At 40.1% G+C, this 72,089-nt stretch overlaps 1 protein-coding gene across 1 annotated transcript; it reads right to left on the bottom strand.

Moving 5' to 3' along the window:
* Positions 1-37,159: 37,159 nt before the first annotated feature.
* On the bottom strand, positions 37,160-37,945 carry LOC133823671 (proline-rich receptor-like protein kinase PERK10). The gene is made up of 2 exons (XM_062256522.1): positions 37,705-37,945; positions 37,160-37,443 (listed from the first exon to the last, which is right to left on the bottom strand). Exons 1-2 carry the CDS (start codon positions 37,943-37,945, stop codon positions 37,160-37,162), a joined length of 525 nt encoding a protein of 174 aa, XP_062112506.1.
* Positions 37,946-72,089: the final 34,144 nt, after the last annotated feature.

Raw genomic sequence — 72,089 nt, 5'->3', positions numbered from 1 at the left:
ATGTCCATCTCCATCGAATTTTGACAGATGGGCATTTTGAAACCCGACGGGTATGTTGTTGCTGTGATGTTTGGGGCGAAGAGTTCGAGCTCATTCCCTGAGTCATATTCATCTTTTTCCTTCTCCGATAGGAGTATTTTCATCATCTCCTCCATCTGAGCTAACCTTTTGAGGGTTTGGTCCTTGGTTCCTTGGTTGTTATGGGGCTATTCAACAGCTCCCATCTGGTCGTATGCGTTCGGCGGGTTATTATCCCTCCAAGTTCGAGCCTAGTTGGGTGGGACATTCCCGTAGTCACGTACTTTGGAAGCCCCCCCCCGCCCCCTCGAATGTCACTGATTCCATCACGGGCTGGATTTCTCCTTTGTGAGTTTAGGTGATCTCGCAGATCAGTCTGTGGATCAACTTGAGGGCTCTGGGCCGAACTTAGTTGATTTCTCAAATTTGCACCGGTCCTACCGCTTCGACGGCCCTCAGTCCAATAACTTCCATTGGAGAAACTTAGAGCTTCTGGTTGAGGATGAGGATCTGGGATATTTTCGCGTGCTCGTGGGGCATAAGCAGGGGCAATAGGAGGAGGATTCCTCCTACTGTCTCCATAGGTAGGAACGTTTCGATCAGAACGAGGTGGAGTTGGATGCTATATGGGCGACGGGGGATGGCTAATCGGTGAGGCAATTCTTGTCCCGTCAGGACGTACCAAGTTAGCCTGCGGTCATTCTGCTCTGCCATTTCTAACTCTCTGTGTCTGGCGATCTGATCGAGACACAGGGGGGTCGGCTAAAACATGTCGTCTTTGCGAGTTTGCACTTGACCTTCTACGTGGGTTTCCATGGGCGCTTCCAGGTGCATTCGACGGTGGTATTGAACTCAGGGTCGAGGTCCTAACCGACTGGTTAACTTGCTGATGGCCCCTGGGAGGGTCATTAAGCGGAATTTCTTGGTGATCTTGTGCAATGGGCGCAGAACTCGGGGTTGAGGTTCTAACCGACCGACTTGGCCTGGGTCGACTATCTCAGTGGGACTTATGAGTCCCACCTTGCATCTTTTTGACGTTAATGTCGGTTGCAAAAGGGGGTAGTTGAGCCAATACCTCCTCGATTTGCTTGTTTGCTTTGGCTAGATGGCTACTCAACTGCATGTTTTCCAAATCTACCGCAGTCAAGTAATTCGGGTTCGGATTTGGTGGTAATGATGGTGAACTCCCAGTGTCACCGTGCCCATCGGTTGTTTTCCTGACCGTTGCTTGATCTTAGGGTTTTGTTCATCGGAAACAGCGGTATGATGAGCCTCTTGCCCACCATGCTGATCCGTTTCATTGTCGTGTCTCGAGCGAGTAACCACCATGATGAACTTTGATCTGAATCTTTTACAATAGCACTAATCTGTAGCTCTCAATGAAAGTACCAAACTGTTGACGCGATTTTTCACCAACATTGTATTATGAAAATAACTGGGATGGATTAGTGCTTAATGGTAAACCATAATAAGAAAATGAAACGTAAAAAAACTAGAAACAAAATATCAAGAACACTCGTCCCTATTTACGTGGGCCAGAGGTTAAAATCCCCCTATTCCATGAGTCTGTATTATTACTGTATATCTCTCTATATTTCGATAGAGTTTTTTGCATTACAGAAACAAAACAAAAAAAAAAACAATTTTTTTCCCCCTATCCAAGGTCTTAGCATTTATAGAGAAAATCCCTTGATAGGCATTGGGGTCATCACGTGAATGCAAATCCCTCGTGTGACCTATCTCACACTAATGATAAATACTATAATTTATATTAAGGTATGGTCTAATCATTAGGTAAAACTGATCATGGGTCATCAGGGATAAACGGACATGTGATGTCTGATCATGCACGATTATATTACGTGTCTGGGAATTCAGGGATAAACGGGCATGTGATGTCTGATCACACACGTTTATATAACGTATCCAAGTTTATAAAGATCCAGGGAAATGGCGGATCTTTAGTGTCCCCTAAGATGAGTGTAGCGTCAGCTCGTGTCTCAGATGCTATGCTTCATAAGTGTTTCCAGCTCGTGCCTATTGCTTTGTATTCATCAGCTCGTGCTATTTACATGGGGAATCGCACTGTCTTTACAGAGGAAATATGAACTTGTGGATCATTTATTATAGTGTCTCCTAAGCTGAGTGTAGTGTCAGCTCATGTCTCAGATGCTATGCTTCATAAGTGTTTCCAGCTCGTGCCTATTGCTTTGTATTCATCAGCTCGTGCTATTTACATGGGGAATCGCACTGTCTTTACAGAGGAAATATGAACTTGTGGATCATCTATTATAGTTCTTGGCTAGCCAGCTGTATCCGAGCTGTCTAAAAGACTCGTGCTTAATTTCAGGACATACATAAGGATACAACACATACATTTTCCACAGGCTCCGGCTTCCTATTTATCTTATCAAGATAAGATGCAGCAATAAAATAATGGGATGCACCAGTGTCCATCAATAAATATGGTAAGTTATTAGCCACAAGAAGTTGACCTAACACCATGTCGGAAGTCCCAGCTCCTTTATCACCCTGGGTGAGTGCATAAACTCGCAGTGCCATTCTTATTGGATTTAGTCGATCATTTTCTTCCTTCTAATCATGAGTCAGGCAGTGCCTGGAGAAATGACCCAACATTCTACAGGTGAAGCAATTGTTGTCGTTGTTGCACTCGCCTGGGTGGCGTCGATTGCATTTGTTGCATTGCGACCAATAGTTTTTTCTCTCCTTGGCTTCTTATTGAAGTTCGAACTTCATCTTGGTTGCTCCATCCTTCGTTTATTATTTCCACCACTTGGAAACTGAGAGCTTCCTGAAGTATTGGCCTTCCCTACACTTCTACTGCCTCTGGATGCAAACCTTCCATATGGGTCACTCTGGTTACTAGAGTACCTTCCCGGTCATTGGAGACATATGCTCGTTCTTCAGCCCTGTATGGATTTTTCTTCTCTTGTACCAGCCATGACACTTGGCGAATTTCTACTCCACGATTTCATCATAAGTATCTAGGATGTTCTTCTCGATATCCACGAACTAAGCTATCTCCCTTTCAATCCTTTCATAAATTTGTGTACTCGGTTGGCATCAATGTTTATCAGATCTGGAGCAAACCTTGAGAGTTGGTCAAACTTGCGCACGTACTCATGTACGCTAGATGACCCTTGGATCAGGTTGGAGAACTCAACCACCTTCCGATCTACCACTGTCTGGTTGTAGTACTTAACATTTGAACAGGATCAGGAATTCTGCCCATTCCATTCGTGCAACATCACGTCCTTTCCTAGCAATATCCCACTAGATGTGAGCGTCATTCCTCAGCATATACACCACATATATTACCTTTTCCCGTTCGGTAGCCACCACAAAGTCAAAGATCCTCTCTAGCACTGTAATGACCAAAAAATGATAATAGGGTTTGGTGCCTTGATTAGCGTGTTGGGAGGGCATAGTTGGTTATGTGTATGTGATTACGTGATTTAAATGTGTGACTATGTGGCATGCATGATATATATGATGATGTGAATATAGTATATGCATGTTTATGAGTATTAGGTATGCATGTGGGCCATTTATTGTTTATAAGGGCATATCTGTAATTTTGGTCCGTTAAGGGCATAAATGTGATTATATGTGTTAAATGGTTGATACCACAATATTATGTGGATATATTTTGCAGTATACGACTCGAGATGATCCTAGTGAGCAGATTAGCGAAATAGTCACAGCAAGGAATAAAACCCGGCTCAGGGTAAGCTTAGAGGTATTTTTGGAGGTTCAGTGTATATTTGGGATTTATTGAGTAACGAGTAAGTATTTGGTTATTAATGGGGCATGATGATATTAATTAGGAATTGGTAAGGTGACTCAAGGAATTAGCAGGAATTGGGATAAATGATCGTTATGCCCTTTTTGGGTGAAAGAGGAGGCTGGGTTTATTAGAGGGGTATTTCTATCTTCTGGGGTTAAGGATATCCTTAGACACTTTAGAATTTACCAGAATTACTAGGAATCACTAAGGAACCTCTCGACCCCCTTTCTTCCTCTCACTCACGCTCTCTCTCTCTCCCTCTTCTTGTGCCTTGAAGCTAAGGGAAGTTTGAAGGAAAAGTCAGGGAAACAAGCTTGGGTTTGAGTTGGAAATCAGGGGAAATTAAGCTAGGAACAACTAAGTGATTGTTGAGGATCTAAGCTGCAAGGTGAGGTAAGATTCTATGTTTTAATTCCTGAATTATGATTGGGTTTAGATAGGTTCAGAAATGCTTGGATTAGTTTTAGGTTTTGGGATTTTAGGTAGTTTAAGTTGGTATGAAAAGTTACATATGTTGTTTGTGATGAGTTACTAAGAGTTTTGGGTTCAATTCTGGCGTTAGTAGATATTTCAGGGGAAATCTGTTGAATTGGTTCAGAGGAATCACTAGAAAACCTAGAGAATTCTGGGTTCACGGGGGCGCACCGCGACCCAATTCATGGGCACCGCGGCCCGCATGCCCTAGATGGCCCTAGGTGGGCTGCTGACTGTAGGGCGCGTTGCAACCCTAAGGGGCAAGTTGTGGCCCGCCTCCCCCAGATGCAAGAGGCCATGCCTCTGACTTGAGGTGCGCCATGACCCTCAGGGTCCGGTCGCGGCCCGCCTAGGCAGTTTGGCCCTAGGGTTGTTTTTAGGCTCGGGGATTGAAACCTAAGCGCTTGGGACAAATTCTACTACCCAGCTTAGTAGAATTCGAGGTCCCCAAGGCTTGTATTTGTTTCCAAAACATTTAATTGGATTAGAGTTTGATCGTTATCCATTCTTGATTGTGACTAAGGTTATGTTAAGGCTCTGGACTGAGGAACGTGCTCGAGATCGCTCTTTATCTATCGCTTAGGATTCGACGTAAGAAAACTGCACCCATGTGGTTGTGTTTGGGACTGAGAATCCCTGTAATTGAACGTATGTATTCTGTAATTGTATGTATGTTATGTTCAATATGAAAGTACGACCTAAGGGTGCCGGGGGTGATGATGAGAGTACTGAACGCAGCTCACCCTAAGCGAGCCGGGATCAGCAAAATAACCAGAGGGCTCGGCCTAAGGGCGCCGAAACCTAATTGCGTGTATTAATGATCGATATATATGTTTGAAAGTATATGTTTATTATTTTCTACCTTTTTATTTGTATTCTATTGATTATTTGAACTGATTGGATTGAAGTTGATTGTATGCTCTTGTTGCTATCTATGCTCGTTGATTTTGGTTTATTCCCTGGGCCTTGGCTCACGAGTGCTATGTGGTGCAGGTAAAGGCAAAGGAACGCTAAACTAACCATGAGTTAGAGAGCTCTGGGGTGGAGTGTGCATTGTCAGCTGCTCGACCGCCACGTCCGAGGGAATTTTACAGGAATTAGAGCTCTAAATTGTATTTTGCCATTAGACTGGCTTTTTTTGTATCAGTCTTTGAGGGTTGTATTTTCCATGTAAACCCTGTTTTTGGGATCCCATCTATCAAACAATTGTTTTTAATGAAAATTAACCGTTTATGATCAAAATCTTTTAACCCTAACCTGTCAGTTGACTTTAGAATCACGTTTATGTTCAAACGACTTGATTGGCAAGTCATGCACTATTTTAAACACATAGTGTAACGGTCTTGGTTATCCAGGGCGTTACAACTTGATATCAGAGCCGTCTTGGTTATCCATCCACTATTTTAAGGTTTGGTAACTATATATGTGTGATTATTTGCTTAAATGTTTAAATGAAATATAAATTCTTTATCTGCATGATTAATAGGGAGCATGAGATATACTGATAGAGTCTGGCCCTTGACTACTATGAGAATATGTTAAGGTGTGCTTATTAACATTGTTACTGTATGTGAATAATTGTTTAAATGTCTGTTTGCATTGTGATTGTGCATTGTGGCCTGGATATTGGCGTCAGACCATGGAATGAATATGAACCTATTATCATTGCCTGACCAACAGAGTCATTGATTGCAAATAAACTTGGATAATTATGCATCCAAGGCGATCAATACGACTAGCCGACACTAGGGTCGAGGCTAGAGATGATGAGCAAGGCCAGAACCCTCCACCAGTCCCTGAGAACTGGCAGCAGTTTCTTTCTGATATGCCAGGCAGACTTTAGAGTCAAGAAGAGCAAATTCACCTTCTGAGGCACAGTCTTCATCAGGGAGTGCTGCACCTAACTTACCACCTGCTGTGGCACCAGCAGTACAACCCCCTGGGATTGGAAATAGGTGCGAGCCACTCTATGAAAGATTTAGGAGACAGCATCCTCAAACCTTTGAGGGAGGACCAGACCCACTAAAGGATGAACAGTGAATGAGTATGATCACCTCCATCGTGGACTTTATGAGGGTGGAAGGTAATGATAGGGTGGCTTGTGCCACCTACATGCTTAAAGAGGATGCTCGTATTTGGTGGGAGGTGGCATCATAGACTCGAGATGTTTCTGCTTGAGCTGGAATGGGTTCAGAGATCTGTTTAACCAGAAATATTATAACGTTGCCGTCAGGGTGGCGAAGGAGAATGAGTTCATTGGGTTGGTACAGGGCCGCATGACAGTTACTGAGTACGCCCTGAAATTTGATAGGCTGGAAAAGTTTGCACCAGACTTAGTGCTACAGATGTATCTAGGTAGAAAGATTTATTTGAGGGCTTAATGCTATGATAGCCTGAGATATGCGGATCACATCAGTACTTGGGGAAACAATTTATGCCTAGGTGCGAGACGGGATGTTTGCAGGGCAGTGCCTCCATATACAAGGTCTGGTAGGGGCGGAGGCCCCAGTGATAAGAGGAGGAAGACCCCTGACACCTCGACCACAGCTGGTCCTGATAGGAAGGGCTGGGGTGTCTAGGGTGGTCGCCAAGGAGGTGGTGAGACATGGAGTAGTTATTCAGAATGCACTAGATGCAGGAAGCGCCATCTGAGCGAATGTCATACCAAAGCTTGTTACTTGTACGAGGTGGTGGGACACCTCAAGAAAGATTTCCCGAAACTGAAGAAGGAGGAACCAGGGAAGGTGGACAGCTTGACTCCAGCTTGAGTGTTTACCTTGACACAGGCAGAGGCTGAGGCTAGTTGTAACGCCCTACTACCTTAGAGCCGTTACTAAGTGAGTTTAAAATGTGCATTTAACTAGCTAACCAAGCATTTAACTTAAAAGTGTAACTAAACTGTATTAAATTCACATAATTTGAAAATATAAACATTCATTGAAAATTATAAGTGTTTTACATTAGGAATCCCAAAAATACCATTTATAAATATTTACAACTCAAAACATGTTTTAGGTCGATTAAACGACAAAATAGAATTCAGTACAAGCATCTCTCAAAAATAACCCTGGCCGTGGCGGCCAGGCAGACCATACATGTACGCATCTCCTCACGCTCTCCGTACTCATGGTTGGCCAATATTCCCCTTGCCTTTACCTACACCACAGAGCACTCGTGAGCCAAAGCCCAGCAAGAAAACTCCACACAAATAGATAACATATGCATGTCAATCACACAGCATAAAGCAAATTTTCCAACAGGCTAGACACACATACGGCCGTGCCGTCCCAGGCGCTTTACTAGGCCCTGGATTCGCGATTGATACCGTAAGGATATCCCAGGTATCCTTTAGGGTCTTACCCTGGCAACTCTCACTCCGCGTGCTAAACGCTACTCCCGTCCCCTTGACGCTCTTGGCCTTCGTCGTTCTCGGCCTTCACCGTTCCCGACTCTTGCCGATCATTCACATATTTTCATACATAGCACAATTATTCAAACACATAAACATGTATTAACATAACCAATGGGCTACGCCCTGCACATAACAATATAGGGTCATGCCCTGCAAAACAACTATGGGGCATCGCCTTGCTCTATGGGTACAACGATTTTCTAACCTGTGTCCCGAGCTTCGTGAGCACCGAAATATCGAGCACGGTCCTCTAACCCAAGACTCGTTGAAAACCTAGTCACAATACATACATAGAACTCTCATTACTAAGCAATTTATAATCATCCCCCGAAACTAATCCCGAGCTCTCGGGACCTCCCGTTTCCCCCCACAAGGTAGCGGAAGCATCCCCTGAGCCCCTGAGCCAAAACCCCAAAATTACTTTTTTCCCCTGCTCATAAATTGGCCTAGCGCCGTAGCAACAACCCATAGGGGCCGCGGTGCCCAGAATGGTTCCCTTCCCCTGATGCATCCTAGTGCCACGACACGGAAGAATAGGGTCGCGGCGCCCATACGCGAACCCATAAATCTGGGTTTTTCCCCAACATTTTCCCGAGCCAAAACACTTCCAAATCAATACCAAGACATACCTAAGTCCCAAATTCAATCCAAAACCCCAAATAGACCGTATGGCAACCCGAAAACATCAATAACAAGCCCAAACACACATTCAAACCCATAATTCACAAATTGGTTTAAAACTTCATAAAACTTAAACCAGGCCTTACAAAACTTAAACCACACCAGCAATCAACTTCAAAGATGCACGAAATTCTTACCTCAAACTGAAATTCGACTCTGGGCTTCCTCCAATTCAAACTCCAAGCTAAACCCCTTTGATTCCCAAGCTGAATTCTCAAAATAAGATCCAGCTTTCAACTTCCGTTCTCAAACTCTCAAAACATGCTTGGAAACTTAGAGAAGACAGGGATGAATTCCTTACCTCAATATGCAGAGTAATCCTCTAGTTTTCCCTTGGCTTGATTCCCCTCTTGATCCCACAAATCTTCAGTGATCTTCCCTCCTTCCTTCCTGGTTTCTAGTTCTCTCTAGAGCTCCCAAAACACAATTCTTGCATAAGTCAATATGTGAGAACGTTCTAAGCTTTTCCCTCAGCCAAAGCTTATCTACTTCCTAAGCCAAATGACCAAATTACCCTCCTTTCTAACTTAGATTCTAGCTAATCCTCAAGGGCATCCTAGACTTTTCCTTAATCTCTTGCAAGAATACCACTTTCCCACTTAAAAAAACTATCCTCAAGAGTTACCTATAGTTACCCAAGTTACCAAAGTGCCACTAACCATTTCTCAATAATTCTCATACTCAAGTTATAATGTTCCCAAAATACCCCTAGACTCCTCCCGAGCCGGGTATTTAACCCCGTTGTGACTTTTAGCGAAACATCTCCCTAGGACCGTCTCGGAACGTGCATCACAAATATAACACCATTATATCACAAATGTCACATTTATGCCCTCAACGGGTTAAAATTACAAATATGCCCATAACATCCAAATGGGGCCCACATGCATATTTAATCACATATTCATTTAGTTCACATATTAATACAATATAACAATTATTGCCCCACAGGCACGCTAATCAAGGCCCCAAGCCTTATTAGAAAATTTGGGTCATTACAACTATCTCCTCCTTACAGAGATTTCATCCCCGAAATTACCTGAACAACTCGGGATACCGCTCCCACATATCTGATTCAAGTTCCCATGTCGCCTCCTCAACTTTGTTGTTCCTCCACAGCACTTTCACCAAGGCGATGGTCTTGCTCCGTAAAACTTTATCCTTCCGGTCATGAATCTGAACGGGCTTCTCCTCATAAGATAAATCCTAGTCCAGCTCCAAATTATCATAACTCAACTCATGTGAAGAATCTGATACATACTTCCGGAGCATGGATACGTGAAATACGTCATGAACCCCTGATAAGGCTGGAGGCATTGCCAATCTGTAAGCTACCTCCCCAACCCGCTCTAGAACCTCGAAGGGACCCACAAACCTAGGGCTCAGCTTGCCCTGAACACCAAACCGTTTCACTCCTCTCAAAGGTGAAACCCTAAGGAACACATGGTCACCGACCTGAAATTCTACGCTCCTGCGTTTAAGGTCTGAGTAGCTCTTCTGGCTACTCTAGGAGGCGATCATTCGAGCTCTAATCTTTTCTATCGCCTCATTGGTCCTCTGGACCATCTCAGGACCCAAATAACTCCTCTCACCCGTCTCATCCCAATGGATAGGTGATCTGCACTTCCTTCCATAAAGCATCTCATACGGAGCCACTCCGATAGTCGCATGATAACTGTTGTTGTACGAAAACTCAATCAAAGGAAGATACTTACTCCAAGATCCCCCAAAATCTAGCGCACAGGCTCGTAGCTTGTCTTCCAGTATCTGAATCGTCCTCTCAGACTGTCCATCTGTCTGAGGATGATAAGCGGTACTAAACCGTAACTGCGTGCCCATAGCCTTCTGTAGACTCTCCCAAAACTTGGAGGTGAAGGTGGGGTCTCTGTCGGATACTATCGACCTCGGAGCCCCATGAAGTCGAACAATTTTCTTCACATATAACTCGGCATACTGCTCAACAGTATAAGTTTTCCTAACTGGTAGAAAGTGGGTAGACTTGGTATACCTATCCACAATCTCCCACACCAAGTCATGCTATCCCACAGTCTTCGGCAAGCCAACCACGAAGTCCATGGTAATATCTTCCCACTTCCACTTTGGAATCCCTAATGGCTGCAGCAACCCAGTTAGCCTCTGATGTTCAGCTTTGACCTGCTGACACGTTAAGCACTTGGCCACAGAATCCACCACATCCATCTTCATGCCCAACCACCAATACAAAGCTCTCAGATCTTGGTACATCTTCGTCGTACCTGGATGTAAGGAATAGGGAGTGGTATGCGATTCGTCTAAGATCTCCCGCCGGATATCAGAATCCATCAGAACACAGATTCGTCCCTTGTACTTCAATAACCCCATCTCTGAGATTGAGAAGTCCTTAGCCACCCCGACTAAGACGTTCTCCCTATGACCTCTCAACTGGGAATCTTTCCCCTGTGTCTCCTTGATCTTCTCAAGGAGTATAGACTGAAGAGTGATGTTGGCTAACCGACCAACCACCAACTCTATACCTGCTCGGGTAATCTCCTCTGCTAGCTTATCAGATATTTGTCTTGAACTGAACAACTATCCTGGGCCTTTTCGATTCAATGCATCAGCCACTACATTAGCCTTCCTAGGATGGTATAGGATATCACAATCATAATCCTTAACCAACTCCAGCCACCGTCTCTGGCGCATATTAAGATCCTTCTGAGTAAAGAAGTACTTCAAACTTTTATGGTCGGTGTATATCTCGCACGTCTCACCATATAAATAATGTCTCCAAATCTTAAGCGCGAATACCACTGCTGCCAACTCTAGATCATGCGTGGGATATATCTATTCATACTCCTTTAATTGTCTCGATGCATAGGCTATCACCTTACCAGCTTGCATCAGCACACACCCTAAACCCTGTTTGGAAGCATCACAGTAAACCACAAATTTCTCATTATCTGTCAACAAACTCAACACCGGCGCAGTGATCAGTCACCGCTTCAATTCTTTAAAATTGTTCTCACATCTGTCTGTCCGAGCATACTTTGTCTTCTTCTTCGTCAATTCTATCAACGGTGTAGCTATCCTGGAGAACCCCTCAACAAACCACTGATAATATCCTGCCAATCCCAGAAAACTTCTAACTTCTGGAAAGTTGCTTGGTCTAGGCCAATCTTTCACTGCCTCAATCTTGCTTGGATAAACTAGAATCCCCTCCTTACTGACGATATGGCCCAGAAATGTAACTCGCGGTAACCAGAATTTGCACTTGCTAAACTTAGCATATAAACTATGCTCCCTCAACTGCTGCAAATGTAGATGTTGCTCATGCTCTGTCTCTGACTGAGAGTGCACCAGAATGTCGTCGATGAACACAATCACGAACTTGTCTAAATAGTCCTTGAAAACCCTATTCATCATGTCCATAAAAGTTGTTGGGGCATTGGTTAATCCAAAGGACATAGCCAAGAATTCATAGTGTCCATACCTCGTGCGAAAAGCGGTCTTTGGTATGTCCTCTTCTTTGATCCTTAACTGATGGTAACCTAACCAAAGATCAATTTTAGAAAACATTATACTTCCCTGTAACTGGTCAAACAAATCTTCGATCCTAGGCAGTGGGTACTTGTTCTTAATAGTCAACTTGTTTAGCTCCCTGTAGTCAATAAACATCCTAAGAGATCCATCCTTCTTCTTAACGAACAACCCTGGAGCACCCAACGGTGAGAAACTCGGTCTGATGAAACCCAAGTCTAGTAGCTCCTGTAACAGAATCTTCAACTCCTTCAATTCTGCCAGAGCCATTCTGTAAGGTGTCCTGGATACTGGCTCTGCCCATGGTGCCAACTCTACAACGAACTCAATCTCCCGCTGCGGCGGCAACCCTGGTAGATCTGCTGGGAATAAATCTGGAATCTCACATAACAATCTGGTCTCTCCCGGTCCAACCGACACAACATTGGAGGTATCCACAACACTTGCTAGGAATCCTATGCAACCTTCTTGCATCAGGTCTCTAGCCTTCAGGGCTGAAATCATAGGTACCCGCGGTCCATTGACTGTTCCCACAAACACAAAGGGTACCTCCCTTTCTGGTTCAAAAGTCACCATCCTACGGTTGCAGCTAATCGTCGCCCCATACTTCGATAACCAATCCATCCCTAGGATCATATCAAAGTCATCCATCGTAAGCTCAATCAGATCAATAGACAATTTCCTACCATCTACCTTTATTGGTAAAGCTCCAATCCATCTCCTAGTGACTACCAATTCCCCAGTTGGCAACAGAGTCTGAAAACCCCTAGCATACAAAGCACTAGGTCTACACAGCTGATCTATCACTCTAGCAGACACAAATGAATGGGTAGCTCTTGAGTCAATCAATGCAGTATACAAAGAACCAGCACTAGAAATCTGACCTGTCACAACTGAGGGGCTAGCCTCCACCTCAATCTGAGTCAAAGTAAACACTCTGGCAGGAGCGAGACTGTCACCTTGCTTCGGCTCCTCCTTCCTGGCTTGTGGGTAGTCCTTCTTCAAATGATTGGCACTCCCACAGACAAATCAGGCCCTGATCCTGCACTCACCTTGATGTCATCATCTGCACCGAGGACACACTGGAAAGCTCCTCTAGTTGTCCCCTCCGCCCTGACGACCGCTAAAAGCACCCCGTGCCCTCCTATCCGAACTGGGAGGAACAAAGGAATCTGGGGCTTTCCTCTTCTGCTCGCTGGGGCCACTGCCCCGACTGGATCCAACAAAAGGAAGCACTGTCCTCCTGGCATCGCACCTAACAGTGCTCTCTCTCCAAATCTGGTCCTCGACCCCCTTAGCTGTAAGGGCCTTATCTACAACTTGAGCATAGGTGGTAGTCTCTGGATCCAAAGTGATCTTCACGTCACGAATGATCATGACGTTCAATCCTCGTACAAATCTGTCTCTTCTTGCCGCATCTGTTGGCACTAAATCTGGCGCAAACTTCGCCAATCGATCAAATTTCAGGGCATATTCTGTCACGGTCAACCAGTTCTGAGTTAGGTTAATAAACTCGTCAACCTTCGCAGCTCGTACTGGAACACTGTAATACTCTTCATTGAAGATGTTCTTGAATTCTTTGCAGGTATTGACTGCCACATTCCTTCTCTGAACCACTACATCCCACCAGATGCGTACATCCCACCAGATGTGTGCATCTTCCCTAAACATGTAACTGGCACAAGAAACTCTCTCGTTCCCCTCAACCCTCATGAAATCCAGGATAGAGGAAACCATATTAATCCACTGCTCTGCCCGCAGTGGGTCTGGTCCACCCTCGAAGGTGGGAGGATGCTGCTTCCTAAACCTTTCATACAAAGGTTCCCACCTATTCTCCATCACAGGCTGAACCAGCACTGGCGCCACAACTTGCTGAACTGGCAACCCAGTGACCTGTGGAGGGGACTGCTTCCTCAACTGTCGAATTTCTTCTTCTATTCGTTGCAATCTTGCTTCCATTTCGGCAAACATTTGTTTCTAATTCTGTGGGGCAGGTGGAGGATCTTGACCCTGGTTGTCATCCTCGACCCTACTGCCACAGAGTCTCGATGATTGTCAAGGCATCTCAACAAATATGCCTGCAATCAACGACGCCGCTCATCAGGCATGATAACAACATCCAAAACCACCTCCCAATTAAATCAGTCAACCACAATCAACAATCCACATAGCATACTAATAGCATATAACACTCAACGGGCCATGCCCTGCCATCATGCGTATGTTAACTCATTCATCATGCTCCATATGAAATAAACAGGAAAACAGGGTATTTAAGCACATATTCAAACATATAAGTCAATTATTTCCAACCAACCCTGAGTCAAGCTTGTCACTGACAGCAAGCATACATGTTTGGTTAATCTCCAGGAACCATAAACCTTGGCTCACTCTGATACCAAGTTGTAACGCCCTACTACCTTAGAGTCGTTACTAAGTGAGTTTAAAATGTGTATTTAACTAGCTAACCAAGCATTTAACTTAAAAGTTTAACTAAATTGTATTAAATTCACATAATTTGAAAATATAAACATTCATTGAAAATTATAAGCGTTTTACATTAGGGATCCCAAAAATACCGATTATAAATATTTACAACTCAAAACATGTTTTAGGTCAATTAAACGACAAAATAGAATTCAGTACAAGCATCTCCAAAAAATAACCCTGGTCGTGGCAGCCAGGCAGACCAGACATGTACGTGTCGCCTCACGCTCTTCGTACTCATGGTTTGCCAATCTTCCCCTTGCCCTTACCTGCACCACAGAGCACCCGTGAGCCGAAGCCCAGCAAGAAAACTCCACATAAATAGATAACATATGCATGCCAATCACACAGCATAAGGAAAATTCGCCAACAGGCTAGACACACATACGGTCGTGCCATCCCAGGCGCTTTACCAGGCCCTGGGTTCGCGGCCCATACTGTAAGGATATCCCAGGTATCCTTTAGGGTCTTACCCTGGCATCTCACACTCTGCGTGCTAAACGCTGCTCCCGGCCCCTTGCCGCTCTTGGTCTTCGCCGTTCTCGGCCCTTGCCATTCTCGGCCTTCACCATTCCCGACTCTTGCCGATCATTCACATATCTTCATACATAGAACAATTATTCAAACACTTAAACATGTATTAACATAACCAATGGGCTACGCCCTGGACATAACCATATAGGGCAGTGCTCTGCAACACAACTATGGGGCATTGCCTTGCTCTATGGGTACAACGGTTTTCTTACCTGTGTCCCGAGCTTATTGAGCACCAAAATCTCGAGCATGGTCCTCTAACCCGAGCCTCGCTGAAAACCTAGTCACAACACATACATATCACTCTCATTACTAACAAATTTATAATCATCCCTCGGAACCAATCCCGAGCTCTCGAGACCTCCCGTTTCCCCCCACAAGGTAGCGGAAGCATCCCCGTGCCCCCTGAGCCAAAACCCCAAAATTACATTTTTCTCCTGCCTAGAAATTGGCCTAGCGCCGTGGCACTAACCCATAGGGGCCGCGACGCCTAGAATGGTGCCCTTCCCCTGATGCATCCTAGCGCCGCAACACGGAAGAATAGGGTCGCGGCGCCCATACGCGAACCCAGAAATCTGGGTTTTTCCCCAAACTTTTCCCGAGCCAAAACACTTCCAAATCAATACCAAGACATACCTAAGTCCCAAATTCAATTCAAAACCCCAAATAGACCATATGGCAACCAGAAAACATCAATAACAAGCCTAAACACACATTCAAACCCATGATTCACAAATTGGTTTAAAACTTCATAAAACTTAAACCAGACCTTACGAAACTTCAAAGGTGCACGAAATTCTTACCTCAAACTGAAATTCGACTCTGAGCTTCCTCCAATTCCAACTCCAAGCTAAACCCCTTTGATTCCCAAGCTGAATTCTCAAAATAACAAACCACAAATCCAGCTTTCAACTTCCATTCTCAAACTCTCAAAACATTCTTGGAAACTTAGAGAAGACAGGGATGAATTCCTTACCTTAATATGCAGAGCAATCATCTAGTTTTCCCTTGGCTTGATTCCCCTCTTGATCCCACAAAACTCCATTGATCTTCCCTCCTTCCTTCCTGGTTTCTAGTTCTCTCTAGAGCTCCCAAAACAAAATTCTTGCATAAGTCAATATGTGAGAACGTTCTAAACTTTTCCCTCAGCCAAAGCTTATCTACTTCCTAAGCCAAATGACCCAATTACCCTCATTTCTAACTTAGATTCTAGCTAATCCTCAAGGGCATCATAGACTTTTCCTTAATCTCTTGCAACAATACCACTTTCCCACTTAAAACAACTATCCTCAAGAGTTACCTATAGTTACCCAAGTTACCAAAGTGCCACTAACCATTTCTCAATAATTCCCATACTCAAGTTATAATGTTCCCAAAATACCCCGAGACTCCTCCCGAGCATGGTATTTAACCCCATTGTGACTTTTAGCGAAACAGCTCCCTAGGACTGTCTCGGAACGTGCATCACAAATATATCACCATTATATCACAAATATCACATTTATGCCCTCAATGGGCTAAAATTACAAATATGCCCCTAACAGCCAAATGGGGCCCACATGCATATTTAATCACATATTCATTTAGTTCACGTATTAATACAATATAACAATTATTGCCCCATAGGCACGCTAATCAATGCCCCAAGCCTTATTAGCAAATTTGGGTCATTACACTAGTCCCTCAATAGTGATAGGCCAGCTTTCTAGCGCTGGCTCTTCATATATTGTATTGATTGACTCTGGTGCTACACATTCTTTTGTATTCAGTAAGGTGATCGATAGATTGTGTAGGTCTAGTGAGTATTATACTGTGGAGTTTTGAACTATATTGCCTATAGGGGAGCTGGTAGTTTCTAGGAGATGGATTAGAACACTGCCAGTGATGGTGGATAGTAGATTTGATTGAGTTGAGTATGGATGCTTTCCAAATAAGATTTTGGGGATGGATCGGCTAGTCAGATACGGGGCCACTATAGACTGCAGGAAGAAGATGGTGACTTTTGAACATGAGGGTAAGGACCTCTTTGTTTTTGTGGGTGCTATGCATGGACTACGCATTCCTATGGTATAAATGTTGAGGGCTAGGGACCTATTACAAGGAGGTTGTATTGGCTTTCTAGCTAGTGTGGTGGATACCACTAGGGTTATGCAGTGGGGCCGGAAGAGACTAGATTGGTATGTGAGGTCTTGGACATGTTTCCTGAGGACTTACTAGGATTGTCGCCGCATAGGGAGATTTAGTTCATCGTCGAGTTAGCGCCAGGTACAGAGCCATTGTGGAGGGCACCATGTAGGACGGCTCCGGCAGAGTTAAAGGAATTGAAGATATAGTTACAGGAGCTTCTAGACTTGGGATTTATTAGACCTAGCTTCTCACCAGGGGTGCTCCAGTTTTATTTGTGAAGAAGAAGGATAGGACTCTGAGAATGTGTATAGACTACAGGGAGTTGAACAAGTTGACTGTCAAGAACAAGTACCCCTTACCGAGTATAGATGACCATTCGATCAGTTGCAGGGTAAGACAATATTCTCGAAGATTGATCTTTGATCTGGTTATCACTAGTTGAGGATCAAGGACGAGGATATTCCAAAGATGGCCTTCCGTATGAGGTATGGGCATTATGAGTTCTTGGTCATGTCATTTGGTTTGACCAATGCCCCAGCAGCGGTTATGGATTTAATGAATAGAGTATTCTAGGATTTCTTGGATCAATTTGTGATTATCGTCATCGATGACATCTTAGTTTACTCCAATTCAGAGGCAGAGCATGAGCAACATCTCCGACGGGTATTACAGAGATTGAGAGAGCATTGGTTGTATGCTAAGTTTAAGAAGTGTGAGTTCTGGCTACCAGAAGTGACATTCCTTGGACACATAGTTAGTAGAGATGGGATTAAGGTAGATTTAGCCAAGGTAGAGGCAGTTAGGGATTGGCCAAGGCTAAGGAACGCCTTGGAGGTTACAAACTTCCTTGGAATAGCAGGAGATTATAGGCGGTTCGTAGAAGGGTTTTCAAAGATTTTTGTACCATTGATTGAATTGACACGGAAGAATCTGAAGTTCATCTAGTCAGAAAAGTGTGAGGGTAGCTTTGAGGAACTAAAGTTGTGACTAATTAATGCTCCTATGTCGAGTCTCCCTTCGGAGGGAGGGAAGTTTATGGTGTATTGTGAAGCATCGACACTGGGATTGGGGTGCGTGTTGATGTAGAATGAGAAAGTTATTGCCTATGCATCACAACAGTTGAAGGATTATGAACAGTGGTATCCTACCCATGATTTTGAGCTGGCAGCAGTGGTATTCACACTGAAAGTTTGGCGACATTACTTGTATGGGGAGAAGTGCGAGATATACACCGATCATAAGAGTTTGAAGTATTTCTTCACCTAGAAGGACTTAAACATGAGACAGAGATGTTGGCTGGAGTTGGTGAAGGACTATGACTGTGATATTCTTTATCACCCAAGAAAAGCCAATGTAGTGGTAGATGCGTTGAGCCGGAGGGGCCCGCGACAGTTGTTTAGTTCAAAGTAGATATCGAAGGAGTTAGCAGGAGAGATGGCTAGAGCAAGGATAGAGATGATTGTGGGCCGATTGGCCAATATTACTTTATAATCTACCCTCCTAGGAAGGATAAGAGAGGGTCAGTTGGATGATGCACATTTGCAGGAGGTTAGAGGGAATGTCTTAGCTGGAATAGCTAAGGATTATTTTATTTCAGAGACGGGTTTACTACAATATAAAGATCACGGATCTGTGTTCCGATGGATATGGGGATTAGACAAGGGATACTTGATGAATCCCATACCACACCATATTCACTCCATCCAGGCACCATGAAGATGTACCAGGATCTACGGACTTTATATTGGTAGCCTGGGATGAAGAGGGACGTGGTTGAATACGTGGCCAAGTGTTTGACCTATCAGCAGGTAAAGGCTGAACATCAGCGACCAGTGGGGTTGCTACAGCCTTTGGGTATTCCCGAGTGGAAGTGGGAATTCGTTACTATGGATTTCTTGGGAGGTTTGCCTCGGACAGTGGGGCAACATGACTCGGTGTGGGTGATAGTAGACAGATACACCAAGTCAGCTCACTTTCTGCCAGTGAGGACGACCTATACTATGGATCAGTAAGTAGAGTTGTATGTGAGGGAAATTGTACGTCTCCTGGGGTTCCTAAATCTATAGTATTAGACCAGGATCCCATATTTACCTCCAAGTTTTGGGGTGGGTTGTAGAAGGCTATGGGAACTCAACTGAAGTTCAGTACAACCTTTCTTCCTTAGACAAACGGACAGTCTGAGAGGACAATTTAGATACTAGAGGACATGCTTAGAGCATGTGTGTTAGACTTCGAGGGGTCTTGGAGTAAGTACCTTTCATTGATTGTGTTTTCGTACAACAACAACTATCAATCAACGATTGGAGTAGCTCCATACGAGATGTTATATGAAAGGAAATGTAGATCGCCCATTCATTAGGATGAGATAGGGGAAAGGAAGTATTTGGGACTCGAGATGGTTTAGAAGACTAATGAAGATATTGAGAAGATCTGAGCTCGAATGCTCGCCTTGCAAAGCAGACAGAAAAGATACGCTGATCCTAAGCGTAGGGACGTGGAGTTCCAGGTTGGGGACCACATGTTTCTGGAAGTTTCACCTTTGCAAGGGGTGAGGAGATTTGAGAAAAAGGGCAAGCTGAGCCCTAGGTTCGTAGGACCTTTTGAGATCCTGGAGGGGATCGGGCAGGTAGCCTATAGATTGGCTCTGCCACCGTCGTTATTAGGAGTTCACGACACATTCCACATCTCTATGCTTTAGAAGTACATCTCAAATATGACTCATATTTTGGGATATGAGGGTCTAGAGCTACAGACCGATTTATCGTACGAAGAGCATCCAATTCAAATCTTAGACAGAAAAGATAAGGTTATGAGGAACAAGACGATTCCTTTAGTCAAATTATTATGGAGGAATAGCAAGGTCTAGGAAGCAACCTGGGAGCTAGAGTCAACTATGCGGGATCAGTATCCCTAGTTATTTAGGTAAGTTTCGACGATGAAATTCTCAGTAGGAGGGGATAGTTGTAACGACCCAAAAATGCTAATAGGGTTTGGCACCTGGATTAACGTGCTGGGAGGGCCTAATTGGATATGTGTATGTGATTACGTGATTTAAATGTGTGACTATGTGGCATGCATGATATATATGATGATGTGAATATAGTATATGCATGTTTATGAGCATTAGATATGCATGTGGGCCCTTTATTGTTTATAAGGGTATATATGTAATTTTGGCCCGTTAAGGGCATAAACGTGATTATATGTGTTAAATGGTTGAGACCACATTATTATGTGGATATATTTTGCAGTATACGGCTTGAGACGATCCTAGTGAGCGAATTAGCAAAATAGTCACAGCAGGGAATAAAACCCGGCTCGGGGTGAGCTTAGGGGTATTTAGGGAAGTTCAGTGTATATTTGGAATTTATTGAGTAACGAGTAAGTATCTGGTGATTAATGGGGCATGACAAGATTAATTAGGAATTGGTAGGGTGACTCGAGGAATTAGCGGGAATTGGGATAAATGATTGTTATGCCCTTTTTGGGTGATAGAGGAGGCTGGGTTTATTAGAGGGGTATTTCTATCTTGGGATTAGGTATATCCTTAGACACTTTATAATTTACCAGAATTACTAGTAATCACTAAGGAACCTCTCAGCCCCCTTTCTTCCTCTCAATCACGCTCACTCTCTCTCCCTCTTCTTGTGCCTTGAAGCTAAGGGAAGTTTGAAGGAAAAGTCAGGGAAACTAAGCTTGGATTTGAGCTGGAAACTAGGTGAAATTAAGCTAGGAATAATTAAGTGATTGTTGAGGATCTAAGCTGCAAGCTAAGGTAAGATTCTAAGTTTTAATTCCTGAATTATGGTTGGGTTTAGATAGGTTCAAAAATGCTTGGATTAGCTTTAGGTTTTGGGATTTTAGGTAGTTTAAGCTGGTATGATAAGTTACATATGTTGTTTGTGATGAGTTACTAGGTGTTTTGGGTTCAATTTTGGTGTTAGTACATATTTGAGGGGAAATCTTCTAAATTGGTTCAGAGGAATCGTTGGAAAACCCAAGGAATTCTGGGTTCACGGGGGCGCGTCGCAACCCAGTTCATCGGCGTCGCAGCCCGCGTGCCCCAGATGGCCCTGAGAGGGCTACTGACTGTAGGGCGGGCCGCGACCCTAAGGGGCAAGTCGTGGCCTGCCTCCCCCAGATTCAAGAGGCCATGCCTCTGACTTGAGGTGCACCACGACCCTTAGGGTCAGGTCGCGGCCCACCTAGGCAATTTTTCCCTAGGGTTGTTTTTAGTCTTCGAGAGGCTCGGGGATTAAAACCTATGCATGGAGGAGTAATCTAGACACAAGGTGCAGGAAGCACCATCTAGGCGAGTGCCGGGCCAAGGCTTGTTACTTGTGCGGGGTGGTTGGACACCTCAAGAAAGATTGCCCAACACTGAAAAAGGAGGAACCAGGGAAGGTGGACAGCTTGACTATAGCTCGAGTGTTCACCTTGACACATGCAGAGGCCGAGGCTAGTCCCTCGGTAGTGATAGGTCAGCTCTCTAGTGTTATCTCTTCATATATTGTATTGATTGATTCTAGTACTACAGATTCGTTTGTTTCTAGTAAGGTAATTGATAGATTGTGTAGACCTAGTGAGTATTATATTGTGGGGTTTGGGACTATACTGCCTACAGGGGAGCTGGTAGTTTCTAGGAGATGGATTAGAGCACTGCTAGTGATGGTGGATAGTGGGGAACTATCAATAGATTTGATTGAATTGAGTATGGATGATTTTGACATGATTTTGGGAATGGACTGGCTAGTCAGATATGGGGCCACTATAGATTGCAGGAAGAAGATGGTGACTTTTGAGCCTAAGGGCGAGGACCCCTTTGCTTTCATGGGTGTTGTGCATGGACCCTGCATTCCTATGATATCAGTACTGAGGGCTAGAGACCTATTACAAAGAGGTTGTATAGGTTTTCTAGCTAGTGTGGTGGATACCACTAGAGTTATGCCAGTGGGGCCGGGAGAGACCAGATTAGTATGCGAGTTCTTGGATGTGTTTCTTGAGGATTTACCAAGACTGCCTCCGCACAGGGAGATTCAGTTCATTATCGAGTTGGCGTCGGGTACAAAACCATTGTCAAGGGCACCATATAGAATGGCTCCAGCAGAGCTAGAGGAGTTGAAGATATAGTTGCAAGAGCTTCTTGAATTAGGGTTTATCAGACCTAGCTTCTCACCATGGGGTGCTCCAGTCTTATTTGTGAAGAAGAAGGATGGGACACTAAGAATGTGTATAGACTACAAGGAGTTGAACAAGTTGACCATCAAGAACAAGTACCCCTTAGCAAGGATCGATGACCTGTTTGATCAACTGCAGGGAAAGACGGTATTCTCAAAAATTGATCTTCGATCTGGTTATCACCAGCTAAGGATCAAGGACGAGGATATTCCGAAGATGACCTTTCGAACGAGGTATGGGCATTATGAGTTCCTGGGCATGTCGTTCAGTTTGACCAATGCCCCAACAACATTTATGGATCTGATGAACACGGTATTCGAGGACTTCTTGGATCAATTTGTGATTGTCGCCATCGACGACATCTTAGTTTACTCCTGTTCAAAGGAAGAGCACAAACAACATCTCTGACAGGTATTATAGAGATTGAGAGAGCATCGGTTGTATGCTAAGTTTAAGAAGTGTCAGTTCTGGCTACCGGAAGTGACATTCCTTGGACATATCATTAGTGGAAATGGGATTAAGGTAGATTCGGCCAATGTTGAGGCAGTTAGGGATTGGCCAAGGCCAAGGAACGCCTTGGAGGTTAGAAGTTTCCTTGGATTAGTAGGTTATTACAGGCGATTCATGGAAGGGTTTTTGAAGATTGATGCACTAATGAAAGAATTAACACGGAAGAATCTAAAGTTCACCTGGTCAGACAAGTGTGAGAATAACTTACATGAACTGAAGCGATAGCTGATTACTGCTCCTGTGTTGAGTCTTCCTTTGGATGGAGGGAAGTTTGTAGTGTATTGTGACGCATCGAGGTTGGGGTTGGGATGCGTGTTGATGCAAAATGAGAAGGTTATCGCCTATGCGTCATGGCAGTTGAAGGATTATGAGAAGCGATATCCTACCCATGATATCGAATGAATTGGTAGAAGAGATGACCAGGGCTAGGACAGAACTGGTTGTGGGCCGGTTAGCCAATATTACTTTATAGTCTACCCTCCTAGAAAGGATAAGAGAGGGTTAGTTGGATGATGCATAATTGTAGGAGGTTAGAGGGAAAGTCCTAGCTGGAGTGGCTAAGGATTATTCTATTTCAGAGACAGGTTTACTACGGTATAAGGGTCAGATCTGTGTTCCGAAGGATATGGGTATTAGACGAGAGATACTTGAAAAATCCCATACTACACCATACTCACTCCATCCACGCACCATACATATGTATCAAGAGCTACAGACTTTATATTCGTGGCCTGGGATGAAAAAGGACATAGTTGAATATGTGACCAAGTGTTTAACCTGTCAGCAGGTGAAGGCTGATCATCAACGACCAACAGGGTTTTTACAGCCTTTAAGTATTCTCGAGTGGAAGTGGGAAGACATTACCATGGATTTTGTGGGAGGTTTACCCAAGAAAGTGGGGCTACATGACTCGGTGTGGGTGATAGTAGACATGTACACCAAGTCAGGTCACTTTTTACCAGTGAGAACGTCCTATACTGTGGATTAGTAAGCGGAATTGTATGTGAGGGAGATTGTACGTCTCCATGGGGTTCCTAAATCTATAGTATCAGACTAGGATCCTATATTTTCCTCCAAGTTTTGGGGTGGGTTGCAGAAGGCTATGGGAACTCAACTGATGTTCAGTACAACCTTTCATCCTTAGATAGTGAACAGTCTGAGAGAACAATTCAGATATTGGAAGACATGCTTAGAGCGTGTGTATTGGACTTTGAGGGGTCTTGGATAAGTACCTTCCGTTGATCAAGTTTTCATACAACAATAATTATCAATCAATGATTGGAGTAGCTCCATACGAGATGTTGTATGGAAGGAGATGTAGATCGCTCATGCATTGGGATGAGATGGGTGAGAATAAGTATTTGGGACCAGAGATGGTTCAAAAGACTAACGAAGCTATTGAGAAGATCCGAGCTCGAATGCTCACCTCGCAGAGCAGACATATTAGCTACGTTAATCCTAAGCGTAGGGACGTGGAGTTCCAGTTAGGGGACCACGTGTTTCTGTGAGTTTCACCATTACAAGGGGTGAGGAGGTTTGGGAAAAAGGGCAAGCTGAGCCCTAGATTTATAGGACCTTTCGAGATCCTAGAGAGGATCAAGCAGGTAGCCTATATATTGGCCCTGTCACCATCGTTATCAGAGGTTCACGGTGTATTCCACATCTCTATGCTTCGGAAATACATCTTAGATACAACTCATGTGTTGAGATATGAGGATTTGGAGTTACAGACAGATTTGTTGTATGAAGAGCAACCAGTTCAGGTCCTAGAGAGGAAAGATAAGGTTTTGAGGAACAAGACGATTCCTTTAGTCAAGATATTATGGAGGAATAGTAAGGTCGAGGAAGCGACCTGGGAGCTTGAGTCATCTATGCGGGATCAGTATCCCAGTTTATTCAGGTGAATTTCGAGGACAAAATTCTCAGTAGGAGTGGATAGTTTTAACGACCCAAAAATGCTAATAGGGTTTGGTGCCCTGATTAGTGTGCCAAGAGGGTATGATTGGATATGTATGAGATATGTGATTTAAATGTGTGACTACGCGATATGCATGACTTATATGATGATGTGATTATATTATATGCATGTTTATGAGCACAAGATATGCATGTGAGCCCTTTATTGTTTATAAGGGCATATCTATAATTTTGGCCTGTTAGGGCATACATGTGATTATATGTGATAAATGGTTGAGATCACATTATTATGTGGATATATATATAGCAGTACACGACTCGAGATAATCCTAGTGAGCGGATTAGTGACATAGTCACAACAGAGTTTAATACCCGGCTTGGAGTGAGCCTAGGGGTATTTTAGGAACTTAGAATATATTTTGGGGTTTATTGAGTAACGGATAAGTATTTGGTAATTAGTTGGGCACAACGAGATTAATTGGCAATTTGTAGGATGACTAAAGGATTAGCGGGAAACGGGAGGGGGCGGAATGACCATTTTACCCCAAGAGACAACTAGAGGGCTGGGGAAAAACTTAGGGGCAATTTGGTGTTTGTTTAAGCAAGGGATATACTCAGAACTCTTAGGGAAAAACCAGAATGTAGTGGAACTCATTTGAAATCTCTCACTCTCCCACATACACATTTCTTTTCCTCTCTCTAGAACAAAGGGGAGCCTCTAAATTTTGAAGGAGAAGCTAAGGGAACAAGCTGGGAATTGACCTAAGTTTGGACTGAGAAGAACCTAAGGAGTTAAGGCTAGATGTGGACAGAGTCTAGCTGGGCGATTCAAGCTATCAATTCAAGTAATAACCTAACCTATGATTATTGAATTCTGTTGAAATGATTATGAGCTTAGAGCCTGCATGAGAATGATTTTTAAGGCTGATCTTTGGTATTAGGGTGAGTAAGAATTGCTTATAAGATTTGATATGATGTTTAGGTTATAAAGATAAGAATTATGGGTTCAGTTATGAGTTTGGCTGAAGGTTTGGTTTGAATTTTAAGGCTTGGACTCGAGGGAAACGCTGGAAAATAGGGTGGCATTTCTGGGTTTGGGGCCTCGGGTCACGTCCCTATTCTTCAGGCATCGCAGCCCGTGTGCTTGAAGTGGCTGGGGTGACTCTGATTCGTTAGGCGCGCCGCAACCCAGGGGGGTACAAGTCACGGCCTCTGTCCTCCAGAAAGGAGGGCTAGGCCTCTGTCTAAGGGGCGAGTCAAGGCCCTTATGGGCAAGTCACGACTCTAAATTGAAAATAAAGGGAGCTTAGGGTTCTAGGCTCAAGGAGGCACGGGGTTTCAAACCTAAGCGCTCGGGATGAATTCTACTACCCGCTTTAGTAGAATTTGAGGTTTCGGAGGCTAGTATTTATTTCCAAAATGTTTATTTGGATTAGAGATTGATAACAATCCATGGTTATTTGTGACTATGATTATCTTTAAGGTTCAAGGCTAAGGATCGTGCTTGGGACTGCTCTTTATTTTTGCTCGGGATTCGAGGTAAGAAAACTGTACTCATGTGGTTGTGTTTGGGACGAAGGTTCCCTGTAATTGAATATATGTATTGTGTGACTGTATGGCTGTTGTATGCAATATGAAATTATGACCTAAGGGTGTTGGGGCTGATGATAAGCGTATTGAACGCAACTCGACCTTAGTGAGCCGGGATCAGCTATATAACCAGAGGGCTCGGCCTAAGGGCGCCGACATCTAATTGTTTGTGTTATTAATCAAAATATATGTTCAAAGTATATGTTTATTGCTGTATAGCTTTATATTTGTATTCTGCTTAATAATTGAATTAGTTGGATTAAAGTTGATTGATTGCTACTATTACTATATGTGTTTGTTGTTCATGGTTTTCTTCTTAGGCCTTGGCTCATGGAAGCTACGTGGTGCAGGTAAAGGCAAAGGGAAACTAGACCAACCATGAGTTGGAGAGCTCTGGGGGCAAAGTGTACATCGTCAGCTGCTCGACTGCCACTGTCGAGGGAAAGTTACAGGAATAGAGCTCTAAATTATATTTTTCCATTAGACTGGATTTTGTTGTATCATCTTTTGAGAGTTTTTTTTACCGCATTAACCATGTTTTTGGGATCCCATGTAGCAAACATTTGTTTTAATGAAAATTAACCGTTTATGATCAAAATCTTGTAACCCTAACCTGTTAATTGACTTTAGAATCACATTTATGTTTAAACGACTTGATTAGCAAGTCTTGCACTATTTTAAAATACACAGTGTAACAGTCTTGGTTATCCAGGGTGTTACATAAGGGGTAGTGTGAGATTCATCCAGAATCTCTCGTCTGATCCCAGTGTCCATCAGAACACAAATCTGATCTTTGTACCTCAATAAACCCATGTCTGACACTGTATAGTACTTAGCTACTCCATCTAGGACGTCCCCTCTAATCTTTCCCAACTGTGGGTCACACAACTGTTTATCTTTGATCCTCTCTAAAATAGTAGACTGCAGGGTGATGTTGGATAACTGGCCCACCACTAGCTCAATACCTGATCTAATCATATCCTTTTCCAACTCCTTAGATATATGTCTCGCACTGTATAATTGTCCCGAACCCTTACAGCTTAAGGCATCTACCACCATGTTGGCTTTCCCTGGGTGATACAAGATCTCACAGTCATAATCCTTCACCAGCTCTTATCAACGCATCAGTGTATAGCTCACACTTCTCACCATATAAGTAATGTCGCCACACCTTCAGTGCAAAAACCACTGATGCAAGTTCTAGATCATGTATGGGGTACCTTTACTCATATTCCTTCAATTGACGTGATGCATAGGCAATCACCTTTCATGTCTGCATAAGGACACAACCTAAACCCTGTCTTGAGGCATCACAATAAACAAAAACTTGTCCTGATCTGTAGGAAGACTCAGAACTGGAGCGGTGATCAGATTCTTCTTCAGTCTCTGGAAGTTGTCCTCACATCTGTCTGACCATATAAACCTTTGATTCTTGTGTGTCAAGTCTATCAGTGGTGACACAATCTTGGAAAACCCCTCCACAAAGCGTCTGTAATAACTTGCTAATCCTAAGAAACTTCTTATCTCTGAAGCATTCTTCGGCCTTGGCCAATCTCTGGCTGCCTCATCTTCACTGGATCAATCATAATTCATTTTTTACTGACTATGTGACCAAAGAAAGTCACATGTGGTAACAAGAACTCACACCTTTTGAACTTCACATATAGCCTATGTTCTCTCAGCCTCTGTAGCACTAATCTGAGATGTTTCCCGTGCTCTATCTCTGACTGAGAGTACACTAGTATATCATCGATAAAAATGATCACAAACCAATCCAGGTAATCTTTGAACACTCTGTTCATTAGATCCATAGATGTTGCAGGGGCATTACTCAATCCAAATGATATCACCAGAAACTCATAATGCCCATACCTGGTGCAAAAAGCTACTTCGATATCTCTTCCTCTCTAATCCTCAGATGGTGATAACTAGATCGAAGATCTATCTTGGAGAATATTGTCTCACTCTGTAATTGATCAAACATATCATAAAGCCTTGGTAGAGGATACTTGTTCTTGATAGTTAACTTGTTCAGTTCTCTATAATCGATACACATCCTCAGAGAACCATCTTTCTTCTTCACAAAGAGAACTGGTGTGCCCCATGGCGAAAAACTAGGCATAATAATACCCAAGTCTAATCATTTTTGTAACTGAACCTTTAGTTCCTTTAGCTTTGCCGGAGCCATTCTGTACGGCGCCCTAGACACTAGTTTCGTCCCTGGTGCCAACTTAACCACAAAATCTATCTCCCTGTGTGGAGGTAATCCTGGCAGATCCTCTCGAAACACATCTAGAAACTCACACACCAATATGGTCTATCCTGATCCCACTGTCACGACCTTAGTGGTATCCACCACACTAGCTAAGAATCCTATGCATCCCCCAGCAATAGGTCTCTAGCTCTATGTACAGATATCATAGGTATATGGGGTCCATGCACAATGCCAACAAAAACAAAGGGATCCTCAACCTCAGGCTCAAAGGTTACTGTTTACCCAAAAACGGCTGCTGATGATGTGGCAAGGATTTCTCACACGTGGTTGACACGTGGCAGAGTCAAAATAAGGCGGTGCTGTTCGATTATCGACTAGCTACACATTGCTTCATCAAGCTTGACTATTAGATATGACAAGGCTGGTCGTATGATTCAGTTTATTTCCTTCTAAAGATTGTAATCTTGTAATAACTACGTTGATTATTTCCTCTTTATTGCCTTGCTACACGGATATTAAGGATAGTTAAGGCCCATTGGCCCATGTAACCCCCCTTGAGCCTATAAATATGCATGAAATAGCTCAAGGAGGGGACTTTTGGCCTTTGAATCTTTTTCCTGAATATTGAGAGAGAGCATATAGTGCGATTATCCATCGTCTTGTTGTAATTCTCCCAAGGTTTGTGAAACTCAAGAACCCTAGTTCTTTGATCATAGCATTGGAATTCAATATTAATAATAACACTAAGTGGACGTAGATCATTACCATTTACTGGGGCCGAACCACTATAAATCATTTGTATTTGTTCTTTATCATTATATTAAACTCTTATTTATCATCTCATTTCCTATCGTATTTTTGATTCCGTGTCGTTAGCCAAATCGAGGGTCAACATTCTGGTGCTTTCATTGAGAGATTGATCAAAAAGCTGTAAGAAAATCTAATGGCAAAGACATCCAAGAGAGCTGGACAGACCGCTGGCGCTGCATCATCCCAACCTCCTCCCCCAAATGTGGCTGAGAATGAACCACATTTAGAGTTTGAAGAGGAGGAGTTAGATTCGGAAACGCTAAAGGCAACACTGGAGGTGTTGCAAGACGAGTTGGCTAATCTGAGGGCCAATCAGGAGAACGTAGCGGAGACAATGGCGCTGTAGCAGAGAGAAATTGAACGTTAGCGCCAGGAGATGAGTGAATGGTAGGCGGACATGGACTATCGGTAGAAGGATGCCATGGCCGCTCTTGAAGTAGCCATCCAATTGGCTCGAAGTCAGGCTGCACCGGCCTCTCAACCAGATCAGCCACCGAGTGTGCCACCTAAGAGGGCTCCTAATCCTAGTCCTTCGCTCCAGCCAGCAAGCCCTCAAAGGCCATAGCAGTCACCTATGGCTCAGGATGATGTCCCAGCTAGGGATCCTGAGCAGCAGCCTCCATCTCAGGCTGATCGAGGCAATCCCTAGCGCCAGAGGCAGAATAGAGCTGGGCAGCCGCTCCGCAGCCCTAGACGCTCAGGGGACGAAGAACCAAATCCACCGAGCAGGGGGCAGCGTCCTTCTGCCAACAGAAGGAATTATGAGTCGGGCTCTGCGGTCAGGGGTCCCCCATGTCATAGTAATGCCCAGGGACCCAACGACCAGTGCAAGCCCCCTGAGGCTCGGGAGATACCAGCTCGAGGAGGAAATAGCGTGAACAGTCGGTCACGCCTTAGTCAGCCACAGTTTAGAGATGGCCATGACTATAATGAAGCTGATTCCGGTAGAGGAAATGCTGGTCGGAGGAATGAGGGAAAAGGTGGAGGCAGAAGCCCCCCACCTAGAGAAAATAGGCCAGCAAGCCATAACGCTGGGGGGCAACCCAGGCAACAAAACATCTTTGATTGACTAGGAGTTAGTGAGCAGAGACGCAGGGATGATGATTTGAGGGACGTACTCAACGACCATCATGAAAGGCATGATGAGTACGCTCCCCCGGCATCGGTTGCCCCAGCGATCCCAGAAGCGGTTCAGGCTCAAATTGACAGCCTGAACCAGGCAGTACAACAGCTAGTCGGGGGAAGAACGTCCCACATAGAGTATGATAGGAGGAGGGGCACTCCATTTGTACAAAGGATTGTTGCAGCTGAAACCCCCAGTAAATTCAAGATGCCGACACTGCCTAACTTTGATGGGTACGGAGACCTAGTATCTCACATTAACAAATTTGAGATACAAATGGATATACAGAAAGTGTCAGAAGATGCTCGCTGCAGGATCTTCCCCGCGACACTATTTAACACCGCCCAGGAGTGGTTCTTTAAGTTCCCTCCTTCTAGTATAGTATCTTGGGAGATGTTCGTGAAGGAATTTTACTGAAAATTCTATGCGGGTTGCGTACACCCCACAGAGGTAAACCAGCTGGTCGAGATACGCCAAAAGGAAGGAGAGCCCTTAAAGGAGTATGTCCAGCGTTTCTTGCGAGCGGCCGCTGGAACCAAGACAGTGGGTGATGAAGGTAAGATGATGGCCGTAATTGTTGGGGTTAGGCATCATTCACCCCTCTGGAGTAGCCTAAGAAAGAATGGGAGTAAGAAGTACCCAACAGTTTTTGGATCGGGCTGATCGATATTTCAAGCTCGAGGACGCGATTTCCAATGAGGGGAAATTGCCAACGAAGGACAAGGGGCCAAAGGAAGAACCCGCCAAGGCCGCCAACGGGTCGGAGAAACTCAATGGCAACAACAAGGGCAACGGGAATGGCAATGGTAGGAATGGTGGAAAATGGGCGAGCAATGAACCCTCAGCTTCTGAGAATAAACGCCCCAAGGGCAATCGATACGAGCCAAGATTCACCAACTACACGGCACTTGTCGAAAGTCGAGCGGAAGTCTACCAAGCGACCAACTCTAACGTGCCTTATAAATGATCCGCACCTATAAGGAAGGATATCTCTAAGAGAGATATGACAAAATTGTGCCATTTTCACAACAACTACGGGCATGACACTAAAAAATGCAACCAGTTGAAAGACGAAATTGAGTTCCTGATTAGGCAGGGACATCTAAGGATATATGTGCGAGCCGCATGAGGGTCTCAGCGAGAGGCTCAAGGTGGCAATGAGCAGGCGCCTGCACTCCAGCGTTCGCCACCTTTACAGCCAGCTCTTGTGGCAGGCGTTTTACTCACCATCTGCGGTGGCCCACACCTTGCAGGAGACAGTGGAAAGGCAAGGGAACGATACGCTTGAACCCTACGCCACGACCAAAACATCGAGATGATGAGTGTGGAGGATTGAGCACCAAAGAAGGCTCGGACAGAGGAGGAACTGATAACCTTCTCTGAAGACGATGCCCAGCACGTACGATTCCCACACTCCTATCCGCTGGTCGTGGACGTGCATATTGCCAACATGATGGCGAATAGGGTGTTGGTTGACACAAGAAGCTCGGTCAACATCCTCTACAAGTCTTCACTGGAGAGAATGAAGCTGTCCATCAAGGACCTGGAGCCATGCAACCAAACCATCTATGGTTTTTCTGGCGAAGGGCTCGCCCCAACTAGGTCGATTAGACTTCCAGTTACAGCAGGTGTTGCGCTTGCTAACAGGACATTACTCACTACTTTCATATAGTTGATTGTCCTTTGACATATAATGTTGTAATTGGGAGACCAATTCTGGTCGGCCTGCGAGCCGTCACTTCAATATGGCACCTTGCCATGAAATTTCCAACAGACACAGGGGTAGGATGCGTGTTGGGAAATCAGCGGGAAGCAAGGGAGTGCTACAATGCCTCGATAACTAAGGCAAAGAAAGGTGTATCGAGGGAGGGTCCCGGAAAAGAGTTGCAAATGGCAGTTGATGTACAAGCCCAATCAGGTGATAATGTCACCAAATAGGGCGTTGCCCAAAGAGAGGATAGAGACTTGGATCCTCGCTTTGGGGATTTTTAGGGAGAGATAGGGCCCATCGAGGACCTTGAAGAGGTCCAACTCGATTTCTTGGTTGCATAAAGACATGGTTGGAATAGACCCTGCAGTCATTATCCATGTCCTTAATATAGACAAAAATTTCCACCAGTACAACAAAAAAGGAGGCTGTTCAACAAAGATAGATCAAAGGCCTTGAAAGAAGAAGTCAAGAAGCTCAAGGAAAATGGATTCATCAGGGTAGCGTTTTATCCATCATGGGTCTATAATCTTGTGCAAGTTCTCAAGTCGAATGGCAAATGGCGAACATGCGTGGATTTCACAGACCTCAATAAAGCTTGCCCTAAGGACTGTTTCCCACTCCCCATGATTGACCAACTAGTCGACACAACTGCAGGGCACGAGACTCTCTCTTTCATGAATGCATACTCCGGGTATAATCAGATTATTATGCATCCTCCCGATGAGGATCACACTAGCTTTCGGACTGACCACGGGCTTTACTGTTACAAAGTAATGCCCGTCGGTTTGAAAAACGCAGGTGCGACTTACCAGTGACTGGTCAACCACATGTTTAGGGGGCTAATTGGCACAAACATGGAGTTATATGTTGACGACATGCTGGTTAAGTCGAAGAAGGCAGAAGGGCATATAGAGGATTTGCAAGAGTGCTTCAACGTCTTGAACAAATATCAGATGAAGTTGAATCCCCTTAAGTGCTCCTTCAGGGTAGGATCAGGGAAGTTCTTGGGATTTATAGTTAACTCAAGAGGAATTGAGGCCAATCCCGAGAAAATCAAGCCCTGGTCAATATGAAATCGCCAGCAAAGATCAAGGATGTTCAAAGTTTGACCAGAAGAATTGCTGCTCTGAGTAGATTTATTTCCAAATCAACGGAAAAATGCGTCCCATTTTTTAATCTACTCAGAGGCAACAAGAAATTCGAATGGACGGAGGAATGAGAGCAGGCTTTTCAAGCATTGAATACTCACATGGCGCAACCACCCATTCTATTGAAGCCGGTCGATAAGGAAACTTTGTTTGTCTACTTGGCGATCACAGAATACGCTGCTAGTGTTGTCTTAGTAAGAGAAGAAGAAGGCGTACAGAAAGTTGTTTATTATGTAAGAAAAAGGCGGTTAGCCTATTGCTTAATTTTAGCCTCTAGGAAGCTGCAGCCTTACTTTCAAGCTCACCCAATCACGGTTTTGACCGACCAGCCCTTACGACAAGTTCTTCAGAAGCCAGAAGCCGCAGGAAGATTATTGAAATGGGCAGTTGAACTTGGGCAGTTTGATATCTCTTACTTGCCACGAGTAGCAATAAAAGGGCAAGCCCTAGCTGACTTTATCGCCGAGTTCACTGGGCTCCCAGATAACGAGCATTCAGAAACACCTGAAGCACCTGAAGAACCCGAGCCTCAAAACCTAGCTCCCTCATGGAAGTTATTTATAGATGGTTCTTCTAACGAGTGCCACGTAGGAGCAGGAGTTATTTTGATAATGCCTGAAGGGCATTGATTTCACTGCGCAATCAGGTTTGACCTTACTACTTCTAACAACGAAGCCGAATATGAAGCATTGCTCGCTGGATTACGATTGGCCAGAGACATGAACATAAAGGCACTTGAAATCTACAGTGACTCTTAGCTGGTGGTAAATCAATTCATATGAGAATACCAGGCACAAGGTTTAAAGATGGTAGCTTACTTAAACAAAACAAAGGATCTATTAGCACAGTTTGACAAGTACACCCTTCAGCAAGTATCTCACGACCAAAATTCAAACGCTGATGCCTTGTCCAAGTTAGCAAGTGCGAAGGATACTGATACTCTTAGCATAGCTCCAGTTGAGCAGCTGTCTATGCCAAGCATCCAAGAAAAGGAGACTACTTTGGTGATCCAGGTGGCGGATACATGGATGGCACCATACATAGAGTATCAGACACAAGGCATGTTACCAACGGACAGAAACAAAGCCAGGACCCTTTAGCAGCAGGCTGCTAGGTATGTCTTGGTCGATGGAATCTTGTACTGAAGGGGATACTCGATGCCACTACTCAGATGTATTTCAAAAGAGAAGGCCAAAGAATTGATGAAAGAGGTACACGAAGGTTTTTGTGGGGACCACGCTGGGGGGCAAAGCTTATCAAAAAAGATCCTGAGGCAAGGGTACTTCTGGCCAACAATGAATGAAGACTCGATGGAATTTTTGCGGAGGTGTGAAAAATGCTAGAGGTTCTCCAAAATCCCACGAGCAGTCCCTAATGAGCTGAAACAGATGAAAAGTCCATGGCCATTCACAGTCAGAGGCATAGACTTGATTGGATCTCTACCCATAGGAAAGGCGGCGTCAAGTATGTTATGGTTGCCATCGATTACTTCACTAAATGGGCCGAAGCCAAGCCACTCACAACCATAACGACCAAGAAAGTGCTGCATTTTGTGGTAAAAAAACATCATATGTCACTATAGATTGCCAAGGAAAATAGTCTCATACAACGGCACGCAGTTTGATAGTAATCTGTTAATGGATTTTTGCGAACGGAATGGGATTATCAAGAGCTTTTCTTCAGTTTCTCATACCAAAGAAAATTGACAAGTCGAAGTAGTCAATAAAATACTAAAGGATACTCTGAAGAAAAGACTTGAAGAAGCTAAGGGGCATGGCCAGAACAATTTCCCGAAGCCCTTTGGTCGTACATAACTTCCCACCGAACAGCAACAGGTCATACCCCATTTTCCTTGGCTTATGGGTATGAAGCTATGTTGCCTGTTGAGTTAGATCCGCCTTCGCATCACAGAATAATGTACGATCAAGGTTCTGATAGTCAACTATTGATAGAATCCCTGAACTTAATCGATGAGAAGCGTGAGCAAGCCCAACTCCGAGTAGCTGTTTACTAGCAAAAAGTCGCCCGGTATTTCAATTCTAAATTGCATGAAAGGAAATTCAATGTCAGAGATCTAGTACTTCGAATAGTTTACCTAAACCTCCGCGACCAGGCTGCTGGAGTACTCGGACCTAAATGGGAAGGGTCATACCAGATTGAAGAAGTCCTCCATCCAGGCACATACAAACTTGCTCGCTTAAATGGAGATCTCATTCCTCGCTATTGGAATGGAGAACACCTGTGCAAGTACTATCAATAAACAATTCTTCTTAAAGAATTGGCTTGTATTAATTTTATTTTTTACAAGTTATGGAAAAGGGTTGGTCATTTTATGTGACTAATCACTTATAAGTGTAAGATCTTATTGATCACTCGTAAAGACACATTTTGTCCATTTATTACGAGAAATATAAGGGACTGTGCGCAGCCAGTCATTCTTGCCAATTATTGTATTTATTACAAGTATTTACTCATTACGTGTGTTGTTTTGCTGTATTATCGTTTTAATTCCTTTGCTCCAAGCAGTAATGTTCGAACCGGTTTTGGTCAAGGCAAGTGACTATGGACCTAAAGCTCCTCAATCACTTGGGGGGCATATAAGGCATCTAGTAAGCAAAGCATATCGAAAGGTATGTAAACACATGAGCAAAATAAGTGAAAGCATGCTAGGGTACTTAGACTATTTTTTTCAAAATTTTGTATTTTGTTAAATCAAACCAAATTACTATGCTAAGTTCGGTCATGCGAACAGATGTTATAATAAAATGCAAATATTATAATATCAAAATGAATTCTTTTACACTGCGAGCAGTGACTATTCGGATGTAATTGTTCAATAAAAAGAGAAAAGTTGTTCGTGTAGCAATAAAAGTTAAAACATAAAATTGTTTTTACATCATGACCCATAGGTCATCTAATTCAAGAATAAGAAGATAAAATTATGAAGTAGCTGGGGGGTCCTGTGGCGATTTCTGCTGCTGCTGATCGACTGCATCTCCAACCTCTTCTCGGGCGCCCTCGATACCGATCGTTAAAGAAATCTCTAGAGACTGTGGAATTGTTTCCTCTTCCAGATGAGCAATACAGCTAGCTAGCTATGCCTCCCTAATATGGTCTAGAAGATAGGAGAATTTAGCATTGGGGTTGTTTTTCCAGAACAGGTAAACACACTCGAACGTCGCCCCTTCGTAGTCTTCAAGATTGCGGGCATTCTCTTCCTCCAGAGCAGTGACTTCTTTGCGGCGTATCTCCAGCTCAGCCTTAAGCTTGTGGGCTTCCCGGTAATTTATGAGCGAGGTCTCCTTGTACTGCTCCTTAGACGCAGTGATCTTGGCAATACTCGCCTCCTTCTTTTTCAGCTCTTCTTCAATAGAAGCAATTTTGGCCTCGGTCACCTGCAACACCTCGAGGTGCTTTGCCTCAGCCTCCTTAAGGGCCTCGATGTGCTTCACCTCAGCCTCCTTAAGCGCCTCAGAATGCTTCACCTTGACTACCTTCAGCTGCTCGGCATGAGTAGCCTCGAATGCCTTGAGTTGCTCGGTGTATCGAGCCTCAGCAGCACTAAGCTCGTTAAGTCTCTTTTTGAATTGGGCAGTTAGAATCCTCGAGCATCGCCAGTCAGAAGTCATGGTAAGAACCCCCTGCGATCAGATTGAGATAAAGCTGGTAGTAGGAGCGAATTGAAAAGAAAATTCATAAAGTACAATAAAGAAAGTAACTTACAGCAAGCACTTCGTTCAGTGCGTGGTTGAAGACTTGATCAACCACCATGGAGCTAGTCTCCTGAATCGCCTCCCAGCTGCGGTGGTGCTTTGTTATTCTAGACAGCCTATCTTTGGCTGAATTGAGCACCACGCCTGTGAGGTCATCTCCCGAGGCTTCTTCTTGGCGACCAGCCGACTACTGGATGGTGGATGTTGGAGGCGTAAGGTCGGCTGGAGCTGGAGGAGGATTCTGCCCGACCGGAGACGAGGGATCTAGATTTACAGGAGGCGTCGGGGTTGCCTCTCTAGCAGGAGCTGGTGGAGGAGTTGTCTCCTTTGTGGGAGTAGGCGCAGGAGGATCGTCTGTTCGAGATTTCTTCATGGGGAGATTGCTGTAGCCCTCCCCAGACTGGCGCTTATGAGACTTTTTCTTGCTTGCTGATTTGGCGTACAAGTCAAAGGCTCGTTCGGCAAGCATGTCTGCAAAAAAGAAACAAGTGAACAGTCAGGCAATATAATAAAAGGAACTTGCTAAGTTGAGGCTAGTCGCTACACTATTTACTTTACTAGTGCTACACTCACTCTCTGGCCTGAAGAAGTCTGAATTTAAAGCAGGTGGGTATTTAAAGTTGCCATCCCCGTCAAAAAGGTGACAGGGAATAGGTATACTATCTAAAAGCGAAAAATCAGTACCGTTCTCATCTGACAACTCAAGAATAGGCTCTGAGGCCTTCTTCTTGCCCTTCCCTAGAGGAGCCGGTGCAGCAGCAGGTCGTAGGGCACCGGTTGTTTCGTTGATGGTCACCCCTGTTGCCCTCCTCGGTGGAGGTTGTGGCACATCTTGTTGTTGCTCGGGGACTTCAGTGCCGGTGGCACTCCCCGCGGTAGATTCCCTCATATCTTGGTGAGGTGCCAAAAGCCCGACCACCCTCAGATTGGCCTTTGTGACCATCTGTTTGACACTTTTCTCTATGCCAGTCATTCTGGCCAAGAGGGCTGATTAGACCTCCATGTCTGGAGTAGGAGCTGGTTGCAGCCATGGGCCTAAAATACGTTAAATCTCTAAGGGAATGGCAGGAAGAATCAAAGGAAAATAATAAACGACCAGGGGTGCAAAGATATTACCTCCTTGTGTGAAGGCCAAGTTGTTCGTGACCATATCGGTAGTTAGAAAGTACTCCAGATGGTACTTCCCCGCGTTGGATATGAAATTAGTATCACTCAGAAAAGTGCGCGTCGTTTCTTGGTGGCAGAAATGGAAGAACCCCGTGTTTTCTTGGTTGGGGTTGGATTTTAGGTCGAACAGGTAGTTGACCTCATGTGGCGTGGGGATCGGCCACTTCTTATGACTATAAAGGATATAGAGTGCAGAAAGCATTCTATATCCATTTGGGTTTATTTGAAAAGGAGTGACCCCAAAATAATTGGCCACTCCTTGGAAAAAAGGATGGAGAGGCAGGATCGCTCCTGCCTCGATGTGATACCTCGACCAGGCACTATACGCGCCTCCAGGCAGATTTGCCCATTGGTCTCTGGTGGGTTGGACTAAGGTCACCCCAGGGAGCCCATACTTCTTGATATAATTAGCAATTATCCTAATCATTACTCGACTAGGAGGGGCGACGTACCATTCGACATCTGTTCGAATGACGTTTCTGAGTTGGGCTTGAGCTTGGATTCCTGGCTCGGGCGTACTCTCAGCTCTACCACTGGTCGAGGGAATTTCCGCATGAGGGGCAGGCTGGTGTTTAGAAGGTTTTGATGTTTTCTTTTTTTGGGCAGTGGATTTTACTCTACCCTGGTTGAAGGGTTTGAATGAGGTCTGTTAGGTGGAGTTCGAGAAAAAGGGATGTCCGGAATGAGTAACGACGGCTGTTCTTCATCCACGAGCAGTTAAGCGAGCAAGTCATCGTCAATTGGTCTCTCACCTCCCCATGGATCTTGCATGCAAATTTGCGAACAGAAAAGGGGAGATGAGAACTTGGAGCCTAAAAACTTGTGTTGAAAGTGGGAATAACGTTGCTCGCGTATAAAAGTTAAGCTTTTATACGGCCAGCATCATTCTAGCAAAAACACTAAGTTTCTTATGAGCAGTTTGAAAAACGGATTAAAAAGCGAAAGTAAAAAAAATTTCAGAGAAAACTTTTTCGATTCCGAGAGGGCGGGATAAACCCAGTTTTTCAAATAGCTTAAAAATCGAATTTTTACTTTGATTTTACGCCCTAAATCTACAATCTCGACTACCAAACTGACTCCTAACTCCTATGAAACGTTATTTCACTACCTTATCAAGCATCAATCAATATGCCCATTTACCCCAAGACAGTTTCGGTCAAGAACAGTCAAGAACTCAGATACGAAACAAATAAAAAATGACTTTGCATGGCAACTCAAACGACTGAAAGGTTCACAAAAATTACTTGGATGAAAGATGGAGTATGAACACGAAAGCTCTGAGCGTCTAAAAGGAGGTTCCTTACATTAGCAGCAGGAGCTTCTAGGATTTTCTTGGCTCTAATGGTCGAAGTTCTTCAGAGTTCTTGAAGAAGAGAAAGCGAGTGAAAAGTAAAAAGTGAAAATGTGATTTTGGGGTATTATTTATAGTGACTGCGACACCATAAAAGAAGTAATCATGATATTACTTTTTTCAAAGTATGGGGAAGTGTAATAGTCGTCAGACAAGTTTTTTGAAAACCGAAAAGACTTGATTGGACATGATTGGTTACTTTTTTCGAGAAGGCATGGGCAGCTCTGACAGATTTGGTGGAGTAAGCGAAGAGTCGGTTTCCTAAGTTTACTTTATGCTGGTCGCAGTAAAGTAAACTTGGGGGACAAATGTTTACCCAAAAATGGTTGCTGATGACATGGCAAGGATTCTCACACGTGGTTGACACGTGGCAGAGTCAAAATAAGGCAGTGTTGTTCGATTATCGATCAGCTACACATTGATTCATCAAGCCTGACTATTAGATACGACCATGCTGGTCGTATGATTCCGTTTATTCCTTCTAAAGATTGTAGTCTTGTAATAACTACGTTGATTATTTCCTCTTTATTGCCTTGATACACGGATATTAAGGATAGTTAAGGCCCATTGGCCCATGTAACCCCCCTTGAGCCTATAAATATGCATGAAATAGCTCAAGGAGGGGACTTTTGACCTTTGAATCTTTTTCCTGAATATTGAGAGAGAGAGAGAGAGAGAGAGAGAGAGAGAGAGCATAAAGTGCGATTATCCATCGTCTTGTTGTAATTCTCTCAAGGTTTGTGAAACTCAAGAACCCTAGTTCTTTGATCACAACATTGGAATTCAATATTAATAATAGCACTAAGTGGATGTAGGTCATTACCATTTACTGGGGTCAAACCACTATAAATCGTTTGTGTTTATTCTTTATCATTAGATTAAACTCTTATTTATCATCTCATTTCCTGTCGTATTTTTTGACTCCGTGTCGCTGGCCAAATCGAAGGTCAACAGCTACCATCTTCTTTTTGCAATCTATTGTTGCCCCATACTTGGCTAACCAATCCATACCCAAGATCATATCAAAGTCATTCATGACTAGCTCAATCAAATCAACTAACAACTCTCTACCATCCATTGTCACTGGTAATGATCTGACCCATCTCCTACAAACCACTAACTCCCGAGTAGGCAGCAAAGTTCCAAACCCTACTGGATAAAAGTTACAAGGTCTACACAGTCTATCAATAATCCTGCTAGCAACAAAAGAATGTGTAGCACCCAAACCAATCAACATAGTATACCTAAAACCACCGAGGGACTAGCCTCGGCCTCTGCCTGAGTCAGGGTGAACACCCGAGCTGGCGCCAGGCTGTCCACCTTCTTAGGCTCCTCCTTTCTGGCTTTCGGCCAATCCTTCTTTAGGTTTTCCACAATCCCACAGGTCTCATCGCCACCCTAGTGGCCTATTTGTACGCCTCATGGCCTTCTATCATGCCCTGGAGCTGAAAATGTATCTGGTGTCTTTCTCTTTTCGTCACTAGCACCTCCGCCCCTACCAAATCCAGCAAATGGAGGTCCTGGCCTCCTAAAATCCCTTATGGCTGCACTCTCTTGCCAGATCTTGTCCTATGCGCTCTCAGTTGTGAGCGCCTTCTCAATAACCTGTGCGTAAGTAGTCCCTCCTGGCACAGTAGTGGTGCAAATATCTTGAGCTATCATAGACTGTAGCCCCTAGAGAAACCTCTCCCTCCTCGTCCCATCAGTGTAACATCCCAAATTTCCTAATAAGGCTTAGGACCTTGATTAGGGGGCCAGGATGGCAAATTATGGAATTATGTGATATTATGTGCATTTATGTAATTACATGCATGATTATGTGAGTTATATTATTATATGATGAAAATTGCATGCACGTGGGCCCACTTCTTATTAGAAGGGCATTTTCTTAATTTTGGCCATTGAGAGTGTAATTGAATATTTATGTGCCTGTATGTGATAATGGATCAGACTACATTATTATGTGGATATGGTTGAACAATTCGGCATGAGACGATCCTAGGATGCAAGTTAGCGATTTGCTCATAACGGGGTTAATTATTGGGCTCGGGGTGAGCCTAGGGCTAAGTTGGTGTTTAGTTCATTACCAGGAATGAGCGGGTAATGGGATATGATTTAATAATTATTTGAGGATATTGGGAATAATTTGAATTGGAGGACTTTAATTATGATTAACGGGATAGGTGGGAAATGACAATTTTTCCCTTGTTGACTTTGAGGAATTTAAATGGCCCTAGGGGCATTTTGGTCATTTGGACCATTGGATATGCTTAAGGTTAGAAAGTTGTAGAGGGTTTAAGGCTGAAAAACATAGGGTTCTCTTTCTCTCTCTCTCGATTTCTTCTCTTCTCTTTCTCGGTTGGGATTTTGAAGCAAGCAAGGGGATTTGAGGCTTAAGGATTAAAGCTTGAGAGTTTAGGGTTATGTTCAACAACTGAAGGGGTTCAATTCTTGGATTGACGTAAGGATTTTCAGGTTAATTTCTGTGATTTTACTTTGTTTTTGAGATAGTTTGTAAGTTTGAGATGATGATCTTAAAGGTAGATATTGGTTGGTGTTTTAAGTGGTATTAAGCTTGGGTTTTGTTGTTTGAATGGTGATAATGTTGAGGTGATTATTGGTTGTGATTTTGAGATTGTCTGGTTGAGTTTTGGTTGAGGTTTAGATTGAGAAATATGCAGGGGAGCTGGGTTCGCGGGGTCAAGTTGCGACTGAGTCCATGCAAGTCGTGACTTGATGGTGTTCCAGAGCCTCCCCTGGGCTCTGTCAAGCAGGTGAGCTGCGACCCACAGGGTCAAGTCGCGGCCCACCCATGGCACCCAAGCAGGGGACCTCTCTGACTTAGGGGCGCGCCGTGGCCCTTGGGAGCAGGTTGCAACCTGCCTATCTTCCTTGTGCCAGGTTGGGTTTTAATGGGTTTTAAGCGCAGGTTTCCAATTCTCAAGGCTCAAGATCGAATCTATTAACCGTTTTGTAGGATTTGAGGTCCCGAGAGGTGGGGTTTTAGCCATTAACCTTTTATTATTCATTTATTGATGGGCCTTCATATTTGGTTATGATTAGGTGACCGCTAAGGGACCTAAGGACAAGATCATTCTCAAGGGTCATTCTTCATTCATTTTATGCTCAAGCCAAAGGTAAGAAAACTGCACCTAGTATGTGATGCATGTGATACATGCGATACATGTGATTATGGCATGGCATGAATGTGAAATATGGAATTTGCCAGAGCTTGAGTCTCTGTAATTGTGCATGATTATAATTATGCCTGTGATTATTGATTAAGCATGCTGAATGCCTTATATCTTCATATTTGACATATGACATATGTCTGTTTGCATTACCTCATTGAGGAAGCACTGACTTATTAGCCAGGGATCGTCATTGGTGTCCGTATTGATTGTGAAGTTGTGACTTATTAGTCCAGATCGGCAATAGTACTGAGCACTGATCATATGGTATTGGCTTATGAGTCAAGAACGGTATTAACGTGTTTAACGCAAGCCAAAATGATTAGATGTAATCAACATGAGCATTAAATGCTTGACCGACCCCAAGGTCGAAGAAAACTAAAGCGCTTGTCTAGTCTAAAGGCTAGTTACGTAGAGTCAGGGCCAAAAAGGCTCAAGTGATTGAAATGTCACATGGCTTAGGGAGCGGATCCCCATAGATAGACTTATTAGTCATCTATTCAGAGAGTGAATTATTAGTCATCTATTCAGAGAGTGACTTATTATTCATCTATGCAGAGATGGACATATTAGTCATATATTCAAAGAGTAACTTATTAGTCATCTATTTAGAGAGTGACTTATTAGTCATCTATCCAGAGAAGGACTTATTAGTCATCTATTCAGAGAGTGACTTATTAGTCATCTATTCAGAGAGTGACTTCTTAGTCATCTATTCAGAGAGTGACTTCTTAGTCATCTACCTCAGAGAGACTTATTAGTCATCTACCTCAAAGAGAGAGACTTATTAGTCATCTACTCAGAGAGCAGGACTACACAATCATTTAACTGTGCCTCCCTGCGTTCATGAATAGGGTTATTACTATTAGGCGTGCTTATTATGATTTAGTGACATGTTATTACTTGTTTATAAGCATATTTAAGTTTTCTTGCTGAGCCTCAGTTCACGGGTGCTGTGTGGTGCAGGTAAAGGTAAAATAAAGTTGGACCATCCTTGAGTTGGAGAGCTTAGATGACGATGTGTACATATGCGGCTGGTCGACCACCACGGCCGAGGGTTTAAAGAGGAACAAGAGTTAAACCCTATTTTGCAGTTTAGGTTGGCTGGTTGTAAATCTTGTATTGTAATTAACCTTTAAAATATATTTTGGGATTCCAATGTATACAGTAAACGTTTTAGTGAAACACTGTATCTTTGACCAAAAATTTCAACCCTAAACCGTTAGTCACATTTAGGTACACGATTATGTCCAAATGACTCGTTTAGGGATTTTAGCACTGTTTAAAATGCAAAGCGTAACGATCCCTGGGTAGTAGTGCGTTAGAACTTGGTATCACAGTGAGCCAAGGTTAAGGGTTATTGTAGACAAGTTGAGCATGTACACTTTGTTATATTATTTTATAATATAATGTAATATTATATTATATTATAATATAATGTTTTAGATTAAATAAGTGTGACAAAGAGCGTCACATATTGTAACATATAATAGACAGTTACAATATTTAGATATATGAGATATATCCAAATAATGTAACATATTTTGTGTTACAAATTTGTAACTTCCAAATATTACCCTTTATTGTGTAAATTTGGTGTTACACAATATTGAGATGAATTTCATAAAGCCATATGTTAAATGGCTGTTAGATATATGATTTTAACCCCAATAATGTGTTTTGTGAGTTACAAAATCATTTGGGAGGGTTTTTATCCGTTTGGAAAAACAGCACATTTTTAAGTGCTGAAAATGGTTAGTGGCCACGGCCCACAGGCCAAAACTGACCATTTTTTCAGTTTTTTCAATCTTTGTTGAACGGCTCAAAAAACTTAAATAGCTCTCAAATCTCATTTTTAATTCCATATTAATCCAATTAAACATTGGTAACAGCCAACGGGGTTGGTGGAATTTGAAATTCAAATGGTGTCTCTAAACTCTATAAATAGGAGCCTATAGCTCACTTGAAAGACACAACATTTCTATCCATTAGAGCACTTGGCTAGAAACACCTTGAGGCTGGATAATTCCATAAAGCATTTCCAAAATCTGAGAGAGATCCCTTAGTGCTTGAGTTAGGGGGAAATAAGCTTTTGGACAAAGGTTTTAAACCTTGTTCAAGTTGGTGATCCCCAACCCTCTTCACTTAGGTTGTGTAAGTGAGAGTTTACTTGTGTTTCTGTTCTTCATTTTATTCTATTGCTTTTCTTTTTATTCTCTTGTTCTATTTACTTGTATATTTTGTTTAAGAGTTGCAATCTTCTATTTTGTTTCAAACACCTTTGCTTTACTTGTAATCTTTTGCTTAGAGTTGTATTCTCACTATTCTCTTCTTCTTCATCATCTTCTTCCTTTTCTTTGTTTATTTGTAATTTTCAGTTATAGAGTTGTAACTTTATTTAATCAATCAATATTTATTTGTAATATATTGCCTAAAGTTGTAATATTCTTACCTATTTCAATGGAAGGTGAGACCATCAAATTCATGAATTGCAAATAATTGTTAACAAACTGAAAGTTTTAACTATTGAGCTTCCTGAGACCTTTCAAGTTGGTGCTATAGTGGCTAAATTACCACCAACTTGGAAGAGCTATAAGAAAAGAATCCTTCATAAAAATGAGGATTATTCTTTGGAGGAAATCCAAAAGCATATTCGAATCGAAGAGGAATCGATATGTAGAGATAAACTTGTGGAGGGGTCTAATGGAGAGACTTCCAAAGAAAATGCGGTGTCACAACCAAAACATCCCAAAAACAAAGGGAAAAAGGGTAATGAGAAACCTTTGGGTCCAAAAACCAACCCAAACAAGTTTAAGGGTGAGAAAGGTCCTTGCTTTGTATGTGGGAAAAATGGTCGCTATGCTAGAGAGTGTAGGCATAGAAAAGACCAACAAGGACCTAAGGTGAATGCAACTCAAGAGGAAAACATAGTTGCTACCCTTAGTGAGGTGAATGCGGTCCAAGGCAAGGTGAAAGGGTGGTGGTATGATACATGTGCCACCGTCCATGTCCCCTATGACAAATCATTGTTCAAGACCTTTGAAGAGTCAAAGGGCAACCATGAGATTCAAATGGGCAATGAGAGAAAATCCAAGGTACTTGGCAAAGGTACCATTGAAGTCTTTTTCACCTCTGGCAAGAAAGTTACATTAGTGAATGTACGTTATGTTCCCGAAATGAGTAGAAACTTGGTAAGTGATGATTTGCTTGGCAAGCCCGACATTAAAGCCGTTTTTGAGTCCGGTAAACTTATACTTACCAAATCAAATGTATTTTTTTGGAAAGGGGTACTCTTGTGAGGGTATGGTTAAATTGTGCACCAATGATGTAACTTTCAATGTTATCAATAAAAATGTTAATTCCGCCTATATTGTTGAGTATGATTCTTTATTTTTGTGGCATCTTAGACTATCGCATATAGGTTTTTCAACCATGAAAAGAGTAGTTAAATGTGGTATGATTTTATGTAATATTAAAAACTATGGTAAATGTGAAACATGTGTTAAGGCACAAATGATTAAGAAACCATTTCCTAGTGTAGAAAGATCATCTAATTTACTAGATTTAATCCATAGTGATCTTTGTGAATTAAATGGTGTTTTAACTAGAGGTGGTAAAATGTATTTTCTTACTTTTATAGATGATTTTAGTAGATATACCTATGTGTTTCTTTTAAAGCATAAAGATGAAACTTTTGATGCTTTTAAATTATATAAATTAGAATTTGAAAATCAACTAAATAAAAAGATTAAGGTGCTAAGAAGTGATAGAGAAGGAGAGTACTTCTTTAATGAATTCAATACATTTTGTGAAGAAAATGGTATAATTCACGAGTGCACTACACCTTATACACCACAACACAATGGTGTTGCCGAAAGGAAAATATGACCTATCTAGAGATGATAAATTCTATGTTGGTGTTTTCTAAGTTGAACTTCAACTTATGGGGTGAAGCGCTTTTAACCGATTGTCACATTTATAATCGAATACCGATGAAGAACAATGAGATATCTCCATATGAGTTATGGAAAGGAAGAAAACCCAACAAAGGGTACTTCAAAGTGTGGGGGTGTCTTGCATATTGCAAGAAAAACAAACCTAATAGAACAAAGTTAGGTTCAAGAGCCACAAAGTGTGCTTTTGTTTGTTATGACAACAATAGTAAAGGTTATAGGCTATTAGACTTAGAGTCTAATATTGTGATTGAATCTAGAAAAGTTGAATTTTTTGAGAATATGTTATGTGACAACAATTCTCAAGCTTCAACATCTCTAAAGGAGAATTTGTTATATGAGAACAATTCTCAAGGTTCTACATCCAAAGTTGATTCTCAAGAGGAGAATTCTCAAAAGGATGTAAAGCAACCCTTTGAACCTAGAAGAAATCAAAGGCTTAAAAATCATAAAATTCTAGTAGTGGATGAGATAGATTCTCAACGAATTTCATTCTACATGGTAGAAGGAAATAGAGAGGAAGTTATTAGGAAAATTCCTATTGTACTTCTCGTTGAGGATGATCCTAAGACTTATAGAGAAGTTATGCAATCGAGAGATAGTGCATTTTGGAAAGAAGCCATCAATGATGAGATGGATTCCATCCTTTCCAATAACACTTGGGAATTCGTAGACCTCCCACCAGGGTCTAAGCCAATTGGGTGTAAGTGGGTATTTAGGAGAAAATACCACACTGACGACACTATCCAAACCTTTAAAGCTAGATTAGTAGCTAAAGGGTTTAGGAAAAAAGAGGGTATTGATTATTTCAATCACTATATGCCTGTTGCAAGAACAACTTCTGTAACATGTTTCTCATGCATCACAAACTGGGTGCAGTTTTCTTACCTCTGGTTCGAGCAAGAAGTAACAATTGAACGACCCTTGAGAACGATCAATCCTTTAATCCCTTTGCAGTTACCTAGTCATAACCAATTATAGCTTCCATTAATGAAAATCAACCATAAAAGGGTCTTGACCTAAACCTCACTCCCAGGATCCTGAATTGTACCCAAACGGTGAGTAGATTCGATCCCGAGCCTTAGGAATTGAAACCCCGAGCCGAAAACCCTCAAAAGTCCCCAAACTATTCATTAGGAAAAATAGGGTAGCGCTGCCCCCCTAGCGCTACAGGTAGCAAATTTATTCCCTGGCTAGCGCTACCCTTTGGGCACTGTAGCGCTAAGGCCAGGCAGAACTGCCCTGGTCTTCCCTCCTTCGACTCCCCCATTTCCAACCTAAAAAACAAGCTTCCAAACTCCATTTAAACCCCCAATTGAACCCAAAAACCATCTACACATAACCAAACTTGCATTCCATGTTCGTCTCATGATGAATGGATCGAAAAAATCCACATATAATGTGGTATTATTCATAATTCACCCACATGCATGAAAATACACAATTACGCCCTCAACGGGCAAAATTACCAAAATGCCCTTATAATTAAAAACGGACCCATATGCATGCATTTATCATCATATTATAATATAATTCACATAAACATGCATATAATCATTTAATGGCATAATAAATCAATTATGGCCCTCCCGACCTCCTAATCAAGGTCCTAAACCTTATTAGGGATTTCGGGGCATTACAACTATCCCCTCCTTATAGAAATTCCGTCCTCGAAATTTATCTGAACTGCCTGGAATATAAATTCTACACAATTGATTCCAGTTTCCCAGGTCGTTCCCTCGACCTCACTGCCTCTGTAACCTTACCTTGACTCAAGGTGTAACTTTGTTTCTCAGAACCTTATTCTTTCTGTTAAAATCTGAACTGGCTACTCCTTACAGGATAACTTAGCCTCAATCCCCAGATTCTGATAACTCAACACATGAGTCTCTTCTAACCCATGTCTTCAACATGGAAATATAAAATACACCGTATACTGCTGACAGGGTCAAAGATAAGGCCAATCCAAAGGCAACATGACTGGTCCTATCCAGGATTCACACGGTCATATCAATCTAGGGCTCAACTTTCCGTTAATTCCTAACCCCATTTTCCATGGTGATGCTTTTAAGGAAGATACAATCTTCTATTTGGAACTCCATGTTCCTGCTTTTCAATTCAATAAAACTTTTCCATTCACTCTGAGAAGTGAGCATCCAATAAAAATTTTCAATTCATAACGTCCCAAATTTCCTAATAAGGCTTAGGGCCTTAATTAGGGGGTGAAGATGGCAAATTATGAAATTATGTGATATTATGTGCAATTAGGTGATTACATGCATGATTATATGAGTTATATTATTATATGATGAAAATTTCATTCATGTGGGCCCACTTCTTATTAGAAGGGAATTTTCGTAATTTTTTCCATTGAGAGTGTAATTGAATATTTATGTGCATGTATGTGATAATGGATGAGACCACATTATTATGTGGATATGGTTGAACTATTCGGCATGAGACGATCCTAGGATGCAAGTTAGAAGTTTGGTCATAACATGATTAATTACTGAGCTCGGGGTGAGCTTAAGGGTAAATTGGTGTTTCGTTCATTACCGGGAATAAGCGGGTAATGGGATATGATTTAACAATTATTTGAGGATATTGGGAATAATTTGAATTGGAGGACGTTAATTATGATTAACGAGATAGGTGGGAAATGAAAAAATTTCCCTTGTTTACTTTGATGAATTAAAATGCCCCTAGGGGCATTTTGGTCATTTTGAACATTGGATATGCTCAAGGTTAGAAAGTTGTAGAGGGTTTAAGGCTGAAAAACAGAGGGTTCTCTTTCTCTCTCTCTCTCGATTTCTTCTCTTCTCTTTCTCGGTTGGGATTTTGAAGCAAGCAAGGGGATTCGAGGCTTAAGGATTAAAGCTTGAGAGTTTAGGGTTATGTTCAACAACTGAAGGGGTTCAATTCTGGGATTGAGGTAAGGATTTTCAGGTTAATTTCTGTGCTTTTACTCTGTTTTTGAGATAGTTGGTAAGTTTGAGATTATGATCTTAGAGGTGGATATTGATTGGTGTTTTAAGTGGTATTAAGCTTGGGTTTTGTTGTTTGAATGGTGATAATGTTGTGGTGATTATTAGTTGTGATTTTGAGATTATTTGGTTGAGTTTTGGTTGAGGTTTAGATTGAGAAATATGCAGGGGAGCTGGGTTCGCGGGGTCAAGTTGCGACTGAGTTCATGCAAGTCATGAGTTGAAAGTGTTCCAAAGCCTCCCCTGGGCTCTGTCAAGCAAGTACGCCGCAACCCACAAGGTCAAGTTGCAGCCCGCCCCTGGCACCCAAGCAGGGGACCTCTTTGACTTGGGGGCGCGCCGCGGCCCTTGGGGGCAGGTTGCGGCCTGCCTATCTTCCTTGTGCTAGATTGGGTTTTAATGGGTTTTAAGCGCGGGTTTCCAATTCTTAAGGCTCGATATCAAATCTATTAACCGTTTTGGTAGGATTCAAGGTCCCAGGAGCTGGGGTTTTAGCCATTAACCTTTTATTATTCATTTATTGATGGGATTTCATATTTGGTTATGATTAGGTGATCGCTAAGGTACCTAAGGACAGGATCATTCTTCATTCATTTTATGCTCAAGCCAAAGGTAAGAAAACTGTACCCAGTATGTGATGCATGTGATGCATGCGATACATGTGATTATGGCATGGAATGAATGTGAAATATGGAATTTTCCAGAGCTTGAGTCTCAGTAATTGTGCATGATTATAATTATGCTTGTGATTATTGATTAAGCATGCTGAATACCTTATATCTACATATATGACATATGATATATGTTTGTTTGCTTTACCTCATTGAGAAAGCACTGACTTATTAGTTAGGGAACGACATTGGTGTTAGTATTGATTGTGAAGGTGTGACTTATTAGTCAAGATCGACAATAGTACTGAGCACTGGTCGTATGGTATTGGCTTATAAGTCAAGAACAGTAATAGCGTGTTTAACGCAATCCGAAATGATTAGATTAATCAACATGAGCATTAAATGCTTGACCGACCCCAAGGTCGAAGAAAACTAAAGCGCTTGTCTAGTCTAAAGGCTAGTTACGTAGAGCCAGGGCCAAAAGGGCTCAGGTGACTGAAACGTCACATGGCTTGGGGAGCAGATCCCCAGAGATAGAATTATTAGTCATCTATTCAAAGAGTGACTTATTAGTCATCTATTCAAAGAGTAACTTATTAGTTATCTATCAAGAGATGGACTTATTAGTCATCTATTCAGAGTGACTTATTTGTCATATATTCAGAGAATGACTTATTAGTCATCTATTCAGAGAGTGACTTATTAGTCATCTACCAAGAGAGACTTATTAGTCATCTATCTCAGAGAGACTTATTAGTCATCTACCTCAAAGAGAGAGACTTATTAATCATCTATTCAGAGAGTAGGACTCCACAATCATTTAACTGTGCCCTCCTGCGTGCATGAATAGGGTTATTACTGCTAGGCGGGCTTATTATGATTTAGTGCATGTTATTACTTGTTTATAAGTATGTTTATGTTTTTTTGCTGAGCCTCGGCTCACAAGTGCTATGTGGCACAGGTAAAGGTAAAAGAAAGCTTGACCATCATTGAATTGGAGAGCTTAGGTGACGATGTGTACATATGCGGCTGCTCGACCACCACAGCAGAGGGTTTAAAGAGGAACTAGGGTTAAACCCTATTTTGCCGCTTAGGTCGACTGGTTGTAAATATTTTTTTGTAATTAACCTTTAAAGTATTTTTTGGGATCCCAATGTATATTGTAAACGTTTTAGAGAAACGTTGTATCATTGACCAAAATTTTTAACACTAAATCGTTAATCACATTTAGTTACATGATTATGGCCAAATGTCTCGTTTAGCAAGTTTAGCACTATTTAAAATGCACAACGTAACGGCCCCTAGGTAGTAGGGCGTTAGAATTAGTGGGCACCAGATGTTGGTTTTTATAGATCAAATCAAAGATTATACGTAGCGGAACAACAATCAAAATTGTTAATTTAATCCCACAAGATTTCTAGATCTACTTCTTCACATGCATATATATATATATTGAATCAAAGATATGAATAGAAAATTACCTCAAGTCCTTCCTTGCTACTATCTTTTTGTATGGAAAAAATCCTTGAGATCTCACACCAAGATCTTCCAAAATATTCTCAACACACAAAGAACGAGTGTGGGCTCGCTATACAAAATAATAGGCAAAATCTATTTATCAGATGTTCTCAACACATGAGATCTGATAAAGTTTGGACCTAAGTTTGTGAAGAACAATGACCTATGCTTGTATCACTATTCTCTTTCTCTCAGAGAGATTTCACGATATTTTTTCTATCCCTGAAAAGTATAGTTCTGAAAAACTGATATCCTATATTTAATACATCCAATATATTACAAATAAAATATTAGCTCTTTTAAACAATTTAAAAATAACTAATCAGTTATCAGGTTATGTTTAAATAATAATATTTTAATCATATTACAATATCTCATTATTTATTTAATATTTAAATAACTAAAATTTTGAAACCAAGAAACTACCAAGAGTCTCTTATGCATGTAGCACAGTGACTGTGCACTGTGCTACACGTGTACCACATGCCAGGGATGGCATGTGATTTTTTCCAATTTTTTCTTATTATTTAAATACCAAAAATCTCAAAAATAAATTAATTCAAAATTAATTATATTTTTGTTAAATCAAATAATTAATTAACTCTCAATTAATTAATTACACATAATAATACAATGATTATGTTTGGTGCATAGAAAAATATTTTACTTATCAAATAAGTCATTTTGCCCATTTTTGTATTTACCTTTGTCAGTGTTTGTTTGAGCTATTTCGGAGACCATGGACCTATAACATTAATCTCCAATAAATTGTAACTAAATAATTAAACTCTTTAATTATAATAGTTGATTTATTAATTCTAATATCTCTCCACTATAAATTCATAATTGCACTCTTTATGTTATAGATATAATTTTACAGAAATCTTATTCTAAGTTGTCCATTGATATAACCATCTTACAATAGTTCAACCCTTTAATTAATTAGTTCATAAATTAGAATTGAAGAATTACCATTTTACCTTTCTAATTTACTTCTTATTCCTTAAGTACCATTAATTCACTAGTGAATAATTAATCTATAATCTAATTATAGATTTGAGCTCAAAATCATTCAGTTCCAGAATTAACCCTTAAGGGAACTAATATATGATCCGTTAGGAAAGATTAGATTCCGTATTATTGATACATGTTCCCAGCCATCCATGATATTAAATCTCCAAAACAAAAGTCATTAGCCTCATTTTATGAAGAGACCTTAACGAATGAATCAAAATATTTAATAAACATGAATAGGAGTTCATGAACACTCAGGATTTAGGTTGATCTATAAATGATCATGAGTTATGATATGAATTACAAGTCTTTATTGTTAAATGGTTTTTGGATAAAGACTTTTATTCATATCGGTCCATGTCATATATAATCATATTATATAAAGCACATTTACCAAGATGTCTTACCACATCAATAATCTGAATCTAGATTACTTGTATCAACATGATACTCAGCAAACCGCACTTACAACCCCAATTAAAGAATTCCATAACTTTAATTTGTTGTTGTTGACTATTTTTATTCATTCATGTGATCTTAATTCTCTCATACTAATACAAGATCACATCCTCAATAATGAATATAGAAATTTTTCTGATATTTACAAAATTATTCAAACAATAATTTAATAATCTAAATATAACAATAATAGACCATTGTATTTATTTATTCATAGAAATAACAAATGTCTTTTACATGCTTTTAGGACACACTCCTAACACCAGATCCCCTGCAAACTTTACCAATCTGTCAAACTTCAAAGCATAATCGGTCGCTAACATGTTGCCCTGAAGTAACTTGTCAAACTCTTCGGCCTTCGCAGCTCTAACTGCGTCGTTGTAGTATTTCTCATTAAACAAAGTTCTAAATTCTTCCCATTCCATAGTATTTACATTGCTGGTCTGGGATACCACCTCCCACCATATTCGTGCATCCTCCCAAAATATGTAAGCGACACAGGCCACTCTCTCATTACCGCCCACCCTCATGAAATCCAGGCAGTTATCATTGTCATCCACTGCTCAGCCTTCACTGGGTCTGAGCTGCCCTCAAAAACTGGAGGGTGTTGTTTCCTAAACCTCTCATACAGGGGTTCCCATCTGTTTTCCACTGCTTGAGCCTGTACTACTGCTGGTGCCGCTGGCTGTATTACTACTGGTACTATGGGATGTAGTTTCCCTGCTTGAACATGTTGCTTTCTCAAGAGGTGAATCTTATCTTCTTGCCACTGTAACCTGGCTTACATATCAGCAAGCACCTGTTTCCAGTTCTCTAGAGCTAGCGGTGGGGCCTAGCCCTGGTCATTCTCTTCCCTGCCCTGTATTTCTTGGCCAGCCAACCTTTTTGGCCTTCGAGGAAGCATACTGACAACTGTCCCACTCTACAGTGATCAATTCGGCCATTAGGTAAGTAATAACTATACCACTTGCCTCTTGGCGGTCCAAGACCGAACAAACAAACAGATGCAATGCTAACAACCATGCCAACACATAATATATTCAACCATAGTGCTAATAAGTAGTTACTGATTTTCATCAGCAAATAGCAATGCTAATAAGCATTTTTAGCATTCATAAGCAATTAACGATGCAAATAACCATGTTTAAGCATTTATACATGTATAGCAATGATAATAAGCATGTTCTTTAATCCCTGCCAGTATTAACAATGCTAATAAGCATATTCTTGGCATATATGCAATTAACAACGCTAATAAGTGTTTCTTTAACATTTATAATCATTCATAGTGCTAATAAGCATCTCTCTATAATGCACATTACAATCAAGGGGTCTGGCCTTATCAGATAACCTCATGCTTCCTAATAAGGCATGTAGGTAAGGCTTATACATTCATTCAAACATTTAGTTACTTAATCACATAAATATTTACCAAAACCTAAGTCGAGCTTGCCTTTAGTGGCAGGTGTACATGCCCGACCAATCTTCAGAAACCCTTAAATCTTGGCAGCTCTGATACAAGGTTGTAACGTCCTCTTAATCCAGGACTGTTACACTATGTACTTTAAATAGTGCCAAGCATGCTAATCAAGTCCCTTGGTTATAAACTTGTAACTAAGGTTAGTGACAAGGGTTAGGATTAAAAAATTTGGTCCAAAGGAAATGTTGACGTTTTATTTAAAAGTTTACTATACAAGGGATCCCAAAATAACATGAACAAATGTTTAAAAGGTTATATATAAGTCAAAATACAACCCAAGCCGACCTAGGCGGCAAAATAAGGGATGCAACCCTAGTTCCTCCAAGATAACCCCCGATCGTTGTGGTCGAGGAGCCGCATATGTACACGCCGCCACCAAAGCTTTCCAACTCATGGCTGGTCCAACTTCCCTTTCCCCTTACCTGCACCACATAGCACCCTTGAGTTGAGGCTCGGTAAGAAAACTTAAACATGTGCATGAACAGTAAATACAGATTCCAGATGCATATTTAGCATGCCCAGCAGTAATAATCTACTCATGCATGCATACAATTACAAATAAATGATTATAGGATCATTCTTGGGGCCAGTTGCCCTGAATAGATGACCATAGAGTCAACTCAGGCCCTATTCCATAGCTAAGTGACCATAGAGTCACTCGGAGCCCTTTGCCCTAGCTCTGAGTAACTAGCCATAGAGCTAGCAAGCACTTAATTTTTCCAAACGACCATAGGGTCAGCCAATGTAATAGTATGTCCCTGATTAGGCCTAAGCCTCTCGACCAGCGCACAACATGATTTTGCCGCTCTTGACTAATAAATAAATGCCTTAACCAGATACAGAGAAGCATATGACTAATAAGTCAATCCCTTTACTAGATATTCAGACAACCAGATAAACAGATAACCAGATACATATAAGCATATGACTAATAAGTCAATCCCTTGACTAGATATTCAGACAACCAGATAAACAGATAACCAGATACATATAAGAATATGACTAATAAGTCAATGCCTTAACCAGATATTCAGACAACCAGATAAACAGATAAGCATACTGTAGATAATACAAGTATACATATTAATCATATATCTCAACCAATTTAATACAAACACAGTAATAAGCATGTTCCTTAACGGGATCGAGTCCTAATCACGCAAATAATCACATTTAACATGTATTGGGTGTATTATTCTTACCTCAGCTCCGAATGCAACGTATAATAAGAACAACCCTCGAGCACAATATCAATTCTGAGCCCCTACCGATAACCTAGTCATAACCATAATAAATGGTATTCATCAATATCAAGTAAATAAAGGATTACAGACCGAGTCCTAGCCTCCGGGACCTCGAATTCTACTAACTCGAGTAGTAAAATTTGTCCAAAGCCCTTAGGTTTGAGTTCCTGTCACTCAAAACCTACCTTGGCTATTTCTGCCTATGCGCGTCGTAGCGCGCCTCAAGTCAGAGTCTCCCAGCCCCTACATTCCCAGGGACACGCACTGCGATTTATCCATGAAGGGTCGCGGTGCGCCTATGCAAAATAGAATACCCCTGGGCCCTGGGTTCACGCAGGTCGCAGTGCCCCAAGAACAGGGTCACAGCACAACCCTATGAACCCCAACTTTCCCAGCTTTTCCTCAGCCAATTCTTTCCAAAAATTTGTCCCAAACTAACCTCAAAATCATAGTTCAGTCCTAGAACATTATCAACACATTACCAGCACCAAAACTCAACCTTGAACTTGATTAAAAACCTCCACAAAACTCCAATTCTACATCTTAAGCTACAAAGCTCAAGAACACCTAAAACCAAAAACAGAAATGAATAAAAATAGGGATTAGAGTTTACCTCAGCTATGATTTCTATCCTTCTAGTTGCAACAAATCCAACCCTAACTCAAGCCTTCAATTTTCAAGCCTTCCCAGCCTTTAATTTCCCTTAGTTTTCTCAAAAACAACCAACCTAGGTGAGAGAGAGAGACAGAGAAGAGAACAGGTGAGGGAGAGAAAGAGAGTTGTTGGGAGTGTTTTTCTTAATTTTGCTAAGTTCTGAATTGGATAGGCTGGGTATAGCTATCCCTTAGGAAAGAAAATGTCTAAAATACTCCTACCCCAATAACTTACTCTCTACTGCTCACAAGGGCAATTCCGTCATTTTCCACTTATCCCGTTAATCAAAATTAACGTATCACAATTCCTGTTATTTCCAATATCCTGGGATAATCGCTAAGAAATTTCCCATTACCCGATAAATCTCGGTAATGCACTAAATACCCAAAATACCCCTTGACTCACCCTGAAGCGGGTATTTGGTCCCGTTGTGACTCTCCTGCCAACTTGCTCCCTATGATTTCCTCGTGCTGAGTAACCAAAATACATCCACATAATAATGTGATCTCACACATATATCACATATAGGCTCATATATTCCAAATATACCCATAACGAGCCAAATTACGAAAAATTCCCTTCAAATAAGAAACAAACCCGCATGCATATTTAATACACCAACACATGCATATCTAGTCGTACTATAATATAACTCACGTAATCACATAATTGTTGGAAAAACAATCAGAGTGCACAGCGAATTGGCATGGTGGGCCCAGTTTGTAAACAACAACAAAAATTCCATATCCCATATAAACAGTTTATATGTTCAAGAAAACATCCAGACAGGAACCATTAACATGTAATATCATTAATCATGCAACATATATATAATTATACACATACTTATATATATCATATGCACATGTATACAAATATTCAAGAACATAAATATTTACCTCTTGAAGCCTATCAAGTATCCTTGAGTCTTTTCGCATATAAAACGATCTTCCTATCCAACGCTTTGAGTACTCAAACCACGATCTTCCGGAGTTTTCTCTACACCTCAAGATGTGTGTGGGCACATAGAGAACAAGGGTTTGTAATTAGAAATCACAAGTTTATCTCAACACATGAGAACTTGGATTATGGCTTGAGAAAGGTTTGAATAATAAAAGAAGATGACAATTTCTTGTCTGACAAATTCTGAAACTTTTTCTGAATCACCACTCTCTTATTTCTTGTTATCACATAATATATATATTAGAGATTATATATTACCTTAGTATTCATAATAATAATAGTAATATAATAATACAGTCATAATGATGATATGAATTGATTTAGAATATCTAACTTACCCAATTTGAAAAAATCTATTTTCAAATTATTAATTAATTAAATAAAATAAAATAAAAACAATATCGATACTTTATCAGTACTTTCTTACATGCATGGCAAAGTCCCTAGACTGTGTCATGTGTGTAGCAGTATTCTCTTTTAGTAAATATTGCATTTTTCTTTTTTTATTTTATTTATTTATTTAATTAAAATCAATCATTCCCACAAAATATGGTATCATCTTCTTAAGGAAAATATCACAACCATATTTCAATATTTAAACTTTAAATTCAAAATTCAAATTGATGATCATCATTATCATCATCCTTTTAAAAAATCAATAAATCAAAAACTATATTGACTTACAAATTTTATTTTCTCTGACTCAAATAAAATAATTAATTTCATATTTTTATTTATTTATTTATTTATATATATTTCAAAATTCTATAGTTAAATAAAAAAAATATTTTTTCAAAAATTTAGTAATTAATTCCATATTAATTATTCAACCTCAATTATCATATAATTGTTTATTTGACCCGAACAATAAAATTTATCTCAAATTTGCAAATTACAGTTTAACCCTTGTATCAACTCTTACCTTGATATAGTGTTGATAGAGCCACCCTGGGACCTATGGGCCTATAATATCAAGCTCTAATAAGTATTAGATTATTAATCAAAGCTCTTTGATTTAATAATCATATTTATTAATCTCATGATTACTCCACTATAAATATGATATGAACTCTTGATAATTATAGACATATATTTAAATAGTACTTTACTAAAGAATAAAGTGTCCATTGATAGAATCATTACATATAACGTTAATCCTCTATTAATGGTTCATAATTAAAAGGGAATAAAATTATTGTTTTACCCTTTTAACTATATCTAGTTCCTAGTGTACCATTGACTTTACTAGTGAAGGTTGTGTCACAACAAGTTTGCGACGTGAGCACCCATAACCTTTTCAGTTCCAAAAGTCAACCCAATAGGGAACCATTATTCAATATGTAAGAATGTATAGATTCCATATCTGTTAAACTATGTCCCCAGCCATATATATCATTGAGTCCCCAAAACAATTGTTCTTAGCCTGATCATTCTGAAAAACCTTAACACGTGAATCAAATGATCAGATGACATGTATAGGAGTTCATAGTAATCTCAGGATTAAGATCATCGTGTATATGATTATCGTTTGATGTGTTTGATTAATACTATGAAATGGTGTTTAAATAAGTATTAACAAATCACATCTGGTATATAAAGTATCTTCACTAAAGTGTCCTACTACACTAGTGACCCGGATCTAGATAACTAGTATTTATAATACTAGCGAACCGTACTAGCAGTAATTAATCTAAAGATTCCATAACTTTATTTTACCGTGAACTGTTTCAAGTTTATTATCTTAATCTCGATTTTCTCATACCAATATAAGATTAAGACCACATAGATAAACTTTGGAATTTTATGATATTCATTTAATATTATCAACATAATATTGGACATAGTCTATATATATAATAATCCAATTCAATTATTTATTTCATTTAAACATTTATCAACTACAATTGCTTTAAGGGAAATATTCCCAACAATAATGACACACATATATATCACATAAACACATATTTCTTAATTAAATCACATAGATTCGAACAATTCTCCATTATTTTCCATCTTGGCCCCCTAATCAAGGCCCTGAGCCTTCTTAGGTAATTTGGGACGTTACATTTCATGCCCAACCAATCTTCAGGAACCATTAAACATGGACATCTCTAATACCAAGTTGTAACGCCCTACTAATTAGGGATCGTTACAACGTGTGTTTAAAATAGTGCTAGACTCGCTAAACAAGTCATTTGGACTTAAACGTGTGATTAAAGTAACTAATGGTTCATGCATTAAAAATTGTGGTCAAATGAGTAAATATTTTCATTAAAAGGTTCAGTTTGTACATGGGATCCCAAAATAGAAGTTCAAAAGTTATTTACAACTCAAAAGATTACAAAATAAGCCGACCTAAGGGGCAAAATATGGTCCAACTCTAGTCCCTTTGTGATACTCCGGCCGTGGCAGTCGAGTAGGCTACATATACACGCTGCCCATAAAGCTCTCCAACTCATGGCAAGTCCAACTTCTTCTTATCCTTACATGAACCACAAAGCACCTGTGAGCCAAGGCTCGACAAGAAAACTTAATTAAACAAATTCGAATAGACAATAGAACATAAACCAACATGTTCAGCAGTACTAACTGTACTCAAGCAGACATGTTTTCCAATTTAAGCTACCATAGAGTCACACAAGCGCATACTGTACCTCTATTTATTCAAATGGTATCCGATCTAGAAAAGTGCATATCGCACTCCCAGAGTGGCCTAGCCATAGCAACCTACGTTATGCACACATAATGCCAACCTCAGCTAATAAACTGAGCTTTCAGATCTTGTACAATCAACATACGATTCACTTAACACATAATCAGATACAGTGTATTCAATCATGCTTAATTAAGCAATCACAGTTATAATTATAATCAAACTCATTAACAGGGCCCAAGCCCTAATCACAACCAGGGTACAATTTTCTTATCTCTGGTCCTATGTTGAAGAACAAGTACGGCCTTGAGCACGATCCTTCCCCGAGCTTAGTGGTAACCCTAGTCTCAACCATAAACGATGTCCTCGTTAAGTTCTAACTCCAAAAAAAAAAAACTTTGGGACCAATCCCGTGCCCTTGAGGCCTCAAATTCCATAAAACGGGGTGGTGGAATCGTCCCCCCGAGTCCCCGAGTCCTTCCCAAGCCCTAAAAAAAACTCAAGCTAAAATGGGCATAGGGCAAGGGCATCTCAACTGGACAAAGACACCCCCAAGCACTCCCTGCATAGAGCAGGGGCACCCAAAACAAGGACAGGGCCGCCCAACAAGTCACAGGCTCCCCAAACACTCCCCTACATAGCGTAGGGGCGCCCAAACCAAGTGCATGGGTGCTACGTCGCGAACCCAAAATTATGGGTTGCGTTTTCTACAACCTTTTCCGACCCAAACTCACCCCAATCAATCTCAAACCTGAACCAACTTCATAAACAACCATTCAAATAGATAGAATACTAAATATGCATCTTCAAACACCAAAGGAACACCAAAAACCAACCCAAGAACTCAAATGAAGATTTTAGGGTTCTAAACCCATCTTTTCCCAAATCAAAGAATTTCAACTCAAATTTCAATTCCCAACTGCACTCAAACCTCCCAAGCAATAGAAAACAAAAGCTCCTAACAAAACCATTAAGAACTCAAATTATTTGAAAATTAACCCATGACCCCAAACTTTCACAAGAACATAGATGAATACAAGAACACTAAGTTTCAGAAATCTAAACCTCTAAATTCTGAATTCCCTTAGCTTGATGGTGACCTCAGCTACTCCTAAGCCCACTTAATAGCAACCTCCCTTCAAGAAGTTCTTTTGATCTAGCTTCAAAAAGCTTTGGAAGTTGCTTGGTGTTTCAAGAAGATTTCAAGAGGAAATGGGAAAGAGATAGAACGTACAAGAAAGTGCTTGAACACTTAGCCTTAAATTTATCTATTACCATATTCAAAAGACCAATTCACCCTTCCCTTTTGAACCCTCCCTTAAAGCCTCACAAAGGCAAAATAGTCATTTTTAGCCTAATCTCCCATTAACCTCAAATTACACCACATGTTCCCAATTAAATCCATTAAACCAAATACTCACCAAATTAATTCCCATTACCAAATAAATCCCAGTAAAGTGCCAAATTACCAAAATACCCCTAAGTTCACCCGAGTTGGGTATTTATTACCGTTGTGACTTTTCTACTACATTGCTCACCAGGATCGCCTCGTGTCGAGTAACTCAAATATATCCACATAATAATGTGGTCTCAATCATAAAGCACATATAATTACAGATATACCCTCAATGGGACAAAATTATGAAAATGCCCTTCTAATCAGAAACAGGCCTACACGCATATTTAATACACTTAAATATGCATAAACATTCGTATTATAATATGACTCATATAATTCACATAATCATAAAATGTATAATCACAAAATACACATAATATCCATTTATGCCCTCCTGACACGCTAATCGAGGCACTAAGTCTAATTAACAAACTTGGGATGTTACATGACCCCTACATATCAACTTATCTTCTTTGCGCTTCTTCCTTTCTTTGATGACTTCTTGAGTGTCATCTTACTTGGCCACTTCCAATGGTTTTAGGTCTTTATCCAGGACATGAATCTAATCTTGTCTTGCCAATGAACAAAGTTAGTCCCTTCAAACCTATCCAATATTGCAAAGTCTTGAGTCATAAACTTCAAAGCCAAAAATGAGTTAGATTCTTCCATGATTTTCTTTCTCAGATAATAGAGAATTAGAATGCTGGGGGAGAGTGAGATTACACCACCACAAAATCTAGAATCTACACACAATAATTCTTGCTACAGACCAAAGAAAGATTGAGAAATATGATGCAAACCCTATTTGTAGAAGAATCTTCAACCTTGATGAACCTTCAAAACCCTTTGAGAACCACCACTTTGAGCTTTTCCTTCTTCAATTGAAAGACCACAAAACTAAGACTTATACACGATTCTTATCGTTGTCCTAATTCTCTATTTCCTAGCCACCATTGATGCTCGATGCCTTTTCTAAGAGGAAATGAGAATTGGGATTGAACAAGCCTTAAACTCACAAAGTCAAGCACTTTCTTTATGAGTTTCTTGGAGAAAACTATAGATTCTTGAAAGCGAGAGAGAGAGAGAGAGGTTAGAGAGAGATTTGAGAGAGTGATCAAGTATTCCAAAACTCTATGAGGACCCTTTTATTGTTGGTAACTTGTTTATCATATGCGTAGCGGAAAACACGGAGTGATGGGTCTAGAGATTTCAATTTTTTTTATTTAAACAATCTTTAAATAACCGGATCCATTAATATGAAAAATATTAATCATAGAGAAAGAAAAAATATGAAAAAGATTTACCAGTTGTAGAACAATCAAGAATCCTCGCTATCTTTTAGTACCTCCAACGAACATACAATCCAAAGGAGCCTTTTGAATACTCAGACCAAGATCTTCCAAGATGTATCTTTACACCTCAAGACGTGTGTGGGCACGTAGAGTAATGGTGGGAAAATTTATGATTCACAAGATGTACTCAACTCATGAGATCTTGGAATATTAGGTCGGAGACAGTTTTCAAGGATAGGAAAAATATTACGTTATATTTTTCTCTCTATGAAAAGCTTCGAATTTTATCTCTCTACAGTGTATTATGAAACAATTTCTTTCTAGTATATTTATAAAAGAATTAATTAAATTCAAAATTCAAATTATAAAATAATTATTAAATAAGTAAAATAAAAAAAAGAAATATCAAGATCAATTCTTGGACCTTGTTACATGGCAACAACTGTACATGCACTATAATTGGCGTGTAACAGGGATGTGTTCCAACCACTTTCTTTTAATAATTATTTATTCAAAAAATATTTAAACTTGATAATTTATCTTATCAGATTTATCAAAGAATAAATATCATTTCAAATTCAAATCCAATTTGAATTATCAGAAATATCTTTTCACATTATTTAAATAAATAAAACTAATTAACTATCTTACTTATTTAAATGTCATTTTAAAAATTACCAATTAATTTAATAATATACTTTCAAAAATTCATTTTTAATTAAAATACCAATTTAAAAAATTATTATATTAATTAAATAATTTGTCTCAATTACATATTTGACCTTGAAGAACAAATTTCTTCCAAATATGTCATTCCCTTATTTTTCCCAATTTCAACTCTTACCTTGAATAGTGTTGATAGAGCCATCTTGGGGACCTATGGACCTATAATTTCAAGCTCCAATAAATTTAGATTATTAACTAAAGCTCTTTAATATAATAACCTTAATTTATTAATCTCAATATTATTCCACTAAAAATATGAGACTACACTCTTGTAATTATAAACATTTATTTATTGAGTACTTTTAAGTATAAAAAGTGTCCATCGATTTAATCACTACATACAATTCAATCATCTATTAATGGTTCATAGTTAAAGTAGGAATTAATTACCGTTTAAGCTCTTTGATTGTATATTGTTTCCTTAAGTACCATTAACTTTACTGGTGAAGGTTAATTCATAAATTAATTCATGAATTTGAGCTCAGTAACCTTTCAGTTCCAAAAGCCAACCCTCAAAAGAACCATTATTCAATTCCTCTCAGAAAGGTATAGATTCCATATTTGTATATTATGTCCCCAGCCATCTACATCAATGAGTTTCCAAAACAAAAGTTTTCAGTCTGGTCATTCTAACAAACCATAACGAGTGAATTAAAGAACTCATATGACATAAATAGGAGTTCATAATAACTTCAGGATAAAGATTAATTTGTATATGATCTTCTTATTGATATGTTTAATTAATACTTATAAAGTAAATAGTATTGTTAAGTATTAATAACATATCGGGTCCCATTCATATATAACCACCTTATACAAAGTACATTCACAAAGATGTCTACTATATTAGTAATCCAATTTAGATTACATGTATTCATAGTACTAGTGAACCATAGTTGCAGTATTTGATCCAAAAATTCCATATAACTTTGTTTTACTGCGAACTATTTAAATATGTTCCCTATAATCTTAATCATCTCGTACCAATACAAGACTGTAGTCATAGTAATGAATTTGGGAATTTTTTGATATTCATATAATATTATTCTATCAATAATATTAAACAACCATTATATGCTAAAAATTGATTTTAATTATTTATTTCATAAAATATTATTCAATACATATGCTTTAAAGGACACTAAACCCCACATTTATAGTGTAGGCACCGTCATTGGGTCTAACCAATAGGATTAGAGCTAAAGAACTCGTCAATTGGAGCTTAAAATACGTGTCTGTACGGACACGACAGGTGATGCGTCGCCTGCCTGTAGGTGTGGCATCATCTGCTAGGGCTTTTGAGCCCTTTTGCATCCAGACGATGCAACACCTCTTAAGAAACGACACATCGCCTCCCCCTATGACTTTTGACCCCTCCAACAGGCCTAAAATTGCTCCAAATGCTACCAAACTTTTTTTGGATCCTTAGATATCTCAATGTAACACTTTGGACCCAAAAACACAATTTTTAAGTGCCTAAAATTGAAGCTCAAATTTTATATCTATACTATGTGAAATTCACTAAGTGTTTTATACCTAGCTTGTATAACAACACTTATCATTTGTATTTAACCAATCATAACAAAACTTTGGTAATTCATAATTTAAAATTTACTTACCAATTATTTACCAAAATTTTCATATTACCACATTGATATATCAAAAATATTCTCCCAAATTTTCAGGTCAAAAATATCATTTTTTCTTGGTGAAACATTTCTCTAAAACTCAGAGGTCAAACTGACCAAATTTTCTTATCAATTTTGTCATGTTATAACTTTCTTACCCTTGTTATTTTTTTTTTTGTAAAACTTTACAGATTCAATATTGGGTGTATCATGAACATTCTTGCCAAATATCAGATAAACATAAGTTGTTTTGCTCAGTGAACTTAATGTTCAAAAATCGGACCTAAAACTGAAAATACTAAATTTTTCATATTGCACCATATTTTTAAAATGACCATAACTTTGTGAATACAAAACCTTTTTGAGTTTTTTAAGAGTCTAAAATCATCTACTCTTCCTAAAAAAAGTCATGATAACATTAAATTCTAGAAATGGTACATTCAAGGCTTTGTTTGACCCTTTGGAAGTCAAGACTAAAATATTGGTAGAAAGCCTTTTTTGCACAAACCCTAGAAGAACTTTGGGTTCCTAAACTAAAATCATCATAACTGTAACGCCCCAATTTCCATGAGGCGTTAATGACCCATTTAATAAATCAAGTTGGAATAAAACATCTTTTATTATAAAGAAATCAAACATAAATGACAACCAAAATGTTTTAAAAAAAATAAGAAACTCTGGAGTTTCATAAGTACTGTTTAAACAAATAAAACCATTATTTGACTCTGTAACAAGACTCAAAAAATTATTCGAAATAATAATAAAACATGTCTTAAAACTGAACGGAAAACATTAAAGACCTCCAAGTAGGCCTGACTCCTAATAGTCGTGATATCCATGACATGTATGCCCTTCGCGGAAGGTCTCCAACTCATTGCCCTATAACCACTTCCTTGCCTTTACCTGCAACACAGAGTACCTGTGAGCCAAGGCCTAGCGAGAAGAGTTGTATAGGACACAACCCCCTTTAAACTTACCCAAGAGCATAATTCAATACTTCAATTAAATACAACAATAAATAATTAAAACATAAATATTAACATTAAATAGTAGGTCAAATCAAAAGTAAAATAAACAGTGCATTAAAGCACGTAATAACATAAGCATGCATTTCCAAAACATCATAAGCATGCTAATTTGTAACGTAGACATGCATTTAAGAACATAAGCATGTTGAGAAAAATATCACACATCCAAGTAAGAAACATTTCATGTAGACTACTTAAGACATATATCATTCATTAGAATAATCATACATCAAACATAAGTAAATAAACTATAAAGATTCTACCATTCTGAGTACATCAAGTGTACACCCTGCATGCAGGTGTCCACTCTTCTTCCCTTGGCAACAACAACAATCCATACACTAACACATTAATTCAAGTATCCTTAGCGAGCCCCTAATCATACAACATCATAAATCAATAATCAATAACTTAACTTTCACAAAATAGATACCCCAACTTCCTAGGACCTAAATGACCTTAAGAGCAAGTTTCTATAAATCCCAATACCTTACATTAGAATCCCCAAGACATTTGGATCAAAATTCCACGTTTTTAACATTATAGGCACCTCTCTGTGTCAAGCCAGTCAACTGGTTCATAGCAGCCGGTCGACCGATTGTTTAAAAATAAAACCCCCAAAAACACAGGTCAATCGACTGGTTCATAGAAGCTAGTCAACTAGTTGGCCAAAAATTAAACCTACGAGAAATTGCAGGCCTGTCGACCGGTTGAACCCAAAAATGCCCAAATCGCCAAATTTCGACCTTGAACCCCTACCAATTCAATTCTAACGTGTTTCTAACATTAATAAATCATAATAAATCGACTTTGAACATGAAAATAACCTAAAATTCCTATATAACACAATTAATCAACCATTAACATCACCAAACCCTAGATCTGACATATGACTTCAACAATATAGTTTGAAAACTTACCAATCAATATCCTTAGCCACAATTCCTAATCTTTGCATCTTAATGATAATTCCTAACCCGCCAAGACTCAAATCAATGTTATCCTCCAAATTCTTAGGCTTCAAAAACTCAGATCAAGAACGAGAGGATTGTTCTTGGCCTATTACTCCTTCGTATATCTCAATAGAGAAGTTTGATAATTCGTACGATATTTAAACCTAATTTCCTTTATTTAATATTCTAATAATAATTGTATAAAGCCTATTTACAATAATATCCCCAAATCTTTAATTTTCTAACATTCCTTCCCAAGCCCTTAATTGTCCTTTACTTAAGTTAATAGTTTTATTTTTCTTTATTTACACTTTCTACCACAAAAACTTATATTTATACTTTAACCCCCATATTCCTAATATTATTCCTTGTAGGTCTCCTAACACTTGAAGAAACATATGTGTGGACTAACTGGAAAAATTCATAAAATAAAATATTTATCATAATTCATGCATATCATAGTTCATATAATTAAACACATAAAAACATACAAATTACCATAATATCCTGACCCAAGCCAGATTACCAAAATGTCCTTACTAACGGAAGCAGATATTACAATAACCAATATGCACGCATCATCAAACATAATAATGTATGTTATTACATCACAACAAAGATATCAACACTAAAAATTATACATGCAAATCAGATTACTCCCTATACATTTCTCTAAACACAAAATCACAATATTTTTACATTTTATGTTCTAGGCTTGAGTTTCGATTTTGCCCTAGCTTTTGGAACTACTATAAATTTCTTAGCTGCCTTGAAACCACTACCCCGACATCACAAAGGTTAGATTTGTACATAGACTCAAGGAAAGTTGGACAGGAAGCCAAGAAAACATAAACTCAAGTTTGGCTTACCTCTTGAGTGTTCTAAAACACATGCATGCACTAAGAACTCATTGAATCTGCTTGCATGCAAACTTATAAGCCTTTAACTCTTTCCTTTATATAAGTACAAACTCAGAGACCAAAGGATGTAATGAAACCTTAAGGCTCGACCAAGAGAAGAAAGAAGAAGAAATGAGAAGAAAAGAGAAGAGAAAGGCTTGTTCAAAGCTTCAAAACTTTTCTTTTTCTTTTTTAATTAGGACCCTCCCACATGGTCAAAATATCCATATGTACATCACCAAGGTTAGGACTATAGTCTAACTCACTCATCTATCTACTTATCTATAGCTTTACCTACAACACAAGACAACTATGATCTAAAGCTCAGTAAGTAAAGTTATGCATGTATGAAGCTCTATAAGGATATGATACTATGCATGATCATGCACTTTATGAAATTTTCATCTTCTTATCTTTGGGACTCTTATCTCGTGCACACTATTCGATTCGGCTTATGTGCCTGCAAGGCTTGCATAACGTATAAAATCCCATGGGCTCTCCTCTAGATAGCCATCGTCAAAGCTAGGCTCATACTAATCTTACTCCACCGTTGCCCCGTGAGCTCAAAAATTAAGGCAGCCGCCCCAACTATGACATTATCATACTCATATAAGTGAAGGAGAGAGATAGGAACATGGCATGCTATCTAAATGGTCAACTCTGACCTAGACTCTGTTGGGTTGCCACTATGAGCCTTATAGACCTCCGTCTGAATCTTTATTAAACTTTGCTTGGCTACTTTTGCGAAACAGTGGCACTAAAATCTTTCCTTGATTACTTGTACCTAATCTTTCTTTTAAGAGGCTCTGCATATAATCTTATTTTTATATTTCTTATGACTGTGAACTTTCCTCAAAATCACGCATGGTCTGGTAATATGCATATCTATTTATACTTATGCATGCCACACATGAATGCTATGATGAAATGCCAATGATCAAACTTGCCAATAAAAAGCAAAGCAGATAAACACATAATAGACTCTCATATAGCATATAGTTCTTGTGTTGCAGTTGAGTACTTTACTTACCTCGTGTCCAAACTCTTTACTCCTTACTTGTGAAATGCTCTTTGCTCAGGGTATAAGAAAAAAGTGACTAATATTTTACATTAATAATTCATTTAATTATTATAGAAATATATCACATAATTTATATCTTATACTTAAGTATATATATAGGGGAATTCTCCTATAGGAGCTTCATTTTAAGCCCTGCCGGTAGGGCTCTCAGTGTTCTCAACCCTTGAACAGTTTTCGATGCGATTATTTTTTATGACCGTGTATATTGTAGCTATTTAGAGCATTCTGCAAATTTTTAGAAAATTCCAAATAGTTTACAATACCGAAAACTAGGTTCAAACATGTTGTTGCACGCGTGACTAATTTTTTTTATGTGTGTGGAAAACAACATGTTTGAACCTAGTTTTCGGTACTGTAAACTATTCGAAATTTTCTGAAAATTTGCAGGATGCTCTAAATAGCTACAATATACACGGTCATAAAAAAAAGTCGCGCCGAAAACTGTTCACGGGTCGAGAAACACTGAGAGTCCTACCGGTAGGGCTTAAAGTGAAGCTCCTATAAAAGAATTGTCTTATATATATATGCCTTTCCATGAAACATTTCTTCGAACAGATAATACTCATGACTCCGTATAAAAGGGATTTGTCTAAATTGCTTATTCTGTACTATCACATCTAATTAGGAGTATAATAAACACACTGCACAATAGCGCAAAAATTGCTTATGATGTACTATCACATCTAATTAGGAGTATAATAAACACACTACACAATAACGCAAAAAATGTTTATACTGTACTATCACATCTAATTAGGAGTATAATAAACACACTACACAATAGCGCAATCACTAAAATCTTTAGAATTTAACATGCACACGTGACTTCTTTTCAATGTTCAATTGTCCTTTGATCACAACTTCAAGTTTTAAAAGCATACACATGTATTCTTCCTTACCATCTAGCCGAAACAAATAATCCATCATCAACCCAATAACTTCCCTTTAAATTACTCTATGTAATCAAGTACTTATATAAGTACGAACTGGGTATTAAATAATCCACCATCAACACAATAACTTCCCTCAATGAATTAATCAAGATGAAGACAATTAGATAATATAGTAAGTTATGCACACACTTATCAAAGCTTTCACCTTATAGTTGGGTACGTAACTACAAATTCTTAGCTCCTATGTTTTGTGTGTGAGTGTGAAAATATATATGCATATATAATTAATTACAACTAAAGAAATCAACCACCTTATCCACACCTACTTTCTAGTATAACTCCCCTAGTTGCCTATCTTTATTTAAAATACTAATTTTAATAATAATTTTATATATTTCATAATCTGACTAAAAATACGGTGAGTCTTTATTTAAAATAGATGCAGAGTTTGAAATCAATGTTCAAAACAAAAGAGAATTTGATGTAGTCTTGAAAATAAATAAGTAAATCCCATTAATAAATTAACATAATGAAAGACTTTAAAGCACTATGGCGTTCCATATCGTTTTCTCGTTCAATGGCTCCCTGCAACATACATACATACTTATGGAAAACTGACTCAACTCACTATGCATGCCAAACAAGTCTACCTAGTGTTTACCTGCAAGGGGGAAAGTAAGGGGGTGAGCTACAAACACATTAAGGAAGTACAAACAAGGCATAGAAGCATAAACGACATATCTCATACATTCTTAACATATTTTTCTTATAACAATCACTATCAACATAAGTCATAATCAGAAACATGAGACTATTTGCGACATAATCATAATCGTATATTATAAGATCATAATCATAATCATAAACATAAGATCATTTGCAACATAAGCATAAGCATTCAACATAAGATCATAAGTATAAGTATCCAACATAAGATCATGACTCCCCGATTGTCTAGTGATCAACACATGAGCATACACATAAGATCATGACTCCCCTATTGTCCAATGATCAGCACATAAACATACAACATAAGATCATGACTCCCTTATTGTTCAACGATCACATGTGACTCTCCTTTTGGTCATTTCCATGGCACCCTTATTGTCTATGATCTACCTGGAACCCCTATTGTCCAGAATCTCAGGCATCTATCCCTTTATAACGTTGCAACACTAGGTTAAGCAAAAACAAAGAATTCCATACATATCATCATAACTAGAGTCCATTCAGAAACAAAACAGAAATCTAGCTAACTTTCTTACCGCAGGCCCAAGCACAAAACTCAAACAGCACATGAACACTTCCTCAAAAGAAAGTACAATTTGGTATTAATCACAATTCTTACCCACACAAGCATATCACAAAAGTTTTCATGAACTTGTATACTTTCTGAGTGCCTATGCCGAAACCTATAGGTTACAAAGAATTTCACAAAACTCATAATACATGAAATATCACTTACTATACTACCATTTATATATAAAATCATAGATTAAATCACATAAGAATTTCAAGCATTCCCAACTTTGAAATTCTAGACTTGGCCTAAATGTACAAAAATGTGACACTTTGTTTTATAAATTTTTTGAGCAAAACTCATGTTTCACATTACTTAAAACTCATAATCCCAAAAATCAACACCACATCAAGGTCTATAAGGACCTCAAATTTGGTAAAAAAAGAATAATAATTCTCACATTTTATAGAACCCATTTCTAAGCATCTTTTAAAAATTAGTTTTTTCTCAATTTTTAAACCATAAAAATCTGCATGTAATTTATTGAAGAAAAATTTTGTAACTTCCCAAATTCATTAATAGGCTTAGTGCCTTGATTAGTGTACCAAGAGCGCATAATTGGATGTCTATGTGTTGGTATGATTTAATCGTAATTATATATGTGAATTTTATGAGTTATATTATGATATGACTACTTATGCATGTTTAAGTGTATTAAATGTGCTTATATGCCCGT

The sequence above is a fragment of the Humulus lupulus genome, chromosome 1, assembly GCF_963169125.1.
Source record: "Humulus lupulus chromosome 1, drHumLupu1.1, whole genome shotgun sequence".
NCBI classification, from domain to species: domain Eukaryota; kingdom Viridiplantae; phylum Streptophyta; class Magnoliopsida; order Rosales; family Cannabaceae; genus Humulus; species Humulus lupulus.
Note: the sequence above shows the minus strand (reverse complement) of the source record. Positions and strands in the feature narration are given on the sequence as shown.

What these genes read in the sequence shown, in the direction of transcription:
- LOC133823671 (XM_062256522.1), bottom strand. Translation starts at nt 37,945, where the DNA reads ATGACTGGCATAGAGAAAAGTGTCAAACAGATGGTCACAAAGGCCAAT. An exon ending in ACCGGCTCCTCTAGGGAAGG is followed by an intron (nt 37,444 to 37,704) that starts GCAAGAAGAAGG and finishes TCTTTTTTGCAG; the next exon opens with ACATGCTTGCCGAACGAGCC.